Source organism: Onychomys torridus, chromosome 8 (assembly GCF_903995425.1).
Source record: "Onychomys torridus chromosome 8, mOncTor1.1, whole genome shotgun sequence".
Taxonomy (NCBI): domain Eukaryota; kingdom Metazoa; phylum Chordata; class Mammalia; order Rodentia; family Cricetidae; genus Onychomys; species Onychomys torridus.
Window position 1 is genome coordinate 41,955,486 of NC_050450.1, and position 71,826 is coordinate 42,027,311.

Sequence of the window (71,826 nt, forward strand, 5' to 3'; positions counted from 1 at the left end):
TGTTGATGGTACTTGAATAAACACATTGCCAAGGCTAAACAAAATAAAACACCAAACAAACAAATGAGGACCATCTGAGAGACAGATGTGAGAAAGGAACTAAGGGTGCTGGCGCCACCTTTAACCCCAGCACTGGGGAGGCAGATGAAGACACATCTCTGTGAGTTCGAGGTCAGCCTGGTCTACAAAGTGAGTTCCAGGACAGCCAGGGCTACATAGAGAAACCCTGTCTCGAAAAACAAAACAACAACAGAGGTGTGTGTGTGTGGGGGGGGGAACTAGATTTTAAACAAAATATGCCAATTAAAACATTGTTTTGGAGACAGTCTCCTCAAACTCACAGGTGTGAGCTAGTATGCCCAGGCTCAAATTCAAATATTTTACAAACTAGTAATTTTAGGCAAAAACCAAAGGCAAACTTGATTTTCAAAATACATCCTCTACCAGCCATAAGAAACTCTCACTCAAGCATGGTGTTTGGTAAAATTAGGATCTGTCATTCCAGCTGAGTGTCTGAAATTGCACATGATGAACCCCAAAGACGGTGTGGAGCAAAGCTGACATAATGGAGGTGAAGGACAAGGACCACCGAGATTCCTGTAGATGTCACAGGATCCTCCTCAGGTGGGGATTTACAGGGGCTGCAGCTGAGGGGCCGGTGAAATTCAGGGAGGGCCCTAGTGGGAGGGGTGGGGCAGTAAGAGGCAGGAGGCGATCTCAACACCAATACAAGATTTAGAATTATTCTCCAATAGAAATACTAACAAAACGGGATCAAAACCAGACCATAAACCACCCTCACTCAATTCCTCTAGTTTTTCTTTAATGATTCATGTTTATTCACATGCATGAACACATGTCTGTGTGTGGGTACCGGGAGAGGCCAGAAACTCACACCAGAGTCTCTGGAGCTGGGAAGAGAATTCTTCTAAAACAAGAGGAAGTGCTCTCAACCCCGGAACCATCTCTCCAGCCCCGCAAATGACTGCAGCACAAACAAGGTCTTAGCATGAGCAAGGCAGAGCTAATGGATGGTGGATGGGGTGATCAGAGGAGAAGCCTGGCCCACGACTGACAGAGCTTGGGATCCAAGGGGCCAGGATAGGCCCCCAGTGGACCCCAACCGCTACAGAACAGCTGGAGGAAGGACTAAAGAGCCCTGCACCAAACACCTGGTACTCACAACATACCCCACACTTGCTGAGCTACTGGGGTACACTTCCCTTTCCTGCTGGCAAAGGTACTGAGGACACCCCTTGGCCCCTCATTCCCTTTGCAACATTATAAGGATAACTGGTTCACAGTTAGGGCTTTTTGTAAACAAATTGTAAATATCAACCAGCAACCTCAACACTGAACACATGTGGTTCACATCAGTGCCTAAATTCTAATACAAGAGCCTGCTCAAGCTCACACTCACTCATGGCAAGTCTCCAGGAAGAGGGAGTCCATTTTCTTCTTTCTTAGCTGTCCAGTCTCCCAACATCACCAGGAGGCCCAGGGTATGCTGCCACCTGCAGGTCAGACAGAGAAACACTTAAGTGAGGACCCAGAGCACCCAGCTGAAGCCACCCACTATCTATCTATCTATCTATCTATCTATCTATCTATCTATCTATCTATCTATCTATCTATCTATCTTTCTATCCATCCATCCACACATCCACCTATCCATCCATTTATTTAGAGACAGAGGTGAATAGCCCCGCTTAGCCTGCAACTTGCTTTGTAGACCAGGTTGGCCTTGACTTCCTGCCTCTGCCTTCTGGGATGAAAGCATGGGCCATCACACCCTGCAGCTGTTTAAACTTTATTTTTGAGACCTTGATATGAAGTCAAAGCTGGAACCTGTGGGATCTCCCTGTCTCAGCCTACGTGCTGGGACTGGAGGCATGTCCTACCACACCTGGCAGATGTATACATTAAAAAATTATTACATTGATTTATGAGAGAGAGAGAGAGAGAGAGAGAGAGAGAGAGAGAGAGAGAGAGAGAGCGCTCATGCATGTACCATGGCATGTGTGTGGAGGTCGGAGGACAACTGTCAGGAATCTGTTCTTTTCTTCTACTATGAGGGTCTTAGAGCTAGAGGTCAAGTGCTGGTCTCATCCAAATATTTTTTCCTTCCCTCTCCCCCTCCCAGAGCTGAGGACTGAACCCAGGGCCTTGCGCTTGCTAGGCAAGCGTTCTACCACTGAGCTAAATCCCCAACCCCTTTTTTCTTTTTTTGAGACAGAATCTCTCTACATAGCTCTGACTATCACAGAACTCACTGTGGAGACCAAACTGGCCCCCGACTCACAAAGATCCACCCGCCTCTGCCTCCCAAGAGCTGGGATTAACACATGAGCCACTACGCCCAGCTCCCACCCCCCCCCAACATTTCTTAACAACATCAGCTAACTCCCACACAGGGCTATAGTCTATATACTTGACTTTTATTCATTTCTCGAACCCTCATAGAAACTGGTGAATGTTTTTTAAAAAGGTCCTTGCCAGTCAGCCCGATGGCAGAATTAGGCTGGGTGATTAAGGTGAATTAGTGGGCATCACTTGATTTCAAAGAGACTGGTGAAAAATGAAAACCTGGGGATGCTGAGCATCCTGGAGGTCATTCCCAACCCTTCATGGACACAGCACTGCCCTGGTGTTTGGGGGAGGGAGACACACAAATTCCTCCTCTCAGGGATGGATATCGAGGATGGATGAAGATAATAAATGCTGAGCTGGAGCTGCAGAGTGCTCACACATGAGCAGCTGTCAGACCTGAGCTGCAGCCCTAGAACTGACGTAAAGCCAGGTGCAGCAGTGTGCGCGCCTATAATCCAGTCACTCCTATGGGGAAGCGGGAGGTGGAGACTGGAGACTCCCAGAAGCTTACAGGCCACCTAGCTGGGAGATCACAGCACAGAGGCAAACCATACAGACCCTGCCTCCAGCGAGGTGGAAGGTGAGGACCAACAACTGAGCTTGTCCTCTGACCTTCACACATTCATTATGCCAGGTGTATGCATGTGCTCGAGCATGTGCACGAACGCACGCACGCACATCCCCCCAGCCCCACAACCAAACATGCTGGGCAGAAGCAAAGTACAGGAGGTAGAAAATGAGGACAACAAACAAATATTTACTCCGGTATTCCTCTGTCTCCAAGAGCTCACTGACCATGCCGTTTCTTGCTCACAACCGCATTCCAGGCACCCTTGCTAGGGATACAATTGTGGGCAAGAATTAGACATGGTCCTAGCTGCTATGGAAAGTTTGGTTACATAAGAAACATTTAATTGATCAAGTGATTGTGCTCCCTGCCTCATGGGGTATTAACACAGGAATATTTGCTATTAACCCAATTATCACCTAAAGAAAGAAACATGCTATGTGTACAGGCTGGGTCACAGACAGGAAGCTAAGAAGAGGTGTGGCCAGGCTTTCAGGGCACTTGCTGCCATAGGAGCCTTGGTAGTCTTATGCTCTGTGAACCACAGTACCTCGCAGGGTCCTGGGCAGAGGAGTAATGTACTCGGATGTGTGTCTTCAAAAGAATATGTTAGGTGGTGAGCTGACAAGCAGTCCCTCCAAAGACGTGATGTCGGACTCCCTGAGGCCGTGCATAGGTTACCTCACATGGGCAAGGGGTGTTGCAGATAAGTGGGGGTCTTGAGACAGAGAGCATCCAGGTGAGCATAAATAACCACAGTTCCTCTCCAGAACTTCCTGCAGGAAGGTGGTACTGCCAAACCCTCCATTCCACTCTTTCTGACTTCAAGAACCATTAACAAATAAAAGTGTGTCTTCTCTTGTTTTAAGCCACTGCGTTGTGTAAATCTTTGGGGGGGGGTGTGTTCACGCGCACACGGGCGCTCATGAGCGCATGTGTGTGCATGTGCACACGAACAGAGGACAACTTGGAGGTGTTTCTACTATGTGGGATCACACTCAGGCTCCTGGATGATTGCAGTAGGATGTTAGGAGGCTGAGTCATAGAGCAGTCTCAGCATCTATGAAAAGCCAGATCTAGGGCCCTAAGCAGACAAGGAAGACTGCTTCCCTTGGGTGTCATGTCGCCCTCCCCTCCCCCACCCCCAGCCCTCTTGCTGCACACAGAGGTCACAGGAGCTTAATTGGATTCTAAAAGCATAAAAAAGCCTAGACACCTAGATGGCAAAAAATCTGGCAGGGGAAGTTAACTCTGCAGTGTGTGTGTTAATGTACGTGTTTTGTTCACATGTATGTGTGTGAGTGATGCAGGTGCAGGGCAGAAAAAAAAAAAAAACAACAAACCTCTGGAACCCCTGGAACTGGAGTTACAGAGAGTTGTGAGCACCTATGGGTGTTGGGAATTGGACCTGCGTCCTCTGAAGAGTAGCCAGGGCTCTTAACCACTGAGTCATCCCTCAAGCCCCAGGTTTGTCTTGTTTTGTTTTTAATTTTATGGGTGTGGGTGTTTCACCTACATGGATGGCTGTGTACCACACATACACAGTGTCCTTAGAAGCCACAAGAGGCCATTGATTCCCTGAAACTAGGGTTACAGAAGCTCTCAGCCACCATGTGAGTGCTTGGAATTGAAGAGCAGCCAGCTCTTAACTACTGAACCATCTTTCCATTTGTTTTTGAAAAAAGGCTCGCCTCAGACTGTTTATGTAGCCAAGGATGACCTTGAACTTCTTATCTTCTTGCTTCTACCTCTCAAGCTTGGGGATCATATCAGTTTGCTACCACACCTTTTTTTTTTTTTTTTTTTTTTTTTTTTTTAAATTAAGATTTGTCCATCTCTTTGTGTGTATGCACACGTAATTGGGTGCATGCAGAGGCCTGAAAAGGTTATCAAGGGTCCCCCTTTATCACTTTCTGTCTATTCCTTTGAGGCAAGGTCTCTGTCTGAGGGCTGACATTTTTTCTCAGTTAGGCTAGAAGGCAGCAAAGCCCCAGTGATGCTTCTGTCTCCACTCCCCTCAAAGCTAAGTATACATATAAGTAGGCATGAAGTACCTGGCTTGTGTGGGTACTGGCATCTAAACTCCATCCCCATAATTGCACATCAGGTGTCTTAATGGCTGAGCCATCATCTCTCCAGCACCCCTTCAATAACCCCTGGGTTTTGTACAGTGTTGGGGATGAACACCAGGGCCTTGTGCATGCTGGGTAAGCACTCTATCAACTGAACTACATCACTAGTCCTCAGCAGCTCAAATTTCAGATTTCATGTTCCTCTAGCCAGGCTCGGATTCTAGGGCAGATTTATTAGAGGAACCTTCAGTTACTAGGAAGTTTACACAAACCAACAAAGGATTTGGTTTAACTGAGCTAAAGTAAACTCTGCAAAACACGAGGAAGTGACTTCGGCATTTGCAAATATTCCAGAACGTCTTTGTGCCAGGAAAGGTCAGCTGAGGATCAGAATAGCAGGGATTCCAGAGTACACTTTGGAGAAATGTGAGCCTCTGGGAAGCATTACTCTGCAGTACACTTCACTATGCGTTTTCAGAGAGCCAAGGGAACTCTTAAAGAGACATGTTTGAACCTTTCCATTACACTTCAGTCTACGATTGCATGAATAATGAGTGCAATGGTTAAGATCTCTAAAGTAGAAAAATAAATGTGGATTTTGAAACAAAGAAAGAAGAATTTAAAAACACAGGAAACTTTCAGATGATTCTTCTGGGCAGATAGTGTCTGTAGGAATGCTGGGGCAAGTTGGGAAAAAATAGTAGAAACATGCTCAGAACGTGTCAGGGAGCCCTCACTACAACTAGTTGGTAAAAGCACTTGCCACCAAGCCTGATGACTTGATTTCAATTCCTGGGACCCACAAGGTGGAAGGAGAGAAACCAGCTTCCACATGTTATCCTCTGATCTCCACATATATGTACACATACATACTTAAACACACACAAATAAACAAATGAAATAAAAATGAAAAACATGTTAAAAGGTTTCATGTTGAAGAAGTAATAGATTCACATTAATTTTTGCCACTGATAGGAAACTCTGTTTAAGACTGACTGACAAGGGCTGGAGAAAAGGCCAATGGTTAAGAGTTCTTGGGTTTCAGTCCCAGCACCCATGCGGCAGGTCACAATCACCCATAACTCCAGTTCTAGGGGGTCTGATGCCTTCCTCTGGCCTCCACGTGCTTCCTGCATACATGTGGTATCCATACACTCAGGTATACACACATACCCATTAAAAATTAAATAGGGCTGGAGAGATGGCTCAGAGGTTAAGAGTACCGACTGCTCTTCCAGAGGTCCTGAGTTCAATTCCCAGCACCCACATGGTGGCTCACAACCATCTGTAATGAGACCTGGCACCCTCTTCTATATACATAATAAATAAATCTTAAAAAAAATTAAACAAGTATATACATTGTAGAGAACTGAATGATGGTCCTTGTAAAACTAGGAACTTTCCAATCTCTATTTGAAAGGAGGTGGGAAAGCCAGGCATGGTGTACTTGCCCGTAGTCCCAGCTCCTGAAGAGAGGCCAGCCCGAAGAAGGCCCCGTCTCATTAAAGAGAAACAAAAGCACTCGGCACTGGAGAGAGGGCTGGGTTCAAAGAGCGCTTGTCGCTCTGGCCAAGGACTGAGTTCTGATGCCAGCACCTACAGCAGCTGGTTCCGGGGGACCCAACAATCTCTGCAGCCTCTAAAGGCACTCATGGATGCCTAAGCATACACAGACATACAAATTCACAAACAGGTAAAAGTAAATCCTCTTTAACAAGAAAAAGAATGAAGACAAGTGCATGTCTGAATCCTAGCTCTGAAGAGGCAGAAGCAGAACATCAGGAAGTAAAGGTCATGCTTGGCTTAACAGAATTCAAGGTCAGCCTAGACTATGTGAGACCTTGCCTCAAAAACAAAACTGGGGATGGGTGGGGACTAACTCACAATAAATATATGGCAGACAAAATGACAGAATGGAGACTACATCTACACTGAACAAAATACAGATGAATTAAACCCCACTACTCAGAGACCCAGGCTTTCAACATGGTTAGAAAACTGGAGAAATTAGGGGAATCCATTTAAATAGAAATGTGTGTATGTGTATACAATACAAACAGAGGCCCATAACTTACATCATTTGGAAAGTTGTAGAAATATGCTTTTAAGAGATAGGAAAAGGTCTTGAAAAAAGTGCCAACATCATAACCTTGTTTGCCTACAGAGAGTGTCTCACGAACATGTGCACTGTTTGAATCTATTACAAAATGCATATAACCCACAAAATAAAGAGAGATGAATATTAAGTACAAAAGCTGAATCAGTATGACAGAAGCTCTGGAGGACAAAGCTTCAGGAAGACTGATAGAAAATAACCAACAGATTTTTTTTTTTTCCCCAGAGAGACTTAGAGGCCAGGTATGGTGATCAGCACATCTTTAATCCCAGCACTTGGGAGGCACAGACAGGCATATTTCTGTGAGTTTGAGGCCAGCTTGGTCTACATAGTGAGTTCTAGGACAGCCAGAGCTACATAGTGAGATCCTGTTTCAGAAAACCTAAACAGGGGCTGGAGAAATGGCTCAGCAGTTAAGAGCATTGGCTGTTCTTCCAGAGGTCCTGAGTACAATTCCCAGTAACCATAAGGTGGCTCCTAACGATCTATAGTGGGATCTGCTGCCCTCTTCTGGCATGAAGTTGCACATGCAGGCAGAACACTCATACACATTTAAAAAAAGAGAGAAAAACAACCAAACCAACCAAAACCAAAAACTACCCCCAAACAAAAACAAAACAAAACAAAACAAAACAAAACAAAAACAAAGCAAAACAAACAATAAATAAAAGAGGCTTAGCAGGGCAGAGAGAAGGGCATCAAGCTGATGGCATGAGCTCAGTTCCAGGGACCCACATACTAGAAGGAGAGAGTCAACTGGTAAGTGGTTCTCTGACCTCCATGTGTGCCAAGACATGCAACACACCCTCAATGCTCATAAAACATTAATTTAAAAATAGCCTATGCAGAAAAGGAGGAAATGAAATATATAACTGACATTTTGCAAGTTATAAAATTGTCACATAAGTGAGTGATGGCTCATCAATTAAAACCGCATTGCTTGATGGTTGTCACCCTGACTCCCAGCTGAAATCAGCTGGGCATGCCTGTGAGGATTTTCTCGATTGTGTTAATGGAGGTGGAAAGACCCACCCTAACTCCGGGCCACACCTTCTTCTGGTGGAAACCCGTAGGAAAGGACTTGAAAGAAGGAAGCTTTGCCTTTTTTTTTTTTTTTTTTTGCCTGTTTGCCCTGACTCTCCCGATATAGCTCATCCGTTTTGGTCCTGAGGCACTGAACTGCTTCCTCAGGATTCCAACCCAGACCGAAGACTGATAGCCCTCTAGGAATCCTCTGGGATTTCAGTACCACTGCGCTCTTGCCTACTCATTTACAACACAGCTAACGTGGACGAGCCAGACCACAGGCTGCAAGACACTGCAGCAAACCCCCCTTGCACACAGTCATCATATGATTCTAAAATCTCTTTCCCATATTTCTGGGCCCAGAAGGCTTTACAAGAGTATTCTACCAACTTGAGTAAGGAGATCTCGATCCTACACCAGCTGTGTGTCTTCATATAGAAAACAGGAAACACTGCCTGATTTAATGTTATAAACGGGCAGGGAGAGGTGATCATGTGATCACCTTGCCAAAGACAGAATAAGCATTTGATAAAGTTCCACCCACAATCAAAAGCAAAACCGAAAGTGTTTACAGACAGCATTGGGACAAGCCTCTGTGCCCCTCCACCTCCTGCCCTCCATCCCCCACCCTCTCAGTGACCCAAGTCCAGATGGTGTAGCCACCGCGCCTGATGCATTTTGTTTTTATTAGAAAGCAGTATTAGGGACTTTATTTTCCATAGTTGCTGCTTCAGTTCAGGAGAGAGAGAGAGAGAGAGAGAGAGAGAGAGAGAGAGAGACCTAGAGAGAAGGAACAGCTTGTGAAAGCAAGCCACAAAACAGGAGATGAAAACCTAATTTTTCTGACTTATGAAACAGAATGTGCTAAAAGCAATGGATGACGTACAGGAGAGACCCATGTTTTTATAAAATTAGGACATCTGGTCCCCTTTCTCAAATCCAGACCTCTTTCTTAAAGATCAGATCAAGTTCTGTTCCAGCTGTGGACCTTGGGTCAGAGCTGAGACTGGCTGGAATGAACTTCTACAGAGACAAAAGCTGACTACAAGAGGCTTCCTGCTCCCATAGGCCAGACAAAAAGCTGGCACTCAAATGTAAGCAAGTGTCTGAAGACTTGGTCCCTTTACTTTCAGCTCATGGCACCTGTGCCATCTATTTCCTCTCTGCTGTACAACAGTCTCACTGTGTGGTCTTTCTTGGCTGAGACCTGGAACTTGCTGTGTAGACCAGACTGGCCTGGAACTCAGAGACCTCCTCTGCCTCTGCCTACAGGGTGCTGGGGTTGAAGGTGCTCTCTACTGAAAGCACACTTGTACAATTTTTCTTGCCGGGGATGGTGGATGCCCTGAGGGCAGTGGCTGTCTCCAGAGCTTGGGGTGGAGTTCAGTTCTCACACCTAAGTGTGTAGACCTCACCAAAGGCAAGATAAGGGAGCCCCACTTTTCATCCTTCTGCTGGGAAGCATAAGATTGTTTTGTGGTCCGGGGAGGGCTCTCTTCCATCTCGAAGCACACACATCCCGGGCCACCTTTGCTGGCTTGGGCTTGTGGCCCCTTCAGAACAAACCTCAGACTTCACATAGAGGAAGGACCCTGGAAGAGGACTTGGTTCTGGCCTTGTCCTCAAGCCAGATCAAGGAAGGCAAGCTGCCAGTTTTCTGGGTCTGGTAACACTCAGAAGGCAGGACAGGTGCACAAACCTTGGCAGCTAAGAAGTGGCTGAGGCTGACAGGTAAGGGTGGAGGGTAGGTTATGAGCTCCTGTGAGCTCAGGTTGGGCAGCGTTCTGCATTCAGATGCATCCTCCTACATGGGATTTTATAGAAATGGGGGGGGGGGGGAGGAAGAGAGAGAGAATGTGGGGGTGCTGCAAAAAAGAAACGTGGGCTCAGGTGGTCAAAGCACCACCGGGATCCCGGACAGCTAAACCCGGGGCGGGCTGGTCCGAGACTTCTTGGATCCTCCAGCCTGACCTGGTGGGTGGTTCTGAGTTACTCGGACCCGAGCCGTGCCATGCTTAGGGCCCTCCCCGCTCCCGGCCAGGCGTCCCTGTGACCTGCGTGGACCCGGAGCTTGTCGCCTGCTCCGCAAGGAGGAGCCCGCGAGCGGCCGGGGCTGCGCTTACCTTGCCTGCGGGCCCGGGGGTCCAGGCTCCGCTCCCCGCACCGTGGCCGCATCTCCAGTCGTCGAGGCCGCTTTGTTTCTCTGCAGAGAAGCTGCAAAGCGAAAGCGAAAACCAGGGGAGGCGGGAGCGCGCCCCGAGCGAACGGGGCCCACGGGCGGGCGCTGTGGGCTGGAGGGCAGTGCGCGCGCCAGAGCCCGCGTTCACGGCACGCGCGCGCGACCGGCGGTGCAGCTGCGACCTCTTAGGCGCGCGCTGCCAGGTGCCGGGAACACTTGCCCACGCGCGAGCGAGGGTCATGGCTTCCGCATGAGCGCCACTCAGTGCCTCTGCCCTGGACTGGACTTGACCACTGGTAGCGCTTTGGTCTGGCCTGGGGCAGCCAGTTCTGGCTTGGGTGACTGGAACTGCGTGAGCCTACTTTGCTGGGAGAGGTAGCAACTTCAACCTTTCTAATGCTGGGACCCTTTAATACAGTTTCTCATGTTGTGGGGGACCCCAACCACAAAATTATTTTCATTGCTACTTTGTAACTGTAATTCTGCTATTGTTATGAGTCACAATGTAAATAACCTTTGGAGATAGAGGTTTGCCAAAGGGGTTGCAACCCACAGGTTGAGAACAGCTGTAAACGTGTAACAGTTCTAAGTGATGTGTGTGTGTTGGGGGGTGGTGGGGGTGGGGGTGGTGTTGGAACTCACAGATATTCACCTGCCTCTGCCTCCTGAGTGCTGGGATTAAAGGCATGCACCACTACCTAGTTCTAAGTGTTTTAAAGGAAGTTTCTCGTTGCCCTAGGTAATGGCTAGTAACTAGGGTCTCCATAGCCACAAGACATGGAGCACATCAGTGAGGGGATGGGATGATGATTTAGTCAGTGACATGTTTGCTTGCCCTGCAAGCATGAGAACCAGAACTCAGTCTCCAATGTCCCACAAAAACTGGACAAACAAGCAATGTGCCTGTATTCCCAGCATCAGGGAAGCTGAGACAGGAGAATTCCTGGGGGTATGCTGGCCAGCCAAGCTACCAGGGTCTGTGGAGTCCAGGTTCAGTAAAAGAACCTGTCTCTAGAAGATAGTTGGGCTGGCAAGATGATTCAGCAGGGCAGGGCACTTGGCACCAAGCCTTAGGATCTGAGTGTAATCCCTAGGCTCCATGTGGTGGAAGTCAAGAACTGGCTGCCACAAGGTGACATCTGACCACATGTGCATGTGGTACAAGCTTGCTTGCCCCCCCCCCCCACACACACACAAAAGAGAAAAGGAAATGACCCTCAACTAGGACCTCTGGCCTACACTTGTGTGTGTGTGTGTGTGTGTGTGTGTGTGTGTGCATAGCACAACCACACACATGTATATATCCCACACTTAAAAAAGGCAGTGAACCAAGTGAGGAAGATATTGACACTGAGCATCGAGTTCCACATTTGCACACATACAAAAGCACTTGGGTGAAAAGGGAGACCCTTCATGTGATCAGAAAAACTGGCAAGTTTAAGGTTTGGACTCCTTGGTCTAAGTGATGCCCACCTCACTGCCTGGGGTTAGGTCCTATCCTTATTAATTACAAGGGGCAAATGAAGTCCTTTCATGTGATTAAAAAACTGGAAACGAGGGCTTAAGGTTTAGACTCCTTGGTCCAATGCTGTCTATCAATACCTATTGACCAGGCCCTAATCTTGTCTCTAACTGACCATGATTTGGGGCACAGTATTTAACTAGCCTTAGATTCTTCCCCGGAGGATGAGAATAACAGCCACATCTCCTTCCAGGTTTCAGGCAGGAAATGAAGAAAATCCTTAACAGACTATTTTCTATGAGCCTCTAGGTGGGTACCTTGAAAACAATGGCTAAATCATTGTGGACAGACAAGATTTGGTAAGATTGAGGGTGTCTCCATGGTGACAGGTTAGTTTTAAGTCTGGACTTTGTCATCTGCACACAGAACACTGAGGATGTACTACAGTCTTTGGGGAAGACTTCGAACACCAAATCCCACAATTAGTGCTGCCATTAGCCTACTGGAATACATTTTTGCCAAGGCCGAACTGCCACAAAGTTTGCCCAAATGCTTTAAGCACTATTCAGTACTGGCTCGGTCACCTGCAAGCATTTCTAATACTTGCTATTGGGAAATGTTATGACAAATACGGTTAGTGCTCTCTCTCTCTCTCTCTCTCTCTCTCTCTCTCTCTCTCTCTCTGTGTATGAGAGAGAGAACAAATAAAAAACAATTTTTGTTACAGAGAGAGCAGTCCAAACACTGAAGCAAAAACACAAATGAACTATATAATCATGAGTCACTTGCTTTGCTTTTTTTTTTTTTTTTTTTTTTTTTGGTTTCTTGAGGAAAGGGTTTCTCTGTGTAACAGCTCTGGCTGTCCTGGCACTCATTCTGCAGACCAGGCTGGCCTTGAACTCACTGAGATCCGCCTGCTTCTGCCTCCCAAGTGCTGGGATTAAAGTCGTGTGCCGCCACCGCCCAGTGCTTTACAGTTTCGTACCTAGCACCTGTCCTGCAGAATGGAGGCCTTGCTCTATATCCTACTCAAGAGATTTCAGTGTCTCCTGCAGGAGCAGGAGGGGAAGTGAGACAGCCCAGATGATGGCGTTATGAAAACAGAAGCTCACGTCTCTCCTTCAGGAGCTGTTTTTTGTCTGCAGCATGAAGAAAATGGAAAACATTAGAAATCTAAGGCAAGCCTTGCAGCAAGCCTCCTCCTCAATGTAGGGCAGTTCTGACTCATGGCAGCGGAGTGGAGCTCTTGGCTGTGTTTTTGCATAAACAAAGCCTTGGAAGGGTTAAGACAGGCTGCTGCTTAGTTTTTCTTAACTAAAGAGAAACTAGAGTCGCCTGGGAAGAGGAGCCCTCAATTGAAGCATTGTATCCATCAAATTGCCATGTAGACATGTTTTGGAGGGGAGGGATTTTCTTGATTGATGACTGATAGGGAGGGACCAGCTCACTGAGGGAGGTGACAGCGCTGGCCGAATGGTCCTGGGTTGTATGAAAAAGCAAGCTGAGCAAGCCAATGGGTCGTAATCCAGTAAATAGCATTCCTCCATGGTCTGTGAGTCGTTCCTGCCTCATCAGGTTCCTGCCTTGAGTTCCTCACTACATCCCTCAGTGATGGACTGCAAGCTGTAAGAAATAAACTCTTTCCTCCCCAGTTGACTTTGATGAGTGTTTTATTACAGCAACAGACACTAGACTAGAACAGCCATGAGAGAGGAAGGAATTCCCAAAGGGAAAGCCAAAGCCTAGTTTCATGTGTGCGTGTGCCTTTGAGTGTGGAAGCCTGAGGTCACCATCCGCTGTCTTCCTCAATCACTCTGTGCCTTCTTTTTTGAGACAGGGTCTCGCCATGAACCTGTAGCTTGTAGATGCAGCTAGTCTGTCTGGCCAGCAAGCCCCAGGGGTCCTCCTGTCTCTGCCTCCCCAGTGTTGGCTTTTACATGGGTTGGGGATGGAATCAGGTTCTCAAGCTCATATAATAAGTACTTGCTGTCAGGGCCTTTTTATAGCTAGCACACTTAACTAGAGTGCTAGGAAGCCAAGGCTCCTGGAATCTTAGTGATTTCTGTAGGTCTGTATTTGGGTCCCCTTGGGGAGGACCCAAAAGTTCACCTGATTTTCAGCATTCTGTCATTAATTAGTGCTGTTGTACAAAATGAGGATGCCAAGTTTAAATCCTTCATATACTTCATTCAATAAGTGGTAGGTAGGAGGCTATTGGGATGGTTCAGCAGTTCAATCTCTGGGACCCGTCTGTTGGAAGGAGAGGACAATATGATTCCCAAATGTCATCCTCTGACCTCCACACATGTGCTTTGGTGTGCCTCTCAATAGGTCAGTGTAATAATTAAAAACAAAAAAAAAAAAAACCCAAAACAAAACAAACAAAACAAAAACAAAAACAAAAAAACAAACTCTAAACATTAGGTAGCAACCAGAGAAAATGCAGCCATCCTGCCAGTGCTGGTGATGGAATAGCAAACAAAAATAAAGGTGGTCTTTGCCTTCAGGACACATATTTTAGTGAGGAAGTAAGAGCAGTCAAACCTAGAATAACCATCCTAATCGTTGTTGTACAAGGGCCAGGGAGATGCTCAGCAGTTAAGGGCCCTGCTGCCAAGCCTGGTGACGTGGGTTTGATTCCCCAGGACCACATTATGGAAGAGGACGCCTGTCTCCTGACTTGCACATACAGGCCCTGACACATGTACACACACATACACACATGGACACACAAAAGGATAAAAAGATCTAAATCCCACAGGAGCAAGCAGCAGGTGGAACTTGCCTCACCATCAAGTCTGAATTCTCGGGCTTCCTATTAGTGTAGCCTATGCCTCTGCCCTGCTGCTGGCGGTGCATCTGGCGCTTCCTGCGCTTCCTACTTCCGCTTCCCTACTTCCTGCTGCAGCAGACCTGCGTCCAGACCTTAGTCTTCCCCAGCTTAGGCTTCATTTTGTTCCCCTTTATGCTCCCTTCTCTCCCCAGTAAACACCTCACTCCTCATCTGTCTCCTTGCTGTGTGGGAGGACCCACAGACACAATCAGGGCATGACACTGAGCTGGAGCCTTGGAAGGATTTTGGAGACCTTCAGTTCTGCACAATGAGAGTGACGACCAGATGGGCAAAGAAAGAACCACCATATTTCAACTTCCCTACTTTAATGGTATTCTTGTGCTCAATACCAAGCAACCAGCCATGTCTTCTTTGTGGGGGACTAGTCTTATCTATAAAGCTTTGTTTCACGGATAACCCCTAACCCCAATCCTCTGAGTACCGTTCAGTGCTGGAGCTCTTTATCTATGGAGAGAAAACAACCCACCCTTAAAAGATGCCATGAAGCCAAAAGTAGAATCATGGTAAAGATAGGAGTAATTTGCATGTGAACCATCAAGGGTGAATGATGACGTCACTCTTAAAGTGTTCCCTGGTGAAAGGACTTGCCTTTGCTTCAGTCCCAAAGATGGGGATCATTGCTGTTTGGAGTGAAAAGTACCTGCTCACCAAAGGCATTCTCACACCAAGTTCAGCCTCTCTGAGCAATGTGCCCTTGGAGAGGCGCAGGGTGGCCCTGCCACAGAGTTCTGTCACTTCACTGAGTGACAGAATCACCTGTGCGGACAGAGCTCCTCAGATCTCCACAGGCTGTTCCTACAGAAGCAGGCTTGAGCACTCATGAACCTTGACTACCTGAGTCGGGACAATGAGCTCTCTGGGATGTCACATGTTCCGGGACTCTAGGTCTCACTAGGAAGCTTGGACTGAAAAGAATACATTTGGGCTACATGAAGAATTAAAAAAAGTTTAATTTATTTAATTATATTTTAATTTAATACAAAACATGTATGTATGTATCTATTTTTTTTAGACCCTGAAGTGGGAAGGCACTTGCATATCATGCTCCAGGCCCTGCCTTCAATCTCAAGAACACACAGCGACACATAGAAGCCTTTTCATGACAGCTTTCTCATTAAGGGATAAATTACTAAAGGAAGAGAACTGCCAGGTAATGGAGGACCAATTGCCTTGGAATCAACCATTATGTTGAGAGAGGTCAGGAGGACACAGAGAAGTGTTGTTATTGTCAGCACAAATTGATTATTGCCAAGCACTTTAGAACAATGATTTATCTTTTAAATGTTGTGTTGTTAAATTTTATTTTTGGGTTGTGCATGGTAGCTCACACCTTTAATCTCAGCATGAGGGAAGCAGAGGCAGGCAGTTCTGTGAGTTCAAGACCAGCCTCCTTTACATAGTGAATTCCAAGACAGCTACCACTATATAGAGAGACCCTTTCTTAAAAAAACAAAAAACAAAAAAAGAGCTGGGCTGTGATGGCACATGCCTTTAATCCCAGCACTTAGGAGGCAGAAGGAGGTGGATCTCTGTGAGTTCTAGGCCAGCCTGGTCTACAAAGTGAGTTCTAGGACAGCCAAGACTGTTACACAGAGAAACCTGTCTCAAAAGAACAAAACAAAACAAAACACAAAAATGAAACAAAAAACCCCAAAACAAAACAAAATTCAATTTGATGTATATGAGTATTTGTCTGCATGTATGTATGTGCATCACATATATGCCTGTTGCCTGTGGAGGCCAGAAGACATCATTTTGAATTTATGGTCCTGTCTCAGCATCCTAAATTCTGGGATAGCAGATGTGTACAACCATACTGGGATCCTTGCCTTCACCTTGAACTGTGGAGAGATTTTGGTTTTTAAGACTTCTTTCTCATCATGTCCATGTATATACCAGCTCCTAATGAGCACAGGTGTTCAGAGCCTCATTGCTCACATGGCCATCTCCTGAAGTCATCACTCCAAAGGAAACAGGCTATGTAAGTACAGCAGGCTTGTGCAGAGGGTGAGGGTTTTGAGGAGGAGGGACTTCGGCGGTTCCCCATGCTCAAGAGAGCTCAAGGCATTCAGTCAGTACAGTGTTTGCTTCAGGAGGCCATGAATGTCTGGAAACAGACACCAAAAACAATAACTGTTCACTCACAGCAGGAGAATGGTGGGGAGAGCTGCAGTTATAATCAGGGGCTCCTGAGAAGGCATGTCATCAGGACCCCAGCTCAGGACCTGGCTTGAGGGGAGGAAAACCGACTGAATCTTCCAGATGTACTGCTCTGTATTACTCCTGAGCCAGATGCTAGGGATGTCTTTTTGTATGCTGTGAATGTGTTGCTCTGATGTTTGATAAATAAAGTGCTGATTGGCCAGTAGCCAGGCAGGAAGAATAGTATAGGCAGGATAAGCAGAGAGGAAAATTCTGGGAAGTAGAAGGCTGAGTGAGGAGACACTGCCAGCCGCCACCACCATGACAAGTAAGATGTAAAGTACCTGTAAGCCACAAACCATGTGGCAACTTATAGATTAATAGAAATGGGTTAATTTAAGATATAAAAACTAGGTAACAAAAAGCCTGTCACAGCCATACAGTTTAAAAGTAATATAAGTCTCTGTGTGTTTACTTGGGTCTGAGTGGCTGCAGGAGCCAGATGGACTGGAGAAAACTCCAGCTACAGCCAGGGGCCCCTGCTTGTCATGTGACATGGCCTTCAGTTGTCCAACCAACAGCTGAGCTTTGGACTTAGGTCCGTTTGTACTTTCCAGCACAGATTACCCCGTAAAACACTGTTCATCAACAACATGTGTGTCTTGTACAACACCTCAGCCCACTGCTCTCTGCCCTACCACTTACTCAGTAGCTCCAAGGACCAGTTCAAGCAGGCTCTGGCCAGCTTTGATGAGGTGCAGCCTGCAGGGCCTCACTTGGGTCTGTAGTGTATAGCTTCCTGCTTTCCATCCAAGGGACAGCATCTGTGTATGACTCTTGCCTGTGTGAACTGGGAGTGTAGGGAACAGACACCCCCATGTTGTCCTTTTGAATGGGTGAGGACAGGCAAATGCTCCCCACTTTTCTCATGGTGCAGATGGTTTTGAGATGCATCTCCTGGGCTTCCTCAGAGTCAGCTCATTGCAGTCCTCTTTCCTTGGTGCTACCTAACACAGTAAGGCATCCTAGGACCTGTCCTCCCTCATTCCCTGCTCTGCATTCCTGCTCCTCAGTGTCTTATTCCCAGGTAGAGTCTGGAACTGTACAGAAGCTCCAAGATCAGGATGTTTTTGGGGAGACCAGGCTAAGTGCACCAGGCTGGTACAATTCGTGGTCAATATGGGGTAGATGCCTACTATACAGGACTAGTTAATTCTTAACCTCAAACAACTGCTACAGTTAGCTACAGAAGAATTGCATGCTGGTGTGGCAAGGGTCCATCAAATACTAGGAATAAAGATTGTAGTCAGTTGCTATTATTTAAAAAAAATCATTGTTTATTAAAACCATCTCATTGCCCAAGGCACTTCAGTAGTTTCTACAAAATACATTCTTTTTTAAAGTAGGGGAAGCGTGTGCTTTAGGAGTACCATGGCAACATAATCAGAAGAGGAGACAATCACACTGAACACAAAACACCTGCTGATGTTACATGACTGCAGCCAGCAACTCCGAGAGACTGGAACTCAGTTTACGTTTCTTTCTTGTAATTTTCCCCATGATTATACATTGTAAAAGGAACAAGCATAGTGTTGTTGTTTTGGGCACTCAGAGCAGTGACAGTGGCTAAGGCTTCCATGGTGGCAGCTGAACACCAGCCAGGGTGACTCAGGGCTGGGAAACACTGTTCCCGAGTCTCTGCTGAAGGGTGAATTACACGCGATATGACAGTAGATGACAAGCAAAACAACCCCCATGACAGTGCTGAGAGAGGAAGGGACACTCTGTCACCCACACATTCCCTTCAAGAGACAGGGAAGTGTCTGGGGTAGCCAGGGATTCTGCTTTACACAGCAGAGGAACACAAGCCTTGGCCTCCACAGTGGATTTCTCACGGCCTGGACAAGTCCAGGACTCTGAGCACACACACACACACACACACACACACACACACACACACACACACACACCACCAGGCCGTGGGGCTGAGCAGTCACAATCCATACACTGCTGACGTTATGTACCACAGTAAGGATTCTTGTAACTTAGAAAAGATGAGAAATCAAACTCCCATGGAATCCTTTATTTCTGAAGTTTTGTTTGTTTCCATCTGGTCCTTCCTATGGAACTCAGGGCCCTGTGCATCCTAGCCAAGAGCACTGCCACTGAGAGACGTCTACTCCTTTTCCTGTGAGTCTGTCAGTTAGGGAGAGGAGGGGAACAGACCTGCAGTTCTATCTGTGCAGCCTTCTCAGTCTTCTAAGACAGCAAAGCGAGTCTAGCAGGTGTTTTGCAAGTCTTCCAAGTCCCACTGGCTCAAGAGACTCATTACCTTCTTTGGAAGGGCCAAGGCCACCACTGGAATGGGATTTGCAAGCTGTCTGTGCTTGGCTCTCCAGGACAGATTCACCCATCCAGGACAGAGCACATTAGACACAAGGTCAACAGAACAGAAAAGCTCTCAGTCATTGACAGCGTTTCAACAATATGCAGGTGGTCTGTTTCGTTTTTCACCTTCTGGAGAGGTGTTATAAGGCTGTGCTTTTTAGGACTGTTGGGCTTTCCTCACCATCTTTTAGCATCCTTGTTTGGTTTTGGGTTTGCCATTGTTTTATTCTATTAAAACAAGCAAAACAAACGTTACTTACAAATCTTATAAAGATACCTATCAGTCTCAAAACAAAGGAGCCAGGTCTGGAGAAAAACAAAGTGAAAGAAAAACAAAAAGACATGGCAGATTCTGAGGTTTCCTGTATCTCTGCACTAAATAGAGTCGCTGCTTTCATGGGCATGTACATGAACACCTGTTCACAGGATCAGGCCATTGCCGTTATAGCACCGTGGTTAACGTAGTCCAGTTATTGTGAGACACTGGCCAGGGAGCACTACTTTAAGGAGCAGACCCAATGCATCCATAATGTTAGAAGGAAGGTCTCTTACCCTTTGATCCTTAGCATCTGGTCAATGGTGTCTGGGAGAGGGACACCAAAGCTCTCTGGGAAGAACAAGGTGAGGATAGCTGTCAGGATAGTCAGACTTCCCATGAGGATGTAAGGCAGGAAGCGGTCATAGGCACCTGTGGTCGAGCAGAGGATCCAGGTTACAGTGAGACTTGGTCTTATTCTGGTCCTTTAATCTTTCAGGAGTCTATATAGGGCTTGCCTTCCTGTTGGTCTCAGTGTTTCCCAAAGCCTGGGCTGCTAGAGTGAAGTCTGGCATCTAGAGGGTGTCAGAACCCAGATCTGGCACAGATGTGCCCAGAGATCCAGCAGTGTCCACAATGGACAAGGGAGATGTATAGGGGAGCAGAGTCACCAAGCCACAGGGTTCCCAACGAACACAAGGTACTTGCCCAGGACAAAGCAACTTTCCACCTCTGCAGAGTGTCACAGTGTGATGTGCATTCAGTTCAGACAAGGTGCTGCAGCCCATTAGCCATGTACCAAGCTTTCAGAGTACCCACTACTCTCAGGACACTGGCAGGTCCTCTCCAGAGCTAGGGACATGCAGAGGAGGAGGAGCTTCCAGGAGGGAGTCCTGCTATATAAAGTGTCAAAAGGCAGATCTTTACAGGGCATAAACACCCTGTCATGAGTGTCAATGAAGGCCTCTATGCCACTTACCGGGTGGTGGGGGGTGAGGGTGGGGTGGGGCTGAGGCAAGAGGAGCAAAGGTTCAAGGGCTGCTGGGGCTACAGAGCAAGTTCAAGCCCAGCTCATACAACTTAGTGAGCCCCTGTCTTGAAAAGTAAAATGGGGGCTCAGCTTGTAAAAGTACTTGCTGCTAAACCTGGCAGCCTGAGTTCAATTCCCAGGATCCACATGTTGCAAAGAAAGAAGTGACTCCTCTAAATTGTCCTCTGACCTCCATATACACTGAATAAATGAAGTGTGTGGGAACCCACAGCGATTTCCTAGTGAGATCTGAGCTTGCTTTACACAGCAGGGCTGCATAGGGGGATGGACTGTCCATGTGTGTGGTTACCAGGTGTTTGGAAGGGTCTGCACTTGGTTGTGCTGGGGGGGGTGTCCTTTGTTCCACCCCTTGGCATCTCTTTAAAAAGCCCTTTAGAAGAGACAGGAGGGGCCAGTGGATAAGGATCCAGGCCTTCCTGAGGCTATCCTATATTTCCGTCTCTCCCCCTTCTACATTTCTATCTAAATCTCTTATTCCTCACTCCTCAAGAGTACCCTGGGAAAAAACGTGGGGTCAGGTCCCCCCCAAAAGTGTTCTAAGTTATGGCAACCGTCAGCCCCTCATTCAGACCTCTTGAATGGACAGGTTTCTCCTTATGTTCCTAACTCCAAGAAGAAATTCCTCTAGCAAAGTATACTGGCTCCCTAAAGAATTTCTTAGGATGAAGAAATTGTAGTTTGTGATCGAGGGTCTGGGAGACTGAAATAGACCCTCCCACACTTTCTCATCCCCATCTAGATGGTCTGTGAGTTATTTTCCATTTGGAATGGGTGCCTTCTCCATATTATGCTTAGAAAGGACCTCTTCCAACCAGGATCCCAATAACGGATGCCTCCTGCTAACTACAGGCATGTATGTCCAACTCACATTAAAGCTACTCAGAGCTTCTGTTCCATCCATTGCTCCAGTGCACTATGATACTTACCAAGGTAGACAAAGTAGGGAGACAGAATGCTGCCAAGGCGAGATGCTGTGGAGCTGACCCCCACACCCATGTTTCTGACCACAGTGGGGTACAGCTCAGCTGTGTACACATAGACCATGGAATAGGCTGAGGTGATTCCAAACTTGCCCATCATCACCAGGGCAGTAGACAAATAAAACAATCCTGGAGAGATAAAGGAAAGATAGCAAAGGTAAGAAAGACCAGTGTAAAGGCCGCCCTGGAGGAGTTCTCTTCCCTTTTAGCCTAAAATGAAGTCACTTTCTCCCTGATTTGGGGTAGACAGAGTTGGTCAGTTTCTATATTTTTCTATTGGAGGAAAACACCATGGCTTATGAGCTTGAACATCTCATTCTCCTGCATCCACCTCCCAAGTGCTGGAATTACAGGTGTGAGCCACCTCTGACTTTCTTATGGTGTTCTGTTACATCATTTAAATTCTGCTGAATATGTCATGTTCAGGATGCTACCATGACTGAGCTCCAATTTCCTTTCTTTCTATTCACAGAAGGTAACAACATCTGAAGAGTAATAAAGATTTATTAACTTGTTTCTTCTCTACTAGAAAGAGACTTCATCAGACCCACTCCAGGTATTGCTTGAATAAATAAATAGAACAGACCTAGTGTGATGACTTTTTCTAATTCAAGAGAGGAAGATAGGTATGAACATATTAACTTGGGTCTAGGGCTTAATTAACCAGCAGCCCAATGCTTTCTTCATACTGCACAAAGCCCAGGTCATGAAGAACACATTTTTGTTTTGTTTTGTTTTGTTTTGAGATGTCATGTCTTGACTTTTAAGACAGGAATGCACACATCCAGCCCAGATGTGATGGGCCTGACAGTATTCTCTTTGTAACAGCCTGGTTCAAGGCAAGTGGCACACAGAAGATCCAGGTCTGCAAATAAACAGCGTCCATACCTGAGGGCACCAGCTGCATGAAGAGAAGGACGCCGCCTCCCAGGAAGAGGGCACCAGAGATGGAATATCTCCGAGGCAAGTGCTGCAGCAGCAACCAGGCCAACACATAGGCTGGGACTTCCACAGCCGCCAAAAGGAAGCTGTTCACATAGATGTTCCCATGCAAGTTAGGAGTGTCAAGAGAAAGTCCGAAATAGCCCACTGATATGGTCAGCCTGCAACAGGGTACAGAAGAGAGCTGGAGAAGTGGCACCCATCTCTCCAGACCCACACACCTTGAAAAACATTTATCTCCAGAAGTTCTGAACTGTTCTTGATACAGGACTGGGAGGGCAGTAGTAGATTTCGCCCTGTCCCTTACTTCCCAGCACAAAAGTTAACTTTCCCAAGGTAAATCATTTGCTGATGCACCTTCAGAACATTTCAGAAAGTGTCTCAGCAAAAGAGCTTACTTGATTCACATGGACTTCACTAGGGGAAAAGTTCCAACCTGTATTTCAACATTAAAGTCCTACTCTGAAGCATTTGCAAAAAGCCAATACCCTGCCCTGTGTGTGTCTTCAAATATAGCAAATGTAAGAGGAGCTAGAGAATGAGTAATGATCTGGGTAAGGTGTGAGTGAAGCAGAGGATTAGAGCAAAATATAGCTCAAACATTTGGAGAAGGACCCTCAGCAGACAACATGGAATCAGCCAGGAAGAGGCTGACAGCAACCCTCCTGTGTCTGGAACAGGGAGCTCCCAGTAGTGAGGCCTCACTGACTCTCATCATGCCTGGCTCTGGTCCCAATAGGTTTCTCTGTTGATGAGCTGCACTCTGGCACCAGACTTTCTTTGACTCATGTACAGGTTGAAAACACAGCTGGCATGGTGAAGGAAGAGAGAAGGCTCACAAGCCCCAGGAAACTTCAGAGCATGATTATTAGAATGTGGGTGATTCAGAGTAGGTGATATGTCTCAGGTTGGAAGTCTGAGGTACAGTCTCCATGCTTGAGGTGTCTTGAGGCAGATACAGGAGTGGCCCACTGCCTTTGAGGCATCCTGGACAATTCCGTGGAAATGGGTGAATCACAGACCAACGCTACCCCAAACTAGGAAGCAAACTACCTTACTGCTCCAAAGCTGGCTGAGTCCATTAGTAAGGACTCTGAGGTAAAGTCTACCCTCCTCACCATCCTATCACCACTTATCCAGTAGATTCAAGGACCTCTGATATCCCAAGTATCTGGCAAAGCTATACAGGCACTCAGAGAATCCTTCTAGATAACTGTAACACCCTGTCAGAAGAAACCTGGAGGAGACATACAGGCCATGGCCTTGACTTTAGGACAGTCTATGAACATCCCAGAAGGGCCATAGCCCACATTCATGTTTCCCGAAAGCTCTTAGCAGCCTCTAGAACCTAAAGGATAAAGTATCTTCACTGAGATCCTTCTTCAAACCCCCAACTGCCCCAGCCAGAGAGTGTGGGTCATCAACAGAGAACGCTTTGGAGAGGAAACAGCCAGGATTGGGGAAGGGGTGTACAGGGTGTGTGTGCAAATGATAGACAATGTAGCCCACTGTGGGGGAGCTCCTCTGTCTCCATGAGCACAGTAGCGGTGCTGTCAGTCTCTTCTTGGCTAATTTCCACAGATAATCTCCTGAGGGAGGGGACAAGGGACAGGACAACTAAGCAAGGACCTGTGGGATTCCCTTGTGGGATCCCTAGCCTCCATGACCATCTCTCCTTTCCTGGGTTTCCATTCCATAAGAACTGTCATGTCCTTGAGGCTGCCATCCATCACAAGGAACCACCCTTGCATCACGTGATGACAGGTTTTCAGCTTGGGTCTGAGGCATGTCTATAGCAAAGAGTCCTCAGAGTAGGTAAGGCTCAGGCAGGTCTCACTTACGCACCACAGGATTATGGACATGATGGTGAGGATCCTGATATTCCGGGTTCGGATCAGATCATAAATGTGGTGTGACTGAAGTGTCTTGGAATTTAGGTCTTCTAACTGCAGGAATAATAGAGTTAATGGTATAGGAAGGAGAAAAAGTTGGAGACCTGGAACCCATCATTTTCACTATCTACTTCTCAAGAGTTAGGGAGCATGTTAAGGTTCTTCCTTGAAAAGCAGCAGTACAGTGACTCCAGGGAGCTGTCTGAGGCCCCTGCAGCCTTAGTCAATGACAAAGGCAATGAAGGACCTTGAGGGATAAAGAGAGGAATCCAGCAATTGTAGAGGCCCAAGGTGACTGCCACCTCATTGCATCACCCTGCCCATCCTCACTGCCACCCTCAGGGAAGCCTTTGAGGTCTCCTATGCAAGGCTGACTCCCTGCCCTCTTGGCCAGAAAAAAAAAAGTTGTGTAATTTTGTTAAACTGATATTTAAGTGGAATGAATGTTTTGAGTCCTCATACTGTGTTGTTATTGGTCTATTTCCAGGAGAAAAATATTCAAATTGAAAACAGGAAAACTGACCCGCCCTTCACCCAGAGTAACTTCCTTTGAGATTCCACAGAGCCAAAGCCATCACTAAGCCACATGTCTAAACTCACCAATGTTGCTTTCTTAGTTAACCCAGCTTGGGAGCTTGTTTTTACCCACACAGTAGTTCAGCTAAAGGTCAACCTGAGACTCAGAGAAATCCCAAAACTGCCTGATTTCATCAGTGATGCCAATGAGGCTGAAGGGTTTACCCAGGCTGACCCCTTACTTAAATGTCACCAAAGCCACCTCACTTCAAATGCCCTCAGTCACATTCCAGCCCTGATTTCTGTGCTTCAGAGCCCTTCTAGAGCATGCTCAGAGACTGCTGCTGCCAGGCCACCACTTAGGGAGACGCCAGCAGGGCTGTTGGTGGCCAACAGCTTCTCAGCTGCTTATAACTGCTTCCTCTCTCATAAGCCCCAAGTCCTCCTGGTAAGCACAGAGCATCTCAAACATGCCTGCTGCTCATACTCAGCATGGCTGCAGTGGCTGTCCTTCAGCTAATTCCTTGTCTTTTAAAACCAGAGACAAACCCAAGATCTATGTCTGCAGACATCTGTAGTGTCGAACCTCATGAATCTGAGAAGACCTTCCTGCTACTGCAGAAGGCAGGAAAGGAACAGGAAGCAAGAACCAGGAACCATGCAAAACCAAGGAATTACTCAGAGTACCTAAAAACAGGGGAGAGGTGGCCGTCAGAAGGAACCTTGCTCTAGGATGATGGGAACAACTGAGTGAAAAGACACAGAGCACAGGGGAGTGCAAATGTACCAGTGCTCCAGGGATCTTCAGGTGGCAGTCCCTGGTGCCTAAGAAACAGTGACTGCCAAAGATGGTCAAGCTGATGAAAGCCTATTCCCATGAAGGGTCTCTACCGTTAAAGTAATAACTAGGCCAGGCATGGTGCCATGTCCCTTTATTTGCAAAACTTGGGAGGCAGAGACAGATCTTTGTGAGTCTGAGGCCATCCTGGTCTACACAGACATTTCTAAACCATCTAAGGTTACATAGTATGACTCCTTTAAAAAAAAAAAAGGAAGAAAAAGAACATGATACTTGGAAAGAAGTAAAGAAAGCATGGGGGGAAAACCCATGGGAGAGAATTAGGTAGTTGGAACCCATTCCTCAGCCTCTGAGGTTTGTGTGTATACATGAACATGGATGTATATGTGTATGCACCACAGGAATGTGCGTGCGTGTGTTATGTAGGCTAGAGGTTGACCTAGTGTCATCTTCAATCACTTTTCTACCTTCTACTTGAGACAGGATCTCTCACTGACTGGTTAGCTGGCTGGACCAGCTAACCCTGCTAAGCCCCCATGATCCTCTGTCCCTGCTTCCCCAGTGCTGGGATTACAGGCACACTGCCATGCCTGGCCTTTTGGTTGTTGTTGGGATCTGAACTGAGGTCCTCCTGCTTGTGTGGTAAACACTTTACAGATGGAATCATCTCTTCATTCCTGTAACTTCTGCATTTTAACAGACCTTGCCTTAGGGATGGCTGGGGTTTGGGTAGAGTAAGGGCTGAGCTCCTGTGAGCTGTGCTGTATTCTGCTGACCTAAAATTACCAGTGTGAGCCTCTCCATCAGCTTCCACAAGGTATTTACCTCATCTGGATCAAAGATAGTGGAAGGCGCAGCAATCCGATTGATTTTGGCCGCTCTGCGGATGATCACCTCTGCCTCTTTAATTCGGCCTTGAGAGACGAGCCATCGGGGAGACTCAGGAATAAACCTGGAAGCACAAGTGTAATCTAGTGAGGCCTCCTGTTCACTTGCTCTCCCAGGGGCTGGCCATGCTTAACTACAGAAGGGAAATGAGGCTTCAGATGCAGAGCTAGGTGTGTGGAGTGTCAGGTGTTCATAAGCCAGAAACAGATGGCCCAGTAGCTACTTGAGGTATGAGTTCTGCTGAGCAAAACTTGAAGCATCCTGTACATCCCAAGGAGATCCCTACTCTGGCTGGTACCTGCCTGTCTGCAGTAGTGGTGCCCTTCTGGGCTTTAAGGAGACAAGCACAAGATGGGCAGCTGATGCCTGGCTTCTGCTGAGCGTTAGGCACACCCAGACCCTGCTATTTTCTACTCTGTCCCTGAGATCCACAGGAACTTCTGCAGCGATCACTTAACATCATTTCTTCCTCATTCCACCTCTGACTTAGTCAACAGACCCACCAGTCTCTTTACACAAACCAGCACGGTTATCAAGGCTGGAGACTTGGTGTGTTGAGTCTTAGCGGATTACTCTTTATCCTTGTGACCAGGCAGCCCTCCCTCCTCTGTCATAATCAGGAGCCATGATGCATTCACTATTTCTTCCTCTCCCACTGTTCTCCAGGGTGCTTGCCAATGTACATGGATGAGGACCTCACCTTAGTCTAGTCTATTGTAAGGGGTGATTCTTGCCTGGTTCCTCTGTCAGGTTCCATGCCTTAGAATGGCCTATGTTCTGCCTGCCTAATGCCCCTCTGTTGGAGGTGAGGCTGGAGCCTGCATTCCTCTGCAAAGCCACTCAGGGAAGCTCACTTTTGCAGCTCTTCCTCTCTGTACCTCCCCACACCCATGGCCTGGGGCCTCAGCATCAAGCAGCTACAGCCCAGGTCTTGCTGTCTTGTCCTGGGATCTGAGACTTTCCCAAAGGTTAGATTGGCCCCTATCTGCCTGCAGCAAATTGTTAGTTCAACTTAGAACAGGGCACAGGACAAGCAGGCTTTTTCTGAGTATGGAGAGACTTTGTGACATGATTTATAAATAAATTCCACCACCCTTTTTTGGGATCTAGAATTTGGGTTTGGGGGCTATTGCTGCCCTCTACTGGACATGAGATGGAAGCCACCCCACGGGCAGGCAGCCCAAGGGGCTAGGCCACACTCACCACCAGAGAGCTCCACACAGCACCCCTGGCACAGTAAGTGCCAGCAGTAACATCCGCCAGTCTCTGATGAAGTATGCAAACAGAGGCAGTACCATGAAGCCAAATGCATAAAATATGCACACTCCTAAGGTGGCGAATATAATTCGGATTGACTTGGAAAGGATTTCTGTTCCTGTTCAAAACAAGGGAGGAGGCAAGTTAATCATTAATTAGGGCTATTTCCTTAGGAATCTTCTGTGGTATCATTTTCAACATAGAGACAAGGAGGGAGCCAGAATTAGCTGTGTTCTGAGGCCCTGGGAGGGACTGCATCTGAACTAAGTCTGCTTTGATTTGCTCCTGGGGTGTTCCTCTGAGGTCCCCAGGCAACAGTGCTCTCATGAAAACATCATCATCTTCAGTCACATGCTAAACAGTGTTAGGCCCCTGTCAGTCCTTACATGGGGAAGAATTCACCAAAAGTAAGGTCACACATGCTATTATCCTTCGAGGAAAAAATGTTCTAGCAGATGTGAAAAGAAAATAATAATCCTGCTGGGCAGTGGTGACACATGCCTTTAATCCCAGCACTCCGGAGGCAGAGCCAGGCGGATCTCTGTGAGTTCGAGGCCAGCCTGGGCTACCAAGTGAGTTCCAGGAAAGGCGCAAAGCTACACAGGGAAACCCTGTCTCAAAAAACCAAAAAGAAAAAAAAAAAGAAAAAGAAAAATCCTTTCCACAATACAACTGAAAGGAACCCAGTGATCTGATTAGTTAAGCAAGGCTCTTCCAAATGGGGAGGGAGACTGGAAGCTTTCCAGTGGGAACAAGGTGGCTTGTCTGAGTCAGAGAGCCTCCAAGGATGAATGAACTCTGACCAGAACCTGAACTGGGCCATTCACTCTCCTTGGCAGACACTGATAGCCACCAATGCTCTGTAGTGGCTCCCTTTCCTGGGGAACCTGCCCACCACAGCCCATCCACCTGTGGTGTGCTTCCTTCGTTCCTCAGCTACCTAAGCCCTTGCTGTGCAAATCCTTAAAAATGGATGCTCCATGGGAACCCTAGTTAATGGCTTAAGTACTAATAAGGCCAAAGGGTCACAAGTCAGAGGCCAGAAGAGAGCTGGAAATCAGAAGGGAGGAACCATTGTCCGGCTCAATCTCTCAGCTGGTAAGCTAGGTTTATTTACTAGGGAATTCCAGCCAGTTTTCCCTGAGGGACATCACAACTTGTCTCCAGTAAAGTGAAACACAGGATCAAGTACTCAACTCCAACCTGATGTCCATACCCAGGACAAATGCTGCCACGTAGTTGGAGATCTGACCCATGCCAACAAGGATAAAGAGCACAGTAAACATCTCGTAGTTCACAGAGAAGACCTGCAGGAAGCTGAAGCCAGTCTGCATGGCCATGGTCAAAAACAACACATTCTTCCGTCCAAACCTGGGGAGGAAAGAGGATCACAGAGAAGCAGCTGGGAGAGGCAGCAGCAACAGGCTCCACTGAGAGGTGCTTTCTCCTGTCACAAGGACTGGCATCAGGGTAGTCCCACTCTCCCAGTCTCCACGCTGTCACTGAATTCCACACTTCCTAGGAAGTGTAGCCTGGACACTCAGCTGCTCCAAAGGCAGTGTCACAGTGATGCTAGTGACTGCAGGGAATGGAAAGGCATGTGTTATGTTTAAATCCACGTACTTATAATAATTTTCAAAGACAGAAAAGATGTAATTCATGGTAAATGAAGACTGGTCAGTGACATGAATAACCAGAAATAGGTGGAGGTGGGAGAGAATTGTTTATAAAAATGCTGCAAATATGGAGAAAAAGTTTAGAAAACATTCCGTGTCACCATTAAGCAGCACCCCATATATTGACATGGGCACCAGGTGTGAGTGACTGCCAACCTCATGATGCTGTCCTATAATCCTGTCAGAGGGACTGGCCCTGACCTGAGTTTCTCATTGCAGCTTCCTGTTTGCAAAAAATGCAGAGGATAAAGGTAGAGTCGTAGGGGATATAAGATCATCCAGACCTAGACATGGAAATTCTACAATGGAACTGCTCATGGTTCTTCAACAGATAAACCTCAGGGCAAATAGAGAAAAATACAATAAAGTATACTAAAAGATAAATTCAGTTAAAAAATCATTTTATTATTTTATGTGCTTGTGTATGTGCCCGGTGCCTGGTGTACCCGCATGCCTAGTGCAGGTGGAGGTCAGAAGAGGGTATCAGATCTCCTGGGACTAGAGTTACAGATGACTGTGAGCTGCAATGTGTGTGCTAAGACTTGAATCCATGTCCTTTGGAAGAGCAGTCAGTGCTCTTAACTGCTTGGCCACCTCTACATCCCTAAGACATACTAAATTTTGCAAATGGACAGGGCAAAACATGTATTTAAGGGTGTACATTAGGGGCCTGGTGTGATGGCAGATGCCTTCAATCATAGCACTTGAGAGACAAAGGCAAGTGGATCTCTATGGTTTTAAGACAGCCAAGGCTACAGAGTAAGAACACATTTAAAGAAAATTATATTTAATGAAAAAAGTACCCATAGCCAAAGAAATCACACATAAAAGGAGTTTGGGCAATAAAATTGAAAGACAAAATCCTGAACTCCATAATCTTGAATGCTGAAACACTGAAAGATCTAAAATGTTAAAACTCTAAAAACATAATTTAGGAAAAACTAATTTTATTTTACATGGATATGTATTTTTGCTTGCATGTATGTCTGTGTACCATGTGCACGCCTGGTACCAGAGGCTAGAAGAGGGTGTCACATACCCTGGAACTGGAGTTACAGATGGTTGTGAGCTGTATGGAGGTACTGCAATCAAACCCATGTCCTCTAAAAGAGCAGTCAGTGCTCTCAGTGTCTGAACTGTCTCTCCAGTCCCCAATCTAACTCTTGATAGGATAACAAAACAAAACAAAATAAAAACTCCCGAACAAAAACCCTCCATAGGTCACTCAAGGAGCCGAGATCCGGAGAAATTTTTATCTTTCACAAATGCAGATGAACAAAAAGTCTATCTCTTCATTTGTTGAGGAAGTTTCAACATATCAGCACGAAACCAATGTTGGAGTCAGGTGGTGGTGGTGGGGAATGCCTTTAATCTCAGCACATGGAAGGCAGAGGCAGGTGGATCTCTATGAGTTTGAACCAGCCTGGTTTACAGAGTGAGTTCCAGGACAGGCTCCAAAGCTACACAAAGAAACCCTGTCTCAAAAAACAAAAAACAAAATTAAAAAAAAAATCAGTGTTGGGACAATGTACCCTCATGAAACCAGATTTTCATGGAACGCACAAAATGAAAATGTCTGTATACCATCTATAGCCCTAGAATTGGAGATGATGCAAATATGCACTATATAGCATAATGAAAATGCCTGTATATCACCTATATCCCTAGAATTGGAGATGCTGCAAATATGAACTATATAGCATAATGAATTGTAGAAAACAATATTGACAATTTAAAATAGCTGGAGGAGATGGGCAGAGCTCATTGGCAGAGAGCATGCTTAGCACCCACGTGGTTCAATTTCCAGCACAAACAAAATGAAAACAAAACAACTACAAAAAAAAAAATCCAACATACAAATTACAGGGATAGATTATACATGAAGGCAGCCTGAGGAGCAGGGGACGTGATCATCACCTATAGTGCAGACTGTTGTCTTGGCTTAGATTAGCATGCTTTTTCTGTTTTCTTCTGGTCAGGGTTCTTTCTGGAGAATGCATTCATCTGCACTGTCTACATGGAGGAGCTTCTCCTCAGACCATGCAGACTCACACATGGGAAGCACCCTCTGATACACCTGAAATAATGCTTTCTCAGGGTTCTAGGTGTCCATCTGCCTACTGTGTTGCAGTTTTCCTGAGTACCATCAAAAACGGTATCAATCCCTTCCCTGGATGTAAGCTTTCTACTCTCTTTACATATCCTTCTTTACAGCAAGAAGCTTAGTTTGGAGGTTTTCTTTGTCTCGTGTGTGTGTGTGTGTGTGTTCTCATGTGCACATGTGTGTATATGCATGTGGAGACCAGAGGTCAATCTTAGTGTCATTAATCAGAAGCTGTCCACCTCATTTGAAGACAGGGTTTCTCACTGACACCTAGAACTCACCCATTAGGTTAGGGTGGCTGGTCAGTAAGCTCCAGGGAGCCTCCTGCCCCTGCCCTTCCATCCCTGGGATTACAAAGCCAAGCCACCCAGCTGTCTACAAGGGTGTGGGGACTGAACTCGGAACTCCATGGCTGTGGGGCAGGCCCTTTACTGACTGCTATCTCCCCAGCTCAAAATTCAGAATTTTAAATTTTTGTTGATTTGGGGCAGTTTTGGGGTTTAGGGTCTGTGGCTCTGGGATTGCCCCTCTTGCAATTATAATTGCACTGACATGGAAGTGGTTCATTTATTACCTTAGTCAAGGATTTTTTTTTCTTTTTGTAAAGACTTTTGTTTTGAATAATGTGCACGTATGTGTTTGTGGGGTAGGGAACATGTACATATGTGAGTACAGGTGCTCCCAGAGACCAGAAAATGGCATGAGATCCCCTGCAGCTGCAGCTGGAGCTGGAGACAGTTGGGAGCAACCTACTGTGGGAACTGGGATGGAACTTGGGGCCTCTGTAAGAGCAGTGAGCACTCACTGCTGAGTGTCTCTCCAGGCCTGGAAGTAGTTACTCACAGGTGCTAACTTGGGTGGGGCAGACACTGGATGTGCTTCTGAGGCAACAAAGTTCTACTGCCTGACGTGCTGTGCTGGCTGTTGTCAGGCTACTTCCAGTTTGGTGGAACTGTGACAGTGACAAAATCTAAAGTCATTGGGTCTCCAGAACTAAAGTAAACTTGTTTCTCTAGAGTCTTACCTGCCCTATCTTTAAAGAATCCCCCAGTCATGACCCATCAAGGGAGATATTTAGCCATCACCTGCATTCTTGACCTTCTCGCTCCCTGATTACTCTCCACAATAGTCAACCATGGGCTAAAAAGGAAACTTCAATCTCCTTCCCACAGCCTTGCCATGAAAAGTGGAGAAGGGAGTACCACTGTGCATGTGGGCCTGAACTCTTCTCCAAACTCCTGCCATGCTGCTGTCTGTCTGTCTGTCATGTCAGCAACTTCTTTAATAAACCTCCTACTCCAAAAGAACAACCCACCTCAATCCCTCTCCCACCTCTGAACTCCAAGTCCAAAAGCTTTCAGCTTATTTCCTGGAATAATTCATGAAACCACACATTCATTCTATGACATTTTCTGTATCTTTACTCACTTTAAAAAACAAATTTGTAGCCGAGTGGTGGTGGCACACACTTTCAATCCTGGCAATTGGGAGGCAGAGGCAGGCAGATCTCTTTGAGTTGAGGCCAGCCTGGTCTACAAAATCAAGTTCCAGGACAGCCAGGGATACCCAGAGAAACCCTCTTTTGAAAGACCAAAAAACCAAACTAAAACAAAACAAAACAAAAACCTGAAACCAACCAACAAGCCAAACAACGTGTGTGCTGGTTTGTTGTTGTTAAAGTGGGTGCCACAAAAGGAAGGAACAAGTCCATCTGGGCAAAGTGGTGGATCCTCTTGAGACTGGTCTGAGCTGGCTCATGCCATGTGCATTCAACGAATGCTTACTCTCTTATATTAGAGACTGGGAATGTTTCTGCTTTCAAAGAGTGTCACCTCTGCCCTCCAGAAGCTACTGTCTGGTGAGACAATACCAATCACACTTTAATTAACATGCTACCAGACACACCAATACACATTGAGACAAGTGCATAAAAGACATGGTCCCCAGGTCCCCAGAGCCACAGCAAAGGGACTCTGACTCTAAGGGTAGGGATTGGGCATCCTGGGAAGATCTCCCTGACAATGGGGCACTACTGGCAGTGGGGAGGCATTTACTCTAGAGGAGTGGTTCACAACCTTCCTAACTTTAATACAGTTCCTTGTGTTGTGTTGACTCCCAACCAGAAAATTATTTTCATTGATACTTCATAATGGTAATTTTGTTACTGTTATGAACCATAATGTAAATATATGATATGCAGGATATCTGATATGTGACCCCTGTAAAATAGTAGTTTGATTCCCAAAGAGGTCACAACCCACATGTTGAGAACCGCTGGTCTAGAGGGAGAGATCATTAATCCTATGATACATTTTCCATCCACTAACTTCTCAATGGGTCTATGAAGGAAGTTCAGGAATTGAGGTAATGGAAACTGCCACCTTGAGCCTCCAGCTTAGTGAAGAAAAAGCATTAGGTGGAGAGTGGAGTTAGATTCTGAGTATACCCCTTGGGTGTGCTTTGCTGAACACAGGGCTTGAGTGGCAGGAACTAGCTGCCCCCCAGAAGCTTTTGGAGGAAGTAAGAAACCAAAAACTGCACAGGCTTTGTGACTATGAAAGAGTGTTTGCCTGCTGCTTTTCCTCAGTAGAAGAGTTTTTGTTGTTAGTTTATCTCTGGGTTATCATAATCCAGGGAGGGGTGTAATTGATATCTATTGAATGAGGCCAGAGATATTGCTAAATACTCTAAAATGCCCTGTAGCAATACAATTACATTGCCCAAAATGTCATTAAGGAAGAAACTGAGAAACTCTGGTCAAGACACTCCCATTTGCTTGCACTGTTCTGTAAGGAGAGCATGCTACAGATACAAAGCAGACCAGTGCAAACTCTCCCCTTTTCCTTCCAAAGGCTGCTCAGGATAACAGAGATCTAGGGAACTCTTTCATATTACTACTCTTGGGCAGCTGGAGGGTGTGAAGAAAAAAAACTTGTTTGTGTTCTTTGGGTTTTGTTTGTTGTTTGTTTTTAAACCATGTCTTACCATATAGCTTGGGCTAGCCTCTAAGTCTACCCCCTGCTTAGCCTCTAGTGCCTGGATTACAGGCATGCACAACCATGCTTAGACCAGAAAACCTCATGTGAACTTTATTTTTAATTTCTTTTTTTTTTCAAGACAGGGTTTCTCTGTGTAGTTTTGCGCCTTTCCTGGAACTCGCTTTGTAGACCAGGCTGGCCTCGAACTCACAGAGATCCACCTGGCTCTGCCTCCCGAGTGCTAGGATTAAAGGTGTGTGCCACCACCACCAGGCTCATTTTTAATTTCTTATAGTTTTGGACGGGGTGGGGTGCATGTGAACTACAGAGGTACATGCACAGGTCAGAGGACAACTTGCTGGAGTTGGTTCTCTCCTTCCACTGTGTGTGTCCCTATGACAGAACTCACTTTTAAAGGCTGTCAACGAAATGGCAAACATACATATTTACAAAGCCAGGAAACATTAATCTACTTCTTCCCAGTGTTGAGTCTCTCATAATCCAAAAAGATATCCTGATTATGTCACATAAAAGGCTATGGCAATCTAGGATTAATTAATTGGAACTTGAACTTTAGACTTAGTAATATGCCAGGAAGAAAGCTCAACTTTTGTCCCACATATAGTTACTGTTGAGCTGGACAGTGATGGTGTATGCCTTTAATCCCAGCACTTGGGAGGCAGAGGCCAGCCTGGTCTACAGAGTGAGTTCTAGGACAGCCAGGGATACACAGTGAAACCCTGCCTGGAAAAACAAAAGCAAAACTAAAGCAAAACAAAATGAAAAACTGTGCTGATACTTTAAGACAACAAATTGAGACAAAAATTCCACTTTAAACCTGGTACTCCGAAGTAGCAGAGCTGCCCACCTCACGGGAACCGATCATGGAGTAGCTATCCATCCAAAAATACACTGAATCTCTCCAATTAGGAATCTCATAATCACCCCAAATTCAATACCTTCCAACTGAATTCAATGTCTCCTCTGCAAATGTGGTTCTCTGTCTTAGAAAAGGGTATAATCTCCCTCACTTTGTTATGAAAGCCAGAGACCTTTCCCTCCTCACTCTCCACATCTGACCAGTCAGCAAGTCCTGCTGACTCCACTACCTCATCTCTCCAGCCTTGGTCCTACGCTCAGCCCCTATCATCTTTTGCATGGACCACTGGAGATCTTTTAACCAGTGTCCTTAAGGGCTCTCTTGTTTTCCTTCCTTCTCTACAAGCCTATCGAACTCTTTCAAATTGTCTGTCTGATAGTCACACTCAAGTTAAAACAATAACAACAACAACAACAACAACAACAACAACAACAACAAACAACTCTCAAGGGTCCTCACTGCTCTGTGCCTGAACCCAAACGCCTCACTTTGGTCTCAGCTAAGTCCAGTTTGTCTATCTGCTCAGGCCTCTGCCTGCCTTTTGGCCCTTGTCTTCACCCCATTCTCCAGACCTCAACCACAGTGGACTTTTTTCTATTCCCAAGCTTCTGTCTAGACCATAACACATGGCTCTTTTCCTGCCCAGAATCTTTTCATTTCTCTACCGCTTTTGACAACAAATTTCTAGTCATCTTTCAGCTTCAGCTCATGCTTTGCTTCTCAGTAAAGCCTCCCCTGGCCCCTGTCAGACACTCCCACAGCACTCTGTCCTTCTCTGGTATTGTTTCCCATGGCCAAGGAAAACAATCATTCCCTCAGTAAGTTGAATCCATTTATCTGTCTTTAGTGGTAGTCTAGAAACCAGTGGTCAAGGATCTCTGGGCTTCAATACAACCAGTCACTTGCCAGCTCTGTAACCCTGGGCACAGAACTTAACCCTGGGTACAGAACTTAACCACCGTGTTTTATTTTCCTCATTTATAAAATGGGAATAACAGTTCCTGCTTCAGAGGGTTCTGTTTGGTGTGTAAGGTATGCTGTACCTAGAACAGCATTTTGCACACATTACATACTACATATTTGCTAAACCAAAGAAAGCAATAGATTGATGCTTGTTACTAGATTAAGCGAAGCAGCAGCGGGGCAGTGGTGGTGCACACCTTGATGCCAGTACTGAGGAGGCAAAGGTAGGTGGATCTCTGTGAGTTCGTGGCCAGCATGGTTTACAAATCGAGTTCCAAGACAGCTAGAACTGTTACACAGAGAAACCCTGTCTTGAACACAACAACAGCAACAGCAACAACAAGAGAGTAGCATCATTCCCCAACAGGGGAACCTCAGGCTCTGCCAGAGTCGGCAACCTATGGTCACAGCCTACTAACCTCTTTAATGCACCCTGGTGACTGCAGACTATTTCTGCTTTTTATTACTAGGTGAGTCCAGAAAAAATAAATCTAATGAGATATGCACACATGTAAGTTTTCATTAGCTGATAGTAGTGGTACATCCTTGTAATTTTAGCATCAGGAAGGTAAGGCAGGGGACTGCTATAAGCTTAGTGCCAACCGGGTTTACATAGCAAGTACCAGGTCAGCTACGGAAAAAAAGACCTTGCCTCAATAGATAGATCGATCGATCTGCTAATTGACCCCTGTGACAGCGTCATTTGACCCTCAAAAGGGTTTTGACCCACAGGTTGAGAAACACTGCTCTATTGGGTCTAGAAGTTCCTATCAGAGCCACCATGGCCAAGGTTCTGCTAAAGGCCTCTCTTCCGACCTCAGATATCTGCGATAGATCCCAAAGCTCCAAATAAAGTAACATAACCTAACAGATCCTTCTGAGAACTTCTCCAAAGCTACTGACCTTGATGAAAACAACAATAAAAACAACAAACTCTTCTATAATTTTGCATATAATTTCATGACTTGTTGCCTTTGGTTGCTGAGGGAGGGTCTACCTAAGTAGTCCAAGATAGCCTTGAACTATCAACCCTGTGGTCTCAGCCATCTGAATACTGGGATTAGAGGTGTGCACCACATTTACTGCTTGAATTTCAAGGGTTTTTTGATTCTCTGAGCCACTGATAGATCTTAGATAAAAACTTTAAAACTGTGCAACTACCATGCTTATGACAAATAACATTCATTCTCCTTGTCATACAGTAAGTGCCATAACCACAGGCCACTTGCCTAAGGGACACCAGAGTTCTGCTCCTCACACCACTAACTGACTAGTGAGGTCTCTATCTTCTCTCACCTTGCTCAGAGAGAGAACCCTATCTTCCAAATACAAGGGTGGCCGCCATGGTACTGCCATGCTCTACAATATAGTGCATCCACACATGTATAGTGTCAACCCCTCTCTCTCCTTCTCAGGAATTGGGAGAGCACAATATTCTCCTAGGAAAAGGGGGCCACACTTATGCAGAAGTGAGTCATGGCAAATCAACTGGTCATTGGATCATAGGTACACATGGCTTGGCTAGCAATGGTTTCTTTGCTTAGCAAGAATTGAGAAATTGCCGAGCAGTGGTGGCGCAGCACCTCCTTTAAATCCCAGCAATAGGGAGGCAGAGCTAGGCAGATCTCTGTGAGTTCAAGGCCAGCCTGGTCTACAGAGCGAGACCCAGGACAGGCACCAAAACTACACAGAGAAACCCTGTCTTGAAAAAAACCAAAAGAATTGGAAAATTATGTGAGAAGCTGTTGGCCCATTTTATTTGATACAGAAGTCTATGCTAGACATAGCTGCTGCTGCTGCTGCTTCTAAAATGGATGACCGTGGGCTAAGAGAATACCATCAGTTGAAGTCAACTCAGGCTACATGCTCCTTGATCAGTACTTGAGTGCTGTGCAACTGCAGGAGACAGTCATCTTACCTGTCCGAGAGCTGTCCCGAAATGAAGGAGCCCAGCAACACACCCACGAAAAACAGGGAAATGGTGAACGGGCCTTTCCAATCATCCTGACACACCAGGTCCCACTGTGGGAAGAGGAAAGGGATGCATTACTCACTCCTTGTCTGAAATTCAAGGCTTCTTGTTAAATGAATTGGCATACCCTGCATCCCTGAATGTTCTGAGTATATGAGCTCACTAACACAAGCAATGGCTCACTTGGGCAGCAGTGCAGAGAAAGCAGGTAGCCTCTCCCTCTCCATCTTGTCTTTCATGGTGCAGGCTCCCATGTCTTGCTTCATTGTGAGGAATGGAGAGGGGCAAGAAGCAGCACTCTACCCAGACACTGACCTCTGGTCAGCAAGGCCTGTTATGCTTACTACTAAGAATTCAGACAGAGCCCAAGGCTGTGGAAGAGACGAGGTACCATTGCTCAATGCACTTTGGGCCACTGGAGCCAAGGGAGTCTAAGAGGCAAAGCATCCAGCAGAAGACTGAGGCTGAAGGGCCTAGAGTGTTGTGTCTAGACCTACTCTTTTAGCTCTGTCCTCAGTCCCTGTGATATCCTGAGCTGGAATATCCGATGCCACACACCAACAGGACTAAGCCCAGTTATGCCTTGGAGCCACAGACTGGAGTCAGAAATCTTAGTTTTAATTGTGTGGTGGTTTGAATGAGAACAGCCCCTAGTGAAAGCTCGGTCACCAAGAGTGAGACTATTTGAAAGGATTAGGAGGGTGGCCTTGTTGGAGGAGGCGTGGCCTTGTTGGAAGAGGTGTGTCACTGGGGAATGGGCTTTGAGGTTTCAAAAGCCACAGCCAGGCCTAGTGGCTGTCTTTTTCCTGTTGCCTGACTACCTGGATGTAGATTTCTCAGCTACTTCTCCAGCACCATGTCTGCCTGTGTGCTACCATGATCCCTGCCAGGATGACAGTGGACTAAACCTCTGAACTGTAAGCAAGCTCCAATTAAATGCTTTCCTTTATTAGAGTTGCCATGGTCATGGTGTCTTCACAGCAATAGAACACTGAGTAAGACAAATTGCTACTCAAGTGTTAACTAGTTTTCTAACCTCACATGAGGCCCTGCCCATCATATTGAACAGTGCCTTAATTTCCTTGTCTAGAAAACAGAGATTGGGGTAGGAAATAGGCTTCACTGTTTGAGTTTCTGGCACTCAAAATGTGGTTCCATCTACAGTTACCACAACCAGGCAATGAGGTGTGCAGGGAAGAGTGGAATACATGGGGAAAGAATGAACTTAGACATGTAGCTGCCTCAGCCCAATATGGAGCTGGAGACTAGAAGAAAATCCAAACAGGGACTTCGGTGTTTCCCAGAAAGATATTGCTCGGTCAGAGACTATGTGCAGTCAGGAACCTCTGTAGACCTTGTAAGTGCAGCCACCCCATGGCAATCTAGACTTCCCTCTCTCGACAGCAGACTATTGCCTGCCTTCCATAAAGCCTGCTGCTTCCCCAGTGCTCAACAGAAACAGGAGATGTGCTGCTCTCACAGAGAATGCCTTCCAGGCTGTTGGCAGAGGAATAAACAACTCTCTGCTGTCCTGGGCTCATGCAGTCACCTACACCTGGGTGGACACAAATAACCTCCATTGCTGCCTCAGGCACATGACTAGCTCTCCACTTCGGAGTAACATGGACTTTTGGATGAGCTAAGTGGGGTGGTGATCCCCAACCCAGGGGATAATTGTGGATATCTGATCCCCAAGTCAAAGAGGAAGCAGAGGCCAGCAGGAGTCAAGCATGCTGGGCATCAGGACCTAGATGCTCTTGCTCCTCCAGGCTCCACTTACCTTGATGGTGCCAGTACCCAGATACTGACCAGGTAGGTAGATAAATGTTCCTAGAGTGGCCACCATCCACACATGACTGTTAAAGCCACAGCTAGTAGTAGTTGGGGTCATAAAGCTGAAGGAATCAATGATGGCAGGCAGCTTCTAAGCTTCTGTGAAGATGTGTGTCATAGACTACATTATGGCTACTGTCATCCTTTTTTTTTTTTTTAGGATTTATTTATTATTATGTATACAGTATTCTGCCTGCATGTGTCCCTGCAGGCCAGAAGAGGGTGCCATATCTCATTATGGATGGTAGTGAGCCACCATGTGGTGCTGGGAATTGAACTCAGGACCTCTGGAAGAGCAGCTAGTACTCAAGCGCTGAGCCATCTCTCCAGACCTACTGTCATTCTTAAATATGATAAATGTATTACTTTTGCTAAAACAAGGATGAAATAAAAGGTAAGTTGTTGGAAGCTGTTTATCAACATGTCCATTGTGATGTTTGGAGACTAACACAGCCATGCTAGACAAGAAATCTACTCAGAGGGCTGGGATAAAGCTGGGTTGGTAGAGTACTTGCCTAGCATACATGAAGCCCTGGCTTTAATCCTCAGTACAGCACAAATCATGTATGGTGGTTCATGTGTGTAATCCTAGCTCTTGGGAAGAAGGATTAGAATGTCAATGTTCAAGGTCATCCTCAGATACATGTTAATACTAAGGTTAATCTGGGCTACATCAGACCATGTCTTTTATACAAAAAGGAGGAAGATGTGGAGGAGGAAAGGGAAAAAAGGAAAAGATTCTAGAGCTGTGGACGTCAGCAAGTCTCCCAAACACACTTGCAAGGCTAGACACCGTGTAAAAGCAGGTCAAACTGATCTACAGGCCAGCATGGCAGCATCTTTCATGCTTTCACTCTACTTGCTGGACTTACCCTGTCCTTAGTATGGGTAAGAGGCTAACTTAATGAAGTAACTATGCCATCACCCATCACTGACAGTGTTGGGAGCAAAGCATGAAGGTCCTAGTGCCCACAGATCTCCAGAAAAACCAGGAATGTTAGGCATACAGGGTTATCTTTCCAATGAGAAAGACAAAAAAATCTGTTTTTCCATCCAGAAAGCTGAGAATTGGGAGTGATTAACTGCCTGGTGATCTGTGTTATCTGTTGAGCCAGGCCCTATCAAGCTCTTACAACCAGGACTCGAGGTGGCTAGTAATCTAAATGACCATGATAGCCAGGGGTTCCCCCAAGCTCCCACAACCAGGACCTGAGATGGCTAGTACCCCAAATGACCTCTATGCTATCGGTATGATGAGAGCAGGCTAAACCCTTAGGCCCGTAAGCTAGTACAGAAAGCCTATCTCTAGAACCCATCTTCTTGGAAGAAATGACATGTGCTCTCTGAGTTGAGTCTCTTCTTTGTACACTTGTGATTGTATTACACCAGGAAACTTTTTTTCCCCCCAAATTTTACTGGACTTAAATATATTGGGAATAAACCACCTGTTATTAGACTCCCCAAAGTCTGGTCCAGGTTGACGATGTCAATCTGCTCAGGGTTTTTATTCTTATTTCTTCACATGGTTTGCTTCTCTGCCTAGACACCTGCAGCGACCCCTACATGACAGTCCCTAACACCTCTCAGGGCCTGGCTTACGTTAATATTTGTTTCCTACTGGCTACAGGGAGCCTGTGAGTAGAGTTAGGAAAGACAAGAGGTCTCAAAAGCACAGGGTGAGTCCCACCTATTCATTTAACTGTCAACCTTCATATCCAATGCAGTAGGCATTTGGACTTGGCCTGAATTCTTGTTGGAGAGGTGGGATGACAGGCTCACAGTGTCAAGGCTAAGTACTCCTGCTTGATGAGCTTACACATAAACCTAGTATTCCTGGACTCATCTGGCTACTCAGCTATCACTAAAGCACCTGAGACCAGACCATCAATGCTTGATAGGTAAAGAATCCCATGCCCTCTTTTGGCCTCCACAGGCACTACATGCATGTGGTACATCAAACACATGCATGTAAGATACTCATACACATAAAAATAAATCTTAAAAAAAAAACTATTGAGCTTTTTAAAAGAGTGTGAGTCATATACTTATTTATTATTTAATGCATATGTAGTATATATGTATGCATGTGTGTACAGGCATGTATGCTTACATACATGGAGACTAGAGAAGTATTTTGGGTATCCTGCTTTATTCCTTTGAGATGGGGGTCTCTCACTAAATAATATAGCCATGCTTAACTCCCCCCGCTTTTGAGACAGGGCTTCTTTGCTGTGGTCTCCAACTCAGAGATCCATCTGCCTCTGCCCCCTGGAGTGCTTATATTAAAGGTGTGCCTCACCACACCCAGTTTTCTATTTCTCTTTTTAAAAAAGATTTAAAAATTTTTGTGTATGACTTTTTAAAAATTTATGTGTTTATGTGTATGCTCACCTGTGCATACCAGAGGAAGATGTTAGATCCTCTGGAGCTAGAGTAACAGGTGGTTGTGAATTGCCCATGGGTGCTAGAAACCGAACTCAGGTCCTCTGGATGAACACAAAGTGTTCTTTACCACTTAGACATCTCTTCAGCCCCACACCTCCTTCGTTCGTTCATTTGTTCGTTCGTTCGTTCCTTCCTTCCTCCCTTCCTCTTTTTCTTTTTTCAATGTGGGATCCAGTGTCAGGTCTTTACGTTTGTGTAGCAAGCACAATTACGCGGAGTCATCTCTCAGCCCAAAGAAGCACATCTCTTGACCTCATATGTAATTAGCATTCCTTTCAACTATGGGAAGAAGCAGGGGTAGGTGGGAAGGGTAGGGGAAGTGCGGGGGGGGGGGGGGGGAGGTAGGAGAGGAAGAGAACAGAGAGACAGAGAGACAGAGAGAGAGGAGAGAGGAGAGAGGATACAGTCTTCTGGGACTAAATGTTCTTATACTCATGAACTAGCTTAATGAGAAAAGCGATAGGGTCTGTGTCCAAGAGGCAGAAGTCTTCCCAGAGATGTACCCGGTGTGTCTGCATCAGTGATCAAGCGCACTAGCAGGTATCACTTCCTGCTGAAGGCCATTAATTCCTAAAACATTTTGTTCTGCTTTCTGCTACAATTAATGGTGAATCATAGCTGTGAGAGTGTTCGCAGGCCCAACACTCAGAAATCTGAGGCAGGAAGATCATTTGTGGTCAGCCTAGGCAACTTAACAAGGCTCAATTTCACAAAATAAAATTGAAAACACATTAGTAGTGGATCATTGCCTCAGGGCTCTCAGAAAAAGAGAAGTAGTTATTTGCTATAACAACCTCTATCATGCCCACAGTGCCCTGAGCTAAATAATACATGGGTGAGTGGGTCAATGGACAAAAGGGCCACCACCCTTCCACATCATCATTTCCTTTAAGGTGTTGGGCCTATATGCCCAAAGTCCAGATGAACGCCACACTTCAATCTTTAGAATAAATTCTTTTCTTTCTTCTATGACCCCTGACTTGTGTCACTATCAAAGCTCTGACCCAGGGTGATGGTTCTGAGTGAGAGGGTTCAGTCTGACTGACCCTGACTGCTGGACCCGGGGTGATGGTTCTGAGTGAAGGAGGGCTCAGTCTGACTGACCCTGCCTGCTGTGTCTGTCTACTATGGCTATGCATGCACATGGGGGCAGGGCCAGAGGGTAGCTACAAAGGCCAAGATGAGGGTCTGTGAATCTCTGGGGAGGGCACAGTGGGGCAGGGGGTAGCACAGGCAGGCAGTGAGATCCTGCCTCCAGGTGTCTCTGGTCTCTATTTCAGACTCATGCCATCCCCACCACCTAGGGTGTCAGGAACTTTCATCCAGTGGGTTGTGGATAACTGTGGGAAGAATCCTCATTTTTCAAGATGATCTAGGCAAGAGGCAAGACTGATGTAGAAGCTAGTCTGGAACAATAGGGAGTGAGCTGGAGTCCTGTCAATGTCTTGGCATGAGACTTATGGGAAGCAGAGACACGTATGGTATAGGACAATGCAGAGCCATGCCAGACTTCAGCTGCAGAAGCCCTAACTCATAGGCACCAGAAAGCTATACAGAAAATTCCCTGCCTGCAGGCTCAGCTGAGTTTCTGTGAAACCACAGAGCAGGTGGCCCAGCAACCTAAGAAATCACCCAGGTTCTCAGAGGAAGGGGTAGTCCTGGATCAGAAGTCCAGCACAGTGGGTAGGAGTTTCCAGGTGTCCCAGAGATGAACAAGGAGCAAGAAGAGGGACCAGCCTACAAGCCATGTAGCTCACCAAGCTTTCCTGGAACATGGGCTCACAAAGCTCTCTGGCCTTATAGAAAGGGTCTCTTTCTTTTGGCCAACCCCACTTCCTGGTTTTAGACACACCCAGAGGCAAGCTGCAGTTAGTGGGGAGAATCACATTTCCCTTAAAACATTCCAGCCAATCTTGTAGCTCCTCAAGTTTCTCTTTTGTCTATCTGTTAGTTCTTAAGCCTTCTAGAAAGGCTCATAATTTATTCATTCACCATTTCAATAAAGAAGTTTCAATAAAAAAATCCCCCTCATCCAGCATCCTGTCAAGATTCAGGGAGACACAGGAACCTAATCTACTGCAAAGTTTAGTACTTGATTTATGTAATTTAACTTGAAAGGGGGAAAAGAAGAAGAAAGAAGAAGACTAGAAGAATTCAATACCAGTGTACTTAAAAGACCTCTACCTTGGATTCAGGGTAGAGGGCAGACTTAGAGACATTTAGCAGGCAGGGGGCTGACTAGGTGCACTGCTCAGCTGCCAGGTTTGGGTTGAAAGAAAACAGGTCTTGGAAAAAGTCATCAGAATGTTAATGCAGCAGCTTTCAGCAGTGGCTGCTCATCTGAGAGGACAAGCCTTGAACTTCAAGTCATGCATTCCAGGATCCCCAAACAAAGGGGTTAAGTGAAGTATTAAACTCGCCTCCTGCAAAGACTGCTGACCTGTAAGTAGGTGAAAGGGCATATAGCTCTTATGAAACTGCTGAGACTGCTCAATAACATCCAGATCCATTGGAAAAAAAAATAAAAAAAAGACACGCTGACATTGGCAGCAGTGGTAGGTCAAAAGGATCTGGACTTTTGCTGCTCAGCCGTCCTCTGGGGAGCTCACCAGTACTGCTTCCTCCCTAGGCAGCAAGCAAGAAGACGGTGAGTGAGTGGGGGCAAAGGGCTTAGAGCAAGCCCAGTCCCCAAAGGGCAGGGTAAAAATTCGAGATGGCAGTAAGCTGCTTCAGAGTTCAACCGCCCCTTCTCTGGGCAGTCACAAACTGATTGGAGGAACTGGTGTGGCAAACACCCCCCCCCCGCCGCTGCTATCAGAGCTCCTACTCTCTTCCAAGCACTTGTGAGTCTGCAGATCAGGATGTAGAACAACTGGAAGTCTCTTCTTTGTGGACTCATAGATCAAAATCACTAACTAACTTAGTCAGTACTGGTTTTTGTTTTGTTTGCTTTTGTTTTTCCTTTGTGTACCTTGGATGTCCTGGAACTCACTATGTAGACCAGGCTGGCCTTGGACTCAAGAGATGTGCCTACCTCTGCCTCCAGAGTACTGGGATTAAAGGCATGTGCCACCGCCGCCCGGCATCAGTAGTGATGCCTGGCCCTGGCATGATGTCACTAGGTTAAAAATCCCCAGTGGAGCTCAGGTTTCATTCTCACTACTTACTTATGTAGTAGGTTGGCACAGGTTTTGGAGACATTAAACTTGAAGCATCCAAAGAAAACAGGCAGAGATTCTTATAAGGATGCTCTCAGACCCCTTGAAGGATGAAAATCCTCTGAATTCACATACTTGAGAGCCACTGGAAGGAGGGAAGCTCAGTCTCTGCCTCCAGGAGGCTTAATGCCACACAAGGACTCCTAGCCTCTTCCTATTGTTCCTTTCTATACATCCTCCTGTAACCATTTCTTGCTCTTGGATCTGGACCTAATGGCTAGGTTCACCGAGAAGCTCTCTCCATCAGGAAGCCTACCTGGTCAGTCCCTATCCCTGACATTCAGAGACCCTGTTGCCCAAGGGTATCACATAAGACTCTTTGATTGTTCTGCATACTCAGTAATGTTGGGAGTCCAGGAAACTACAATTGGTGCCTAAGGCCCCAAAACATTAAACAGCATGTCACATCCCCAGCTACGAGACTGCAAGGGATCAGAGTCACCCAAGAGGAAAGTGCAAAGGAATGAGGAATTAGGTTCCATCACTCTCTACATGAAGGTTACCTGCCATAATTAAACCTTGCCAGTGATCTTGTCTCAGAATACTGTGGAAAAGACTCCATATAAAGTCACCCTGAACAGATAGATCTTCAGACCCAGGGGTCCTTGAGAAATAACAATAACCATCGCAGGTAAACGGAAAACAATTTCTCACGGGGCAGGACAAGACTTCATTTGGGTGAGGACAGGTGAAGGAGGAAAGAGTAACTAGAGAAATGGAAGAGCGTTTGGGACATGTGTTTCCTCAACTTGGAAAAGTTCTGCAAAGAGTATTTTCCTTTCTGAACACAAATGCTAAGACGGCGGCACTTCTCTGGACCAAGCCCCAACTCCGCTCCTCTGGATCCCATCACTAGACAAGGTCGCATCACTCAGGGGCTCAGGACACCTCCTAGGGGCTCTAAAGACGATGGCCAGCCAGCCTGACACTTGTACTCTGAGGGACACACTGGCTAGACGTCATCTCATAAATTTATGTTCCTGGGAGTCCTGACTGGAGGATGCCCATCACCAGGGAGCTGTGCGCTGGAGGAAGGACTACAACCGTCGCCCGCGGTTGTCACCAGACACTGACAGGGGCCTCCACCTACCTCAGTCACGATGGTGGACAGGAAGACGTCCTTGCTGTACTCCCAGCCATCCAGGCAGCTTTCCTGCTCCAGCTGCTCCAGGTCCACGTCCAGTCCAGGCTCCAGCCCCAGCGCAGAGAAGTTGGCGATGGCCGCCAGTCGGTAGCGGCGGCATTTCTGGGGCACCTGTCGCCCGTCCTTCGTCTCCAACGGGATACTGTGGTTGCGCCACGCGCTGCTCAGGTTCACGGTGTCAGGCACCCGGCAACGGTGCTCCGGGGTCCCTGCCAGGAACACGACTGACATACCATTGAAGCCATTGGGGATGATGCTGGCGCTGAGTAGGAAGAAGATGAGGCGCTGGAAGGGTCCCCACTCGCCCAGGAAGGCGGTCACCTCGTCGTAGTCCCGCATGCTGTCCTCAGCTGCCCACAGCGCCCGGCCGGGGATCTGGGGACACCGCGGCGCAGGAGACTGGGCGCTGCGGGCGTCTGCGGGTGAGCAAGGAGCAGGCTTGTGAGTTTCCACCGCAGCCTCCGACTCGGCCACTGCCAACCTTACATAGGGCCTGAGGCCGGGGCGGGCTCTGGGCCTGGGCCGCAAGGCCCGCCCCGCCGTCCCGGCTCTGAGGCCCGGCGCGGCGGGGGCGGGGGCGGGGGCGGGGCAGGGGACTGAGTGACGCGCGGGGGGCGCGGGCCGCGCCTGCGCCGGAGGCGGAGCCGAGCAAGGACTCAGCACTGGCTGGGCGGTGCGGAAGGCGGGGCTGAGCCTGGCTTTAGCACTGGGAGGGCGGGGAGAGGGTGGGACCTAATCCGATCACGCCCTTTTTGCCGGTCCCTGTGGGGTCAGGGTGGGGTGGTCTCTTCTAGTTCCGCCCAGACATATGCCTACAGATCTGGGGCGGGGCGTCCGTGGACCACGCCCCTAGCAGGTCCGCTCTAGGGGGCGGGATTGGATCTTTTCAAGTCATGCCCCAGAATAGATTCCCAGGGTTACTTTGGGTAAGGGGTGACTCTGAAGGCCCTTTGTCCTAGGCCAACTTGGGTATTCACTGGAGAGGGGCTTAGAAATTAATGGCGAACTTTTCGTTGTGGGTTAGAAGGTGTTGTGACCATCTGAGAGTCTCATTGACAGCAGCCTTCCTTGCAGTTTTTCCTGAAAAGAGTGGCCTCTTGTGAGGCTACAGAGATAGCTCAGTGTTTAAGAGCCTAGTTTGCAACCGGGCGTGGTGGTGGTGCACGCCTTTAATTCTAGCACTTGGGAGGCAGAGGCAGACAGATCTCTGAGTTTGAGGCCAGTCTGGTCTACAGAATGAGTTCCAGGACAGCCAGGGCTACACAGAGAATTCTTGTCTGGGGTGGGGGAGAGAGCCCAGATTGCTTCTCCAGACGACCTGGGCTCTCTTCCCAGCACGCCTAGGGCGGATCACTTGGGCAACAGGCATGTACTTGGTGCATAGACAAGACAAACTTTCAGGCAAAATACTCATTAACATAAAATAAAAAATAGTAGTATGTATATAAAGGAATGGATTTTAAGACTGGTCATGAGAAAGGAGGCAATGAATATTAATTCCCAGACTCCCACTCTATGCTTTTATGTTCTTAGATCATTTTGTTGTTTCTCAACTGATTTAAGAAATAGTAAAAATTTATCTTCAAGATTAAGGATCTTAGTTTAGGATTGAACTCTCAGATTTGTAATTTTTTTCAGTTAACTCAGGAGCCGATTAGTTAAAACAAAAACAAAACAAACAATAACAACGACAAAAAAAAAAAAAAAACCTGTCAGGGTTTTGTGGGAGCCGCCTTTCCGGGCCAGCTAGGGCTGCATAGTGAAACTCTTATCTCAAAGGAACAAAAACCCTTACCATGAAAACCAGTATTTTGTCCAAGTAATGTAGTCTAATAATTAAAAAAAAAAAGATAGGGCATAAAAACAGCAACTGCACGATTCTAAAGCAACATCGCCTAATAAAACGAGAAGGTACATTTTCCATTTTATTTTTATGTATTCTTTTGAGATAGGTCTTGCTATATTGGCCCTGGCTTGATCGGCAGCTTTGACCTCAAGTGTTCCACCCTCCTCATCAGTAGCAGGGACATCAGGTGTGCACAGCAGGTGTGCATAATAACTAAAGTTGTTTTGGTAACTGTTGTATTAGTAACGTTTCTTGTTGCAGAGACTAGAGCATCTTAAGGGAGAAAGGTTTGTTTGGACTCCTGGTTGGGGTAGTCAGTCACTCTGGGAAGGCTTGGAGGCAGGAGGATGAGGCTGCTTGTCATCCATCCTCAGCCAGGAAGCCAGGAGTGATAACTACTGGTGCTCAGCTTGCCTCCTCCTTTTCCTTTCGTCCTGGACCCCAGGCCATGGAACTGATGCTGCCCACTGTTAAGGTTAGTCTTCCCGTTTCAACTAACCCAATCTAGAAACTTCCTCCCAGAGATGCCTAGAGGCCTCTCTCTAAGATGATTCTAGATGCCTTAAGGCTGACAACATTGACTATCACAATTAAAATTAGCCATGTGAATAAAATTTCCAGTGAAATGAAAAGTATACCTGGTTAAACTGAAATTTTAGATAAAGAAGAAACAATTTTAATTATAATTATGTCCCTTGCAGGGATATGTGGAATTGAGTTGTAAGTGGGTGTCCTGGGTTCTACCCGGCAGTGCTGCATATCACCGGCAGTGAGCTGGGGTATGGCTCGGTGGGAGAATGCTTGCCTGCCATGTACCAGGCCCTGAGTTTGATGCCACCACTGTAAGAAAACTTTTCTTTAAAAAGTATGAAATACATTGTAATAATATATTTAACCCCATTTATCTGGAATGTTATCATTTCATCATAAAATTAATATGGAAATTATAAATGCATTTGATTCTTATTAAAAATCATTAATCCCACCTCATACACTAAGTCTGAGAAGTTTAACTTGTACTTACGGCACATTTCAATAGAATCTGGTGAGGCACACCTTAAATACTTAGAGCTGCATCTAGTTAGCGGCTACCTTTTGTCGGTCTACTGTTTTAAGACCTTTGAGAATTTTGGCTGCTATTAATAATTTAAAAATTACAAGAAATGCCTATTTTGTGAAAATGTCTTTTAAAGTTTTTGGATTCTCTGCATGGGACCGAACTAGGCCCACATGTGGGTAACAGTTGTGTGGCTCCATCTGTTTGTGGGGTCCCTGGCAGCAGGACCAGGACTTATCCCAGGTGCATGAACTGGCTTTTTGGAGCCCATTCCCTGTGGTGGGATACCTTGCTCAGCCTTGATACAATGGGGAGGGGCTAGGCTCTCCTTCAACTTGGTAGGCCAGACTTTGTTGACTACCATGGGAGGCCTTACCCACTCTGAGGAGGGGATGAGGGTAGAGTGGGAGGGAGGTGAGGAGGGGGGAGAAGGGAAGGGAAGGGGAACTGGGGTTGGTATGTAAAATGAAAAAAATTTTAATAAATAAATATATTTTAAAAGTTTTTGGGTTCTCTCATGTTTTATTTTAATTAATTAGTTAGTTAATTAATTAATTAATTAATTAATTAATTAATTTTTGTGGTCCTGTGCATGCTTATCAGTTTTAAAGTGAAACAATACAATCATGCTGGTATTTTATTACAGGCTATGTCCTAAACTGAAAACAAAAATACAGAAGCATTGCTACCAGTTGTTAGCCGAGGAAATAAATATAAATGTCTTAGTCAGGGTTTCTATTGCTGTGAAGAGACACCATGACCAGGGCAACTCTTAACAAAGGAAAACATTTAAATGGGGCTGGCTTACAGTTTCAGAGGTTTTGTCCATTATTGTCATGGTGAGAAGCATGGCATCATAAAGGCAGACTCGGTGCTGGAGAAGGAGCTGAGAGTTCTTGCTCCAAGCCACAGGAAAATTTAATGGAATTCAGCTACTATCACAAAAGCTACTATTTTGGAAAGGTCAAGAACTTTTCTGAAGGTCAAGCCATGGCTTAAGAAATCTTGGTGATATTTTAGTTTTTCTATATATATTAGCTGATTCCTGAAATGATGTCCTTGTATGCTATGTATGATTCCAAGAACTCCTAACAGTGTATTTATCTGAAATATCTACCAAGCATCCAAGGCCAAATGATCTACTGAATTAAGGTAAATTAAGCTCAGATCCTGCTTTCTCATACAACCTTAGTGGTATTTATACTAACACTATAGACTCCTAACATTTACCTCACCACCTCTAGGAATGTAGTTTGAGCACACAAATTCCCTTTTTCTGGTATATTAACCAATTCTAGCTCTTAGTTGACCTCCTCCTTTATCACTCCCCTTTTGGGTTGTAAAAGAAAGCTTGGTGGTCACTGCCTGAGGAAAACTCTTGTCTGCCTTTGTGACCCTGTAGGAATTCAAGCCTGGTGAGCTTGCTTTAGCTAGAGCACTGCCATTGCATGGGTATATACCTGTAAACCTCAGAGACTGAGAGAGGATTTTGACTGGAGAGAATTTTGACTGGAGATCTAGATGGAGAACTAGAAGAATGAGATGGAAGATGAGGAAGAGCCAGATGGGGAAGAACGAGATGGGTAAGAAAGAGAGGAGAAAGACCAAGATGGGGCAGAATTAAGATAGAACTAAGATGAGAGAATTAAGATAGAACTTAGAGGGGACAGCAGATAAGTGTAGAGAAATCAGGTATGAAAGGAGCTAGGCATGAGAACAGAACTGAAGCTGTGTAGACAAGATCTTATCCCAGAGGGATAAAGTAGACAGACTAAGAACTCACGTATTTAGAGTAATTTCCTGCAGATTATTCCTGCTCTTCATAGCTTCTCTTCTGGGCCCCTGGGAAGAAGATTATTAAATCAGGACCATAGTAATTTTCGAGAAGTCCTACATCTTGAAAGTTCTACATCTGTAGGCGACAGGAAGGAATCTGAGTGTCACACTGAGTGTAGTTTGAGAATATAAGACTTCAAAGCCCATGTGCACAGTGACACACTTCCTCCAATAAGGCCACACCTCCTAATAGTGCCACTTCCTATGGGCCAAGCATTCAAAGACATGAACCTATATGTGGGCCATACCTATTCAAACCACTACAATAAACATTTACATAGCACATAGATTTTTAAAATAAAACTACACTGAGTCAGGTGTTGCAGCACATCTATAAGTCTAGCATTTGAGACAGAGGCAAGAGGATCAAAAATAGGAAGCTGTCCTGGACCACGCAGTGAGACCCTTCAGAAGCCATGGTAAAGATATTATCACAAGCATTGGTCATTATTTGCATCTGACTGTTCAGTCTCCTTTTTTCTGAATCTCCATGGCTCTGCTTTTAAAAGAAAATTTGCTTCTTGCTAACATCTTAAGTGGTCCTTATTTGAAATTACCAAGAAAGAAAGCACAATTTCTTGGTAATAAACCAGTTTCTTGTTTCCTAAAATATTATTAAACATTTCAAAATAATTGAAAATCTCTGTGAAAAGAATGTTGACTCCTGTCCAGAGAAAACAAGGCAAACATAAGTCTTATTTTACCGCAGAGAAATGCTAGTTTATACTATAATAGAAAACACTGCATTTTGCAAGATAGCTCAGTGGGTAAAGAACTTGCTGCCAAACCCAATGACCTGAGTTTGACCCTTGGGGTATTTAGTCAGGGTTCTCTAGAGTCACTGAACTTATAGAACGAATCTCTTTGTCTCTGTCTCTTTCTCTTTGTGCGTTTCTCTCTCCCTATGTATGTATGTATGTATGTATGTATGTATGTATGTATGTATGTATGTATATATGTAAGTATGTATGTATGTATATATAAAGGGAATGCATTAGAATGACGTATAGGCTGTCGTCCAACAATGGCTAGCTGTGAATGGAAAGCCCAAGAATCTAGTAGTTGTTCAGTCTACAAGGTTGGGTGTCTCAGCTGGTCTTCTGTATGTGCTGGAATCCCAAAGAAGTCGGCTCCAAGTGAAGGAATGGATGTGATGGCAAGGTGAGGGCAAGCAGATGAAAAACAAACACACCCCATTCCTTCTTCCATTGCCCTTATATAGGCCTCCAGCAGGAAGTGTGACCCAAAGCGTGTGTCATCCCACCTCAAGATCTGGATAAAAACCCCGTGTCTTCTAGCTTCAAGATCCAGAATACAGATGTGCCCTCCATTTCTGTACTGCAGCTCATTCCAGATATAGTCAAGTTGACAGCCAAGAATAGCCATCACACCTGGGATTCACATGGTAGAAGAAAAGAATTGACTCTGGCAAGTTTTCGTTTTCTTCTTCTCTCCACATGTGCGCACTGGCAGTGTCATGTACGTGCACACACACACACATACACACACACACACTAAAATATAATTTAAAAAAAATTAAAATCAGGTGGAAAGCAACTAATGAAGATACCAGTGTCAGTCTCTGGCTACTACACATGTATACATGTGCAAGTACATGCATATAAAAATGCAAACTGTTAATACTCTGACCCGTCCCTTGAAATCCCGCCCCTTGGCTCCACCCTCCGTCCTGATGTAAAGGAAAAACCCCTCCCCTTCCTCTCTCTCTCCATCCCAGGATCTGTGCACACCTCTGCTTTCTCTCTCTTCTGTTTCTTCCTTCTTCCTCTTTATCTCTCTATTATAATAAACTCTCCATGGGGATGCAGCGCCTGGGTGTGAATGACTTGCCGCTGAATCCCCCACTCCTGCTGCCTCTGCCCAGCATGTTTTCCTCACGCGTGGGTCCTGGTCCTGTCAGCCTTGGGTCCCCCGCGTGCATAACTCATAACACACACACACACACACACACACACACACGCACGCACACACACACACACACACACACACACACACACACACACGCACGCACACACTAAACTTATATTAAAATGGATTCAAACAGGAGCAGATATGATAGCGGGCCCCCTTGATGTAGCCAATGGTCCCTGCCTCCTCGTATTGCTAGCCCATGGAGGGTTCTTCCCTCTTGTGTCCCATTGGTGTCTGTAACTAACAGCAAAAAGCCGTAATGATGGAACTGACAGGGGCTCCTTTGACACTGTCCTTTGGTCTCTTTGTCTTATGGATTCTATTGACCCTCCAACCTGCTGTCTTCTTCCCAACTGTCTTAATTAGTGTTCTTTTACTGTGAAGAGTCACAATGACCATGGTAACTCTTTTTTTTTTTTTTTTTTTTTTTTTTTTTTTTTGAGGTTGTAATGTGAGGAAACATTTTCTTTTTCCTTGAAATTCTTTTTATTGCTATATCGTTGTTGGCATTACATGTGGAACTTGGAGGCAAAGGAGAATTACTCATGAATGTATTTGTAAGTTGAGAAACACTACGAAGAGTTATCCACAAGGCAAAGATTTTTTGGAAAACTCCACCTTCGGATCTTTGCTGAGGTTGGACAAAAACCCACAGTGAGCCGGAGGGGCCCACATGTCACCTTTTCAGCAGCTAGCATGGTGTGTCCGGGTCTCCCTGGCAACTCTTATAAAGGAAAACATTTAATTGGGGCTACTTACAGTTTCAGAGGTTTAGTCCATTATCATCATGGCAGGAAGTGTGGCTGCACACAGGCAGACATGGTGCTGGAGAAGTAGCTGAGAGTTCTATATTCAGATCTGCAGGCAGCAAGAAAAGAGAGACTCTGGGCTTGGCTTGGGCTTTTGAAATCTCAAAGCCCATCCTCCAGTGACACATTTCCTCCAACAAGGCCGCAGAGCCTAATTCTTTTAAATAGTGCCACTCCCTGGTGACCACACATTCGAATCTCTTAGCCTATGGGGGCCATTCTCATTTAAACTATCACACTGACTTAATTTGAATTCCAGGAATGGTGATCCCTGTGGCCAATCACCTGCTAGCTAGCCAAGCAGTCACAGTTTCTATGGTTCTCTGATGCCAGCAGGACCCACAGAACCCACTCTGAGACCAGGATCAACCAAATCACTCTGACTCAGATCTCAAAGCATACCACCCTTTCCTGCTTTTTGTTTCTTTGTTTATTTTGTCTCCTTCCTGTTTATAATCTTGGAGCTATTGTTAATACACAGAATGTAGTATTTATTTATTTTTGTTTGTTTGTTTTAGGAAGAGGCTGGATCTACTGTCTTCCCAAGCTGGGCACAGAGAAAATAAATTCTCTTGCGGTTTCCCTACTGCTCATCTCTCTCTGCTGTTTGGACCCTGGAAGACACATATGGCAGAATCTGGTCTTTTCAGATCCCCAGAGTTAGGCCTTTGGTAACAGTTATAAAACTTATTTAAATTTAAATTTTTTGAAAATTTTATATGTGTGAGTATTTTGCTGCACTGGGACTCACAATCTTCAACATGGGTGCTTCAGCAGCACCATTTGAGAGAGAGGATATGGCTTGTGTGTCTATACCTAGGTGTGTGTGTGTGTGTGTGTGTGTGTGTGTGTGTGTGTGTGTGTTTGTGTGTGTATGTATGCATATATGTTGTAGAATATTATTTTTAGGTGTGTTACTTTTGTTTATGTTACATTTGTTTAACTCTGTGCAGCTGGGTTATTGTGCCTGTGTAAAACACCTGATGGTCTAGTGAAGAACTGAACGGCCAATAGCAAGGCAGAAGAAAGGATAGGCGGGGCTGGCAGCCACAGGGAATAATTAACAGGAGAAATCTGGGAGGAAGAGAAAGAAGTAGCCAGAGAAGGAAGAGGACATCAGGGGCCAGCCACCCAGCCACCCATTCATTCTCTGAACTGTAAGGATTATGTCCTTAATTACGTTACCAGCCTGCTATGGCGTCCCAGCTTAAAAAGTAGGGCTCTCTCTCTCTCTCTCTCTCTCTCTCTCTCTCTCTCTCTCCCCCTCCCTCCCTCTCCCCCTCTCCCTCTCCCTCTCCTCTCTCTCCTCTTTCTCTCTCTCTCCCTCTCTCTTCCAATAAAGCTCTGGAAAGGTAACCATGGCTCTTGAATCTTCCACTATCGCAACATCCAGCGCTGTCCTCTGTCGGCTTAACCAACATGGACACTCACATTTTAGTTGCCATTTGGGAGGCATACAATACGCTGGTGAGAATAAATAGAAATTTCACACAATGGCTAGTGCCAAGAACGAACAGGAGGGAATGCTGATGTAGGAAACACCTGGTGGTGGCTGCTTTAGAGTGAATGGGTGAGAGAACACTGTTCTAGAAGGTGGTGTCTGAGCTGAGCAGCAAGACAGAAAAGGAATGGCCTCCATAAAGAAGGAATGCCACTGTTATGCCCACATCGAGGGAATCCCCAAAAGACCACCACAGAGAGCAAATCCCGTCTGAAAAAGCAAAGAGCCTTTATTTCAAGCTCGGAGCTGGGACTCTGTGCCCGATGCAGCAGTGCGAACAGAGAGCCCTGAGCCTGGGCAGGGTGGGGTTTTTATCATAGCAGAGCTTGGGGTGAGGGGTTTTCCAGGGCTCAGGACCCTGATTGGCTGACCTTAGTCTAGGGGTATAGGGAACATTTGGAATGTCAGGTATTTCCCCTTAGATGCAGGCCCTCCCTGGGTGAGGTCAGCTCATGGCTTCTCTTGGATCCAGGTGTTATCTGCCAGTAAGCCTGTTACAGAAGCTGTATCTGGGCCTTTAAGCCTGTCATGGCAGCTGTGTGGTCAAGCTGCACCCTGCTTTCCCCAGTTACAACCAGAACAGCATGCGAATTGACTGTAAGGTAGAAGATGTGTCTGGAATGTGTGAGTCATAAAGGGAAGGTGTGACAGGAACACAGCAATCACACTGAGCAGGCACAGGACATAGGTCACACATGAGGGCGGGAGATGAAACCCACCTAAGAGCACCTGTAGACATTTCCAAGGTGTGTGTGTGTGTGTGTGTGTGTGTGTGTGTGTGTGTGTGTGTGTGGTGTGTGTGTGTGTGTGTGTGTGTGGTGTGGTGCAAGGGGAAGTCTCTCCTTGACGGCTTGCTCTTCCTGGCCTTGGAAATCATTCCAGCTTTCTTAGGTCCCCAACAACGATGCCCAATGTCAATAGGAAGTAGATACAGAAGATTACATCACCCCTTACCATTTATTTTTAGAAAAAGGGCTGCATGCTAAGTCAAACCTAGAGACAAATGGCTGGGGTGCTTATTTAACATATCAAAGCAGACCTGGCTGCCAGTTTGCCCAGCATCCCTCAGTCCTTACCTGTTACATAGTATGGTTGGTATACCCCACCCCCTACCCTAAACTTCACCAGCCTGAGGCCTGGGTTGCCCTTCCCCCAGAGGCTCTTCCCTGTATAATCAGTCATTTTGGTTACCTGCCCTTTTTGTACCTTTGGCCTCTTGGCTGCAGCACCTGGCTCCCCTCTCTTTCCTCTTCCTTCCCCTCCTGCCTCTCTTTACTTGGTTCAGGGTCACATCCACTCTGGACTCTCCCAGATCTCTGCCTCTGGCTATGCTCTCCCTTTTATCTACCATAAACTTTCTCCTCCACTATACCTAGGAGCAGCCATGTCCTTCCTTTTATTTCTTTTTTTCATTCATGGCCAAGGGTTTTAAGTGTCTTCTTCAAATTCAAATTTGATCAGTTTGAACAAAGAAAGAAAGGCCGCCATTTTGGAAGTTTGCTATCTTTATTGCTTGGACAGGCTCTTCTTCCTGCCCATCTGCTGCTGTGGGATGCTCTGTATGTTAAATGTGTTGCTCTGATTGGTTAATAAATAAAACACTGATTGGCCAGTAGCCAGGCAGGAAGTAGAGGTGGGACAAGGAGAGAGGAGAATGCTGGGAGGTGGAAGGCTGAGGAGGAGAGACACTGCCAGCCGCCATAAGAAGAAGCATGATGTAAGATGCTGGTAAGCCACGAGCCATGTGGCAAGGTATAGATTAATAGAAATGGGTTAATTTAAGATATAAGAACAGATAGCAAGAAGCCTGCCACGGCCATACAGCTTATAAGTAATATAAATCTCTGTGTGTTTACTTGGTTGGGTCTGAGCAACTGTGGGACTGGCAGGTGAGAGAGATTTGTCCTGACTGTGGGCCAGGCAGAACCAGAAAAACTCCAGCAACATTCTACCTAGCAGGAAATCTGCCTAACTACTAGTCCCTCAGCCCTATTGGACATGGGCACAAGAGCTGAGGATGACTCCTAGATTTTCAGTCTAAGCAACTTGGTGGCAATTGGTATCAGTTTCTGAAAAGGGGAACTGATATGACAGAGGTTTGGGAAAAAGTTTTCAAATTTAATTTATTATTATTTTGTGTTAGGCTTTTGGAAAATTGTGACAATTCATTTGGTGAAAGAGCATTATAGTCAGTACAAACTATACAGTTTGGTGACGGGTATTCAGAGCTGTGCCACTGTCCTCTGTGAAATGCTTTTCAGTTTGCAAAAACAGAAACTGCATGCATTAAACTAATTTTCCACTCTCTACCAAGGAATTTGTCCCTTGGTGACTGATTTGTTACCACTATGTTCTTAACGTTCATCTGAGGTGTAGCATGTGCCAGAATTCCCTGTCCTTTAAGGCTGGGTGATCTTCTATGAGATATGTATCTATCTTTGGTTTATGTTTTCACTCACCAACAGACACTGGTAATTGTGCAAATCTGTGAACACACATATAAGAAATCCATCTGAGTACTTGTTCTGAATTCTCCTTTTTCCCCTTCTATTTTCCTGTATGTGTGTGCATGCATGCTTTACATATGTGGGCAGTTGATGTCAGGATGAGTCTCTACTGCTCCTCCACCTTCTTCACTGAGGAAGAGTCTCTCAAGCACAGAGCTTACCCAGTTAGTTGTTCTTGATGGCCAGCTTTTTCTGGAGGTCCCCTGTGTAGTGATTTGGATGAGAAAGGCCCCCATAAACTTCTAAGTTTGGATTCTTGGTTCCCCAGTTAGTGGAACTATTTGAGAAGGATTAGGAGGTGTGGCCTTGTTGGAGGAGGTGTGTCACTGTGGGTGAACTTTCAGGTTTCAAAAGCCCACACCAGGCTCAATCTCTCTCTCTCTCTCTCTCTCTCTCTCTCTCTCTCTCTGCCAGCTGCCTACAGATCAGGATATAAAGCTTTCATCTACTGTCCTACTGCTGTTCCAGTTTACTTCCTATCATGATGATCACGAGCTAAGCCTCTAACACTATAAGCAAGCCCTCAATTAAATGCTTCCTTTTATAACAGCAGTTCTCAACCTGTGGGTCTCCAAAAATATTTAAATTATGATTTTAAAAAGTAGCAAAATTACAGTTATGAAGTAGTAACAAAAATAACTTTATGAATGGGGGTCACCACAACATGAGAAAGTGTATTAAAAGGTCGCAGCATTCAGAATGTTGAGATCCACTGCTCTAGAAGTTGCCTTGGTCATGGTGTCTCTGCACAGCAGTAGAGCAGTAATTAAGACAACCTGTCTCTGCTCTCTGAGGCTGGGATTACAGCATGCTATATTGTCCACCTGGCATTACACAGGTTCTGGAAATGTAACTCTGGTCCTTTTTCTTAGGCAGCAGGCACTTTGACCACTGAGCTATCTCCCCCTCCTGACCCTCCCTGGGTTCTGGCTCTTCAGTCTTCTGGGCATATATCTAGACATGGAATTGCTGGGTCATGTGATAATGCCATGGGGTTTGGTTTGTTTGTTTTGGAAACAGGATTTCTCTGTGTAGCCCTAGCTGTCCTGAAGCTCTATCTCTAGACCAGGCTGGTCTTGAACTCAGAAATTCTTCTGCCTCTGGCTCCCAAGTGTTGGGATCAAAGGCATGTGCCACCACTGCCTACTTTTTTTTTTTTTTTTTCTGGTGGTTCTGAGTATCAAACCTAAAGCCTTGTGTATGCTAGAAAAGCACTCCACCACTCAGTTACATCCCCAATCCTCCCTCTCTCTCCCTCTCTCTCTCTCTCTCTCTCTCTCTCTCTCTGTGTGTGTGTGTGTGTGTGTGTGTGTGTGTGTTGCGGGGGATGTAACTGTAGTTTTGGAATTCTCATGAGCAACTTCAAAGGTTCCAATTCCTCACACTCATATCAACAGAGTTATTTTTTGGTGTTTGCTTGTCTAAGTTTTGTTTTTATTATTTCTAAATGTTTTTACTATTTTTCAATTGTGTATATTTGTGTCTGTGTGTAGATATGTGCACATGGGTTCAGGTGTCCTAGGAGGCCAGAGGTACTAGATTCCCTAGAGCTGGAGTTACAGGTAGTTATGAACCACCTGTTGTAGGTGCTGGGAACTGAACTTGGGTCCTCAGGAAGAGTGGCACATGTTTGTAACCTCTGAGCCATCTCTTCAGCCCCTGTTTCTGCAGGCTTTTTTTTTTTTTTTTTTTTACTTGTTTGTTTGTTTATTCTAGGGTCTCACTATGTAGCTCTGGCTGGCTTGGAACTCTCTTTGTACGATGGACAGCCCTTGAACTCAGAGATCTGCCTGCCTCTGCCTCTGTCCCTGAGTGGGGGGGCTAAAGGTGAGCACTTTGCTGAGGGGCAGAAGAGAAGAGAAGTATTTATTCAGCTGCCATAGTTAGTAGGTTAGTATGCGGCGGTTAGAACTCTGGTCTGTGTGAAATCAGTTTTATGTGTCTCCCTCACTGATAAGGACGTCCAGATAGTGGTGGAATGTTATGTCTGGGTGTTTCTGTGAGGGTTCCAGAAGAAACCAGAAAGAACTTGAATCTGTATACTGAGTAAAGAGGTCCCACCCTTGTCTGTGTGCACAGACACCACCCAGAGACTGTTCCAAGAAAGCCTGCATAGAACAAAACACAGGAAAGGAACATTCTCTCCTCCTCTCCCTCCCACCCTTTTTTCTTTGACAAGGTCTTATGTAGCCTATGCTGGTCTGGAGCTCACTATGTAGTTGAGGATGAGTTACAACCTCCAGCCTTCAGCCTTCAGGTCACTTTAAAAAAAATCTTCAGTGGAGGCACATCATGTCTCTCTTGATGGGACTGTCAGACACTGAATACTGTACCACAGGCTCTCAACTCCAACAGTGACAGAGAAGGCCAATGCAGAGCTGGGAAGATGGCTCAGTTGATAGTTATTACTGTGCAGGGATGAGAATGTGAGACCTATCCTTAGCCCCACATTAAAAAGAAAAAAAGCAGGCTGGATGCAGTTGCTCTTGCCTACAATTTCAATGATAGAAGGGTAGAGACAAGGGGTTGTCCAGGGCTGCTGGCCAGCCAGTCTAACCAAATCAGTGAGCTCCAAGTAGACCTAGCTGAGGAGCTATTGAGAGCTGCTAGCTGTCGGTGCAGACAGTCATTCTCCTTTAGGGATGTGATCCCTTGTAAGTTGACCCTGTTCTCTCGGATGGCCTCGAACCCATGCTTATGTGAGAAGTACTAATTGGGTTATTCAAAAATCGAAGAGGACATGAAGTGCTCTGGAATATTCCTGTACATTATGTAAATCATGCTCTGATTCGTTTAATAAGGAAGCTGACTGACCAATAGTGAGGCAGGATAAGGTTAGGTGGAAAAACCAAACTAAGGAGGGGAAGAAGGGCAGAGTGGAAGAGACAGAGCGAGTTGCCCAAAAAGCAAGATGCTAGAGGAGAGGTAAAGCCACAAGACATGTGGCAATACACAGGTTAGTAAAAATGGGTTAACTTAAATGTAAGAGCTAGTTAGTGTAAGCCTGAGCTATTGGCCAAGCATTTTGTAATCAATGTAAGCTTCTGAGTGGTTATTTGGGAATTGGTGGGCGGGAGAGAACCATCTGTTTACAATGAAGTGTGAATGGGGGGCATGGGGGAGGGTTCCAGACGAGTAGGAGGAGGAGGCTAGGACTAAATTTGGCAAAAATACATTGTACACATGAAGAAAATTCTCAAAGAATAAATAAAAATGTGTATTGGAAACACAGCATGAAGGTCCTTGCATCTACAGATCTCCAGAGAAACCAGGAATGTTAATGTTAAGCACACAGGATTGTCTTTCCAATGGGAAAGATGTAAAAAACAAAAACAAAACAAAAAGCAAAAAACAAACCTCTTCTTCCATTCAGAAAGCTGAGAATTGTAAGTGCTTAATAGACTGGTGATCTATCTGTGTTATCTGTTGGGCCAGGCCATATCAAGCACCTACAATCAGGACTGGAGGTGGCTAGTAATCTAAATGACCCTTACAGCCAGGGGCTCCCCAAGCCCCACAACCAGGACCAGTGGTGGCTACTAGCCCAAATGACCCAGACCAGGCCAGACCCTTCCCTAGGCCCTTAAGCTAGTACAGGTAGCCTATCTCTAGAACCCATCTTCTTGGAAGAAATGACATGTACCCTGGGTTCAGTTTCAGTGTAATTGTGCTTCATTGTGCACTGGGATTGTATCACACCAGGAAACCTCCCCCCCTGTCAAATTATACCGGGATTAAATTCATTATGAATAAACTGCCTGATACCAGACTCTCCAAAGTCTTGATTCAGGTCAATGAAGTCAATCTGAACCAAGTTTTCATTTCCACCTCTTCGAGGTTTGCTTCTCTATCTGCCGCCTGCAGAGACTCCATCAATTATGCTATTAAAAATAAGGTGGAGAGCAATGGAGAAGGCATTCAACGTTGAGCTCTGGCATCTACAAGCGGGCACCTGTGTGCACCCCTGCGCCCTCCAGATGATCATAGCATACCTGACCCAACAGAAGTTGTCATGTTTTACTACCTCTCCTCTTCAATCTATATCCCATGGTCCTTTGTGTCAATAAATCTAAGTTCCCCCATTGTCTTATCACTCTGCTCTCTTAACTTCAAAGTCCCAAGTCCAGCCATCTGTGCACGTCACTTCTACGCTAGGTCAGCAGAGGAAATCCCACAATGTTGTGACTTGACGTCTGCATAGACTGACAGTTCCAGTTACACCAGAGCTCGGCTCTCTCCCAGCTGGTGGCTGGTTTCCTCTATCCCATTAGCTATTTACTGTCTCATCCACATCTTAATTCAGCTTAATCCTGGATTGGGAAACGGGCTGATTTATCTTGGACTTAGATTTTAGAAGCCAACTGAGGAGGTTTGGGGGCAGAATAAACTTGCACGGAAGGAAAACAAGGTTCAGAGAATGAGGTGGAGCCATTGGGTGTGGCCCTGGCTCTAAGAACTATGAGACCCAGGTGAGGGATGAATTGTTCAGGGTTCTGCAGAGTTCACAGTGTGTGGGTGCATAACTGGGCTGGCTGTTGTCCAAAAGCGGTGTTTTACGCAGTCAAATTGGAGATGGTGCAAGAGACCTTGTCTGGCTCTCAAGCTCCTGGCAGGTGGGAAACAAGCAGCTTCCTGGGAGGGTTCAGAAGGAAGAGGGCATCAAGGGGGAGCCAAGCCCGGGAAGGCAAGGGCAGGGTGTAAGAATGTCATGTCAGAGTCTAGCCTCTACTCAGCTGCACCACCTGCTTCAGCCCAAATGCAAGGACTCTAGCCAGCCCGAGCATGGCAAGCATGACTCTGACAGGCCTTGCCCTTCTCCCCGACTCCCTCTGCCTTGCTAAAAACTGTTAGATGACATCCCTAAAGCTAGCCCCCAAGGTCTATTCCCTTATTGGGCCACTTCCTCCTCCTGAGCCTGACCACTAAGGTCCAGCTAGCAAAGTATTGAAGTCCAGCTATCAAAAGCCCCCTTGTGGCTACTCTAATTAACCGGTCTAATCAAAATTAAACACGTTACTCTAACACAAGGTTTCTCCTCTTACCTTTATAAACCACCATTTTCCTATGGGCCAGGTTTGTCTCCTCTATTCAGAGGCAGACCTTTGTCCCTGTGGGACAAATACCCCTTCCCCTTGTCCCTTGTTCCTTTCCCTTTCTTCTTCCTCTTCTGTCTCCTATCTTTGTTCCCAATAACATGCTTTCTGTCCCTCTGGGACAAATAAATCTCCTTTGTGCTGAGAACTTGGTCTTGGGGTATTTTGAGCCAACTTCAAGGTCCTTGCACTCAGTGTGACACCTACATGCATCTTCTGACACTGTCTGTGAGTCCTTCTTGGCTGGGAAGCGAGTTAGCATCGAAGGGGGCACTGGTAGCCACATATCCTGCTCCCCAACCCCTTCCGTCTGTGAATCCAAGAGCCTGGCTACAAGCTTGTGCTGTGAAACTTGCCCCATCCTCAGAAAACTATAAAAGAGACATCCCATTGCTACCCCTCATCAGAGACTCTGACTGGGGGCCTGACTCTCCTCTGAGCTCCTGCCCACCCCCCCACCCCCATCACGCAATCTTCCAGTAAACTCTTTACTCCCTGGTAAACTCTCTCAGTGTCTCTTCGGAACTCCCACCCCAAAACCTACCAATGAGATGTGGAAAGCAGCTAGGGGTGGGTGTGCTTGGAAGAGGACTAAGGAGCTGGGAAGGCCAGAGCAGGACAGTGGGGGGCAAGGTGGGGGGGTGGGAATTGCCATGAGGGTTTTTTTTTTTTTTTTTTTTTCTGAGACAGGGTTTCTCTGTGTAGCTTTGGAGCCTGTCCTGAAACCCAATTTGTAGTGAACTCAGAGATCCGCCTGCCTCTGCCTCCCAAGTGCTGGGACTAAAGGTGTGTGCCACCACCAACTCCCTGCCTTTCTTTTCCTTTTTCTTTTTTCTTTCTTTCTTTCTTTCTTTCTTTTTTTTTTTTTTTTTCTGGTTCCATGAGGGTTTTTTGTTTGTTTGTTTTGTTTTTTTATTTTTCTAGTCAGGTTTTCTCTGTGTAGCCCTGGCTGTCCTGGAACTGTGTCTGTAGACCAGCCTGGCCTTGAACTCAGAGAACCTGCCTCTGCCTCCCTAGTGCTGGAATTAAAGGCGTGCACCTCTCACTGCCCGGCACCACGAGGTTTGAATAGGAAGCTTTCAGTGCCCAGTGCTGGAGGAATCTAGGCTCAAAGTTTGCAGAATCAGGTTTTCAATTTTCCCTGCCAACGTAGACAGAGGCACTGGGGTAATAGTTCAGGTCATTGTAATTTTTTTTTTTTTTAACAACCTGTTTAGCAGGCTGCTAAACATCACCTTGGTGATAAGGTAATTCACCCCAGCAGAACCAGCTTGGTTGGATCTGAACTAGGGTAGAGGTGAGTACTGTAGCGGGAGGTGCAAAACAGAATGTGATTTTGATCTAGGCTCAGCTTCCTCAAACTCAGCACCAGCAGGGAGTGGGGAGTGGGGGTAGCCTGGGGAGGGTAGAGAGTGGAGGGGGTGCAGCACCAGGCTGGGCTAGTGACCTAAGCCACCTCAGGGCCAGAGTTTTGCATTCTTCAAGTTCTGTACATTTGTTTCCCAAGGCCTAGCTAGGAATGTAGCTCAGTGGCAGAGAAGCACCTGATGAACCTGCTGGAGGCTATGTAGTTTCACTGCAACACAAAGAAAGTAGAAACAACAACCAAGACCTGGTACTTTAGTGTAACACGAGTTGCTAAACTGACTTATTAATAAAAAATCCAGAGCTAGACATGGGGGTGAAAGCTGAAAGATCAGAGAAGCAGAACAGCCAGCCACTAGCTTACCTCTTTGAAATCCTCAGCCTCAAGAGTATGAGTTCCTGTTTCCTTACACCTTATATACCTTTCTCTGCCCTGATACCACTTCCTGGGATTAAAGGCGTGTGCCACCATGTCTGGCTCTGTTCCCAGTGTGGCCTTGAATTCACAGAGATCCAGATTGATCTCTGTCTCCCGACTGATAAGATTAAGGGTGTGTGCTACCACTGTCTGGCCTCTATGTCTAATCTAGTGGCTGGCTCTGTCCTCTGATCCCCGGATAAGTTTATTAGGGTACACAATATATCACCACACTTTAATAGGCAATAAAATATTTGTTTTAAAGCCTTATTATGGTTAAAAAATGTAATATACTTGTGGAAAGCACTTGTGAAGTGTGGAAAAACCACAGAAAAGAAACAGGAATCATCTATGATTCTACCATCCAAACATGCACTGTTGTTCATGCCAGACATTTTTTTTCTTCCAGCCTTTTTTTTCTGCTGACATGAAAAAAAAAAAAAAAAGTAGTGTGTCTGCCTGCATGTATGTGTATGTACCACATGTATGAAGTGCCGGAGTGGGGGGAAGCCTATGTGAGGTCATCAGATCTCCTGCAACTGGAGTTAGGGAAGGTTGTGAACCATTATGTGGGTTATAGGAACTGAACCTGGGGCCTCTGGAAGAGCAGCCAGTACTCTTAACCACTGAGCCATCTCTCTGGCACCTCCATCTTACTATTTTGAGACAGGGTCTCTCACTGACCCTGGAGCTGAATGGTTGGGTTAGACTGGATGGCCAGCAAGCCACAGGGTTCCTCCCATCTCTGTGTCCTTCATACTAGATACAAACACAGCCATGCTTGGTGTTTTTACATGGATACTAAGGATTTTTCAAGCCACTACATTTTTTTTTGCATGTCAGCAAAATACTATTAATAGCTATCATTGTGATATTAATACTACCATTAATAGTATCATTCAGTATACACTGAAATGTATTGGATTTTTATTCTTGGTTCCCATCTTAGAGCTCTTAAAACCCCTGAAATTTCCTGATTAAAGTATAATTGTTGTAGAATATTATTTTAAAATGTGTTACATTTGTTTATGTTGTGGAACATTTGTTTAAGGATGCAAAGATGTGTTGCATTCTTATATGTTACATTTGTTTGACTCTGTAAAGCTGTGTTACTGTGCCTGTCTAAAACACCTGGTGGGCTAATAAAGAGCTGAATGGCCAATAGCAATGCAGGAGAAAAGATAGGCGGGGCTGGCAGGGAGAGAGAATAAATAGAAGGAGAACTCTAGGCAGAAAGGAGGAAGAAAGAGCAAGAGAACAAGGAGAGGAGGATGCCAGGGTCCAGCCACCCAGCCAGCCATGGAGTAAGAGTGAAAGTAAGATATACAGAAGTAAGAAAAGGAAAAAGCCCAGAGGCAAAAGGTAGATGGGATAATTTAGGTTAAGAAAAGCTAGCAAGAAACAAGCTAAGCTAAGGCCAGGCATTTATAATTAAGAATCAGCCTTAGTGTGTGATTTATTTGGGAACTGGGTGGCAGGCCCCCCATAAAGAGAAAACACAGCCAACAACACATGATCATTTTTATCTCTCACAATAAACCCCTTTGGGAGCTTCCAGGTTTGTACTAAGATTATAATAGAATAGGGTGAGGCTCCTGGACAGCTTGGGGTCCAGTCACCAGAAGGAGCAAGGGACAGAGGATTGGAACTTTTGGCCTGCCTACTGACTCCTGGGATGGGAACTGGAGAGCAAATTCTGCAAACCTTATTAAAATTACTTTAAAAATTTTATGTGTGTTTTTTCCTGCAGAGATGTCAGTGCACCATGTGCATGGAGTGCCCAAGGATCCTGTAGAACTGGAGTTACAAACAGTTGAGAAACCCCATATGGGTGCTGGGAGTCGAACCTGGGTCTTCTGGAAGAGCAATCAGTGCTCTTAACCACTAAGCTATCTCTCCAGCCCCATGTAAACAATTTGCCGGGGGGGGGGGGGGGGGGGGGGGAGGAGTAGGGGACCGGATCTTACTGCTGTGTAGCCCAGATTGGCCTCCAACATGTGATCCTTTGTGAGGCCTCAGAAGATTATCTGGAAGAGTGGCCCAGGAGTTTGGAAGACAGGATGTATTTCTCCAAAAGTCCAGCTTAATGTTCATTGTTTCTGTTAGTCCCTTTCAGCAGGAAAAGCTTTGATTTTGTTTGTTTTCTTGAGACAGGGTTGCTTGTAGTCCAGGCTGTTCTTGCACTCCTGATGTAGCCAAGGCTGACCTTGAATTCCTGATTCTCCTGGCTCCCCGCTACAGTGCTGGAATCACAGGTGCATTCCATCACACCCAGCTCATCTTACACATCTGTTTTCCAGTTTGACAGGTGCCGATGAACCTTATTAGAATGCACTTGCAGTGCTGGAGAGATGGCTCAGAGGTTAAGAGCATTGGCTGCTCTTCTAAAGGTCCTGAGTTCAATTCCCAGCAACCACATGGTGACTCACAACCATCTGTAATGAGATCTGGTGCCCTCTTCTGGCCTGCAGTCATACATGCTGTATACATAATAAATAAATAAATAAATAAATCTTTAGAATGCACTTGCTGCAAGTCCCAGGAAAATGTAATGGAATCCAGCTACTATTATAAAAGCTCTTACTTGGGAAGGTCAAGGACTTTTCTGAAGGTCAAATAATTGTTTAAGAAGTCTTGGTGATATTTTAGCTTTTCTATATAAATTAATCGATTTCTGCAATGATTTTCTTGTATGCTATGTATGATTCCAAGAACTCCTAATAGTGTATTTATCTGAAATACCTACCAAGCATCCAAGGCCAAATGATCTCCTGAATTAAGGTAAATTAAGCTCAGACCCTGCTTTCTCATACAGCCTTAGTGATATTTATACTAACATTATAGACTCCTAACATTTACCTCACCACCTCTAGGAATGTAGTTTGAGCACACAAATTCCCTTTTTCTGGTATATTAACCAATTCTAGCTCTTAGTTGACCTCCTCCTTTATCACTCCCCTTTTGGGTTGTAAAAGAAAGCCTGATGGTCACTGCCTGAGGAAAACTCTTGTCTGCCTTTGTGACCCTGTAGGAATTCAAGCCTGGTGAGCTTGCTTTAGCTAGAGCACTGCCATTGCATGGGTATATACCTGTAAACCTCAGAGACTGAGAGAGGATTTTGACTGGAGAGAATTTTGACTGGAGATCTAGATGGAGAACTAGAAGAATGAGATGGAAGATGAGGAAGAGCCAGATGGGGAAGAATGAGATGGGTAAGAAAGAGAGGAGAAAGACCAAGATGGGGCAGAATTAAGATAGAACTAAGATGAGAGAATTAAGATAGAACTTAGAGGGGACAGCAGATAAGTGTAGAGAAATCAGGTACGAAAGGAGCTAGGCATGAGAACAGAACTGAAGCTGTGTAGACAGGATCTTATCCCAGAGGGAAAGTAGACAGACTTAGATTCTTTTCCCAAAAATAATTCGCGCTGTTCATGGCTTCTCTTCTGGGCCCCTGGGAAGAAGATTATTAAGGCTGGGCCATAATAATTTTCAAGAACTGCCCATGAGAATGTAGGGCAGGAGTCTGTTATAGGCACCTGCAAAACACCAAACACAGAACATCAATTAGATGCAGGCTTGCTCCTGCGAGTCATGTTGTTCAGGTGCAGACAGGCTGTGAGAGCTGACTGAAGCTCAACATTTTCCGAAGAAGGAAAGTCAGCAAAATACCAGAGGTTGTTCCAGTGGGATGCCATGGCCTGCACTCCTACAATTATTTACCCCCTGGTTGTATATTAGCATACTCTTAGGTTCTAAGATTGTCCAACCGTACATGACAGATGTTCCTTGGACAGATGTCTTCACTATCAAAGCTTCCTTAGGTGGAGGTGAGGTGAGGTGGGTGGTGAGAGGACTGAGCTGTTGCAGGATATTTGATCACACTGTGACCCCCAAGATTGCATTATTTACTAGAAAAATCTGCTTCTTACTGTGGTGTGGCTTAGCCCTAGCACACACCTTTAACCCGAGGGTTTTCTGCTTGAATATTGTAAAACAGGGTCAAATAAAATCAACCATAGGTCAATGCCGAAGGCTGCGGGAGTATAAAGCAGGTGACAAGAAGTATTTGACAAGTCGACCCATCAGATGTGTAACCCCCTAATGGGGAGCCCCGCCTGGCAAAGCCGTGGGGACACTGGCTGTAGAAACCGGTTGTTCTCTGTAACTTTCTCAGGTGCCACTGCTGTGCCTCCCTAATAGTAACAGCTGTGGGGTGCTTTCCACAGCCCTTGGGTAGTGTGTTTTTACATCTTTGGGCACACATATAGCTGTGGATGTTTAGGAAGATGATTTCTGTTTAAGCTATATAATTTTGATGTATAGAAATAATACTGTAATATTTTATATTACTCGGACTGACATAGGATTCTCAGTCTCAAAGACCACATTTTACACATTTTGCAAAGACCTTAGAACTAGTCCAAAACAGACTAGGCTGACTTTACAGAGACTACACAAAGACTAATTTCCAAGTGTTGTCTATTGCTAAATCAAGGCCAGGCTGTTTACATTAAGACATAGTCCTTGCAGTAGCTCCCTTTCTGAACTTACCCTGACGTGCAGAATGGTTTAGCCAATTGTTTAATGCCTGGGACTCCTCATCAACTTAGAGCTATGTGAATGGGTCAGTGTGACATTACTAGCCTAAGAGAAACTACATGACTAATCCTGTGTTTTGAGAATGGGTAGGGCCCTGAAAATGTAACTTATAATTGTCTAGATTTTGGCTGTTGAACAGAGCAGAAATGATGTAGAGAGAGGGGCTGAGGAGGAACAGCCACCAAGGAGAGCAGGAGAGGGGGGGCAGTGAATTAGAGAAGCTGCTGAACAGAGAAGGAGAAGGGTGAAGAGCAAATGAGGAAGCTGTGAAGAAAGATTTTTCAGAAAGTATTTTTCAAGATGAAGTAAAGAGAAAGTTACCATCAGAAAGCGTTTATGTTTATTTTTCCCCTCAGATAGAAAAGGTCTAGCCCTCAGATAAGAATTTTTCCTAAACCCTTGGTACTCTTGAGGTCCTCTTTTTGCTACCCTGGAGCAGATTGGGAGCTGGTCTCTCAGTCAGTGATAGGTCAAGAGGCAGAGCAAGCCATCAATTGACAGGGAAGAAAAAAGAGTATAAGAGGAAGTCAGGAGAATGGAGAGACACACAGAAGTGGAAAGGAGATACATTGTTTCAGATGGTGTAGGAGAAAGTCTTTCTGGGATGACAGAGGAGGAGCAACTGGGTATATTCTCTGCCTCTCTGAGCTAGCAGGTTTTCATCCCAGCATCTGGCTCCTGAGTCTTTATTGATAAAATAGAATGATAGGGTCTTAGTTAAAAAACAACATTCAGATATGTAGCAGAGAGTGATGACTTGGAACATCTGATTCTCTTGCCCTCACCTCTGTGACTCCATCCATGCATGGATTGAGTGCTGGGGGGTCAAATCCAGGGCTCTGCGCTTGCTTAGTAGGCAAGGATTGTACTGACTGAGCCCCATGCCAGCCCTACTCCACCCTTCATGGAGCCCCTGAGACAGGAGGACAAGAGATGCCATCCTGCTGCTCCTCTGCACACAGAGACAATGGAAGACAGCACACCCATGCATGTAGTATTTTTTTGGCTGATAAGGTAAACACTGCTCTTGAGACTTTTCTGCTAACTGTAAGGATTATGTCCTTACATACATCACTAGACTGTGACAACATCCCAGCCTAAAAAGTGGGCATGGTCTCTCTGTGTCCTCTCTTTCCACACTCTCCCCTTCTGTATTCTCATCTCTCTCTCTCTCTCTCTCTCTCTCTCTCTCTCTCTCTCTCCCAATAAAGCTCTAGAAAGGTAACCATGGCCTGTGACTCTTCTGTCACCAGTACATCTGGCACTCTCCTCCGTTGGCATGGCCTCCAGGGGTGGGGGCCAGCCATGAGCACTGCCGCTTAACCAACATTTGGTGCCATTCAGACTCAGATAGACCACCAAGGATCTGCTTGCCTCCTCCCCCATCCAGCAAGCGCGTCCCTCGCCTCCGCTGGACCCCCACACAGCTACCACTACTGCTACTGCCATGATTCTTCACCACAGTGACTGAGTCCGCTGTTCTCACCGCTGTAGTCTGAGCTATATTCTTTGTGATGAACACCCTGGGGGTTGTCCTCAGGCTGTGCTGACAACAGCAGGCACATTTTTGCTCCTGATGTGGGGGTAAATGCTGTCTCAGGTCCACTGTGGACCAACTGCAGCATAGCTACAGCCCTTCCCATCCCTTGACGAAGAGAATGGCGAACTTGAGCTGATTCTTAGATCTCTCTCCACTCCTTGGGGACGCCCAAGATTGGAGTCTGATCCCGGTTTGTTATTTTAATTTTTAATTTTTCTCTCAGCTACAGTCATGGGACAAAAGGGCAGATACATTTACCACTTACATTGGTGGATAGGGGTGGGTACTGATAAATCTGGCCACATAACAGTTTTGTGGGAACTTTTGCCAGTGAACGGGCAAATAAAAG

At 45.9% G+C, this 71,826-nt stretch overlaps 1 protein-coding gene across 2 annotated transcripts; it reads right to left on the reverse strand.

The window, feature by feature from the left end:
• Window positions 1-18,103: 18,103 nt before the first annotated feature.
• Window positions 18,104-47,540, reverse strand: LOC118589244 (solute carrier family 22 member 5). Of its 2 annotated transcripts, XM_036196371.1 has the most exons (10): window positions 46,918-47,540; window positions 38,278-38,381; window positions 28,975-29,129; window positions 27,705-27,876; window positions 26,439-26,565; window positions 24,252-24,352; window positions 22,353-22,567; window positions 21,411-21,593; window positions 19,730-19,865; window positions 18,104-19,405 (listed from the first exon to the last, which is right to left on the reverse strand). In XM_036196371.1, the coding sequence occupies exons 1-10, from the start codon at window positions 47,308-47,310 to the stop codon at window positions 19,318-19,320; spliced, it is 1,674 nt and encodes a 557-aa protein (XP_036052264.1). In that variant the 5' UTR covers window positions 47,311-47,540; the 3' UTR covers window positions 18,104-19,317. The 2 variants fall into 2 exon arrangements, with proteins under 2 accessions (XP_036052264.1, XP_036052265.1); XM_036196372.1 differs by lacking the exon at window positions 28,975-29,129 and having other exon boundaries at window positions 46,918-46,981.
• Window positions 47,541-71,826: the final 24,286 nt, after the last annotated feature.

Excerpts from the sequence above, each read along its gene's own strand:
- LOC118589244 (XM_036196371.1), bottom strand. The coding sequence starts at position 47,310 with ATGCGGGACTACGACGAGGTGACCGCCTTCCTGGGCGAGTGGGGACCC. Across the intron at positions 22,568-24,251 it reads ATCATGTCCATAATCCTGTG|GCTGACCATATCAGTGGGCT; the intron begins GTGCGTAAGTGA and ends ACCCTGTTGCAG. Across the intron at positions 19,866-21,410 it reads TCCCTACTTTGTCTACCTTG|GTGCCTATGACCGCTTCCTG; the intron begins GTAAGTATCATA and ends GCTCGACCACAG.